This window comes from Antedon mediterranea, chromosome 9 (assembly GCF_964355755.1).
Source record: "Antedon mediterranea chromosome 9, ecAntMedi1.1, whole genome shotgun sequence".
Taxonomy (NCBI): domain Eukaryota; kingdom Metazoa; phylum Echinodermata; class Crinoidea; order Comatulida; family Antedonidae; genus Antedon; species Antedon mediterranea.
Window position 1 is genome coordinate 8,631,116 of NC_092678.1, and position 72,089 is coordinate 8,703,204.

The 72,089-nt window shown below is 33.3% G+C and overlaps 2 protein-coding genes across 3 annotated transcripts; both read right to left on the reverse strand.

Annotated features, from left to right (window-relative positions):
- Nucleotides 1-6,133: 6,133 nt before the first annotated feature.
- On the reverse strand, nucleotides 6,134-22,563 carry LOC140058955 (L-threonine ammonia-lyase-like). The gene is made up of 7 exons (XM_072104750.1): nucleotides 22,391-22,563; nucleotides 10,018-10,195; nucleotides 9,715-9,911; nucleotides 7,754-7,884; nucleotides 7,450-7,598; nucleotides 6,624-6,716; nucleotides 6,134-6,422 (listed from the first exon to the last, which is right to left on the reverse strand). The coding sequence occupies exons 1-7, from the start codon at nucleotides 22,394-22,396 to the stop codon at nucleotides 6,178-6,180; spliced, it is 999 nt and encodes a 332-aa protein (XP_071960851.1). The 5' UTR covers nucleotides 22,397-22,563; the 3' UTR covers nucleotides 6,134-6,177.
- A 19,014-nt stretch (nucleotides 22,564-41,577) lies between these two features.
- On the reverse strand, nucleotides 41,578-52,251 carry LOC140058761 (L-threonine ammonia-lyase-like). Of its 2 annotated transcripts, XM_072104496.1 has the most exons (8): nucleotides 52,167-52,229; nucleotides 50,983-51,718; nucleotides 49,748-49,925; nucleotides 48,517-48,713; nucleotides 47,637-47,767; nucleotides 46,722-46,870; nucleotides 45,432-45,524; nucleotides 41,578-42,784 (listed from the first exon to the last, which is right to left on the reverse strand). In XM_072104496.1, exons 2-8 carry the CDS (start codon nucleotides 51,694-51,696, stop codon nucleotides 42,540-42,542), a joined length of 1,707 nt encoding a protein of 568 aa, XP_071960597.1. In that variant the 5' UTR covers nucleotides 51,697-51,718; nucleotides 52,167-52,229; the 3' UTR covers nucleotides 41,578-42,539. The 2 variants fall into 2 exon arrangements, with proteins under 2 accessions (XP_071960597.1, XP_071960598.1); XM_072104497.1 differs by lacking the exon at nucleotides 50,983-51,718 and having other exon boundaries at nucleotides 52,167-52,251.
- Nucleotides 52,252-72,089: the final 19,838 nt, after the last annotated feature.

A 72,089-nucleotide genomic window follows, 5' to 3' on the forward strand; every position in this document is an offset into this window, starting at 1 on the left:
GAAGAAATTAAAAAATATTGGCTACTCATTCCTTCACTATAATATTCGAAGTATCAATAAACACATTGATAAACTAACTACATACCTAAACTTAATCAACCACCTCTTTACAGTTATAGGTATATCGGAAACATGGTTAAACAATACGTCGTGCAAACCATATTTACCGAGCTATGACTTCCTCGCATTAGATAAGAAGAACCGTAAAGGAGGGGGAGTTGGTATGTTTGTTTCTGCTACAATTGACATAAAAGAAAGAAAAGATCTATGTATTGAATCTTGTGAATGTATTTTTATTGAAATAATTGAAAAAAAATTTAACAATACGATTGTTGGTATAATATATAGACCTCCCGATTCGAATATAGAACTTTTTAATAGATCACTAGACGATAATAATACTATTGATATCGAGAGAAAATCATGCCACATTATGGGTGATTTTAACATTAATTTACTTAAGCATGCATCGACTGATTTTGTAAATAATTTTCTAGAAGTAATTATGTCGCATTCCTTTTACCCATCGATTTCAAGACCCACTAGAATACAAAACAACACATCTTCATTAATTGATAACATTTTCTCCAATACACTTTCTGAACAAATGTTATCTGGTATACTAATCTCAGACATATCTGATCATTTACCGGTATACCAAATTATCCACTCCGTGCCCGACAAACATATTAAAGTAAAAATCGGTAATATAGAACCTCATAAATATGCAATAAACGAAAGAAATATAAATAAACTATATAATGACTTATTACCTGTTGATTGGGCTGATGTATATGTAAGGACAAACCCTGATGATGCTTACAATGCTTTTATCAACACTTTCAAAAAATTATATAATAAAAACTTTAAAAAAAAAGAAAAAGTTCAAGAAAATTACAAAAAGTATAAAAAGTTCAAACAACCATGGATGAGCTCAAGACTATTAAAGTCTAGCAAAAGAAAACGTGTGTTGTACAAAAAATTTATAAAACATCCCTCGTCTAAAAATAAGGATATTTATAAAGAGTTTAATAAGTCATTTATGCGTACCTGCAAAAATGCAAAGAAATCATATTATGAAAATGTTTTTAACAATACTAAAGGAAATAAAAAAAAAACATGGAATATTATAAATGATATTATAAATCCAGGTGGAGGCAAAAATAATGTTCCATCCACGTTTACATCTGATGACAAACTCATAGAGGGTTGTGAGCCTATTGCAAACCACATTAACGATTATTTTATTAATGTTGGTCTCAAGGTACGAGACAGTATTGAGCCATCAACGGCACAATACTCTGATTACCTGCTAAACAGGCAAAGTAACTCTATGTTTTTCTACCATGTAAATGAGGAGGAAGTGTTAAAAGTGATTCAATCACTTGATGCAAACAAAACACCTGGTTTTGATGATATTTCACCAAAGGTAGTCAAGGCAGTTGGTGATGCTATTGTAAAGCCCTTGACTTACATATTTAACGTATCTCTTCACTCCGGCTTAATACCGGAACAGATAAAAATTGCAAAAGTAATTCCCATATACAAAAAAGGGGACCGTCATTTAGCCTCGAATTATCGCCCGATATCACTACTACCAATTTTCTCTAAAATCTTTGAAAAGATAGTCCATTCCAGATTGTATAATTACTTTAAAACTTACAATATACTAAATGATTGGCAATACGGTTTCCAAAACAATCATTCAACCTCCCACGCTATAATTGATCTGATCCACAAAATACTAAAGGCATTTGAAAACAAAAAGTTCGTAATTGCCACATTTATGGATTTGTCAAAGGCATTTGATATTATTGACCACAGTATATTACTGAACAAGCTATTCCACTATGGTATAAGAGGTGTTACACTAAAATGGTTCAGTAACTATTTAAAATCACGAAAGCAATATGTTTTTATAAATGGTACTTCGTCTAATATTAAGGAGACTAGTATTGGTGTTCCACAAGGGTCCGTTTTGGGACCATTGTTGTTTCTTGTATATGTAAACGATATATGTAACTCAAGTACACAAATTGAATTAATTAGCTTTGCCGATTATACAACAGGATTCAAGTGTGGAAATAACCTGAACGCATTGGCAAACACTATGAATGTTGAACTAGATAGAATTAATATGTGGTTCAAAGCTAATAAACTTTTATTAAACACCAGCAAAACAAATTACGTAATCTTTAAAACTGCCCAAATGCGTATTATTACAACCAACATTGAATTGAAAATGATTAACATTACTATACAACAACAAAAAAATTAACATTTCTTGGGGTTGTAATAAATGAGAACCTTTGCTGGAAAAATCATATAAGGCTTATTAGCAAAAAAACCGCTAGGTCTATTGGAATATTGATAAAAACTAGACATTTTTTTCCTAATTATATTTTAACAAATTTGTATAATACATTAATTCTACCGCACCTTCAGTATGGAAACATTATTTGGGGCAGTACATATGATAGTACACTAGAATCCCTTCTTAAACTCCAGAAAAGGGCTGCTAGAATTATTTTATTTAAAAAGCCATGGCAACATTCTGAGCCACTGTTTAAGCAATTAAATATACTTAACATACAATATATCAACAGAGTTACCGTCCTAGGTTTCATGGCCCAGATTAAAAGTAATGTTTTACCCAGACGAATCCAAATGATATTCAAAAGAAACGAAAATACTACCCATAATCTTCGAAATATTTGTAGCGTAAAACAACCATACTCTAGGTTAACGTCTGGTCAACATTTTATCAGTATTCACGGACCGAAACTATGGAACGAGCTCTGTAGAAATCACTTAGATATTTTTAACAAAAATTATAAAATACTAAAAAAATATGTAAAAAGAGACATTTTATCGAATTACAGAACTTAAAATGCTTCACTCATAAAATATAGATGCATATATTATGCATTTGTGTTGGTGTGTGCGAGTATACACACATAGCCTGTTTTATATTATATGTATTCATACTTTTGCTATAATATATATAGAAAGAATCCACATGTACTGGAAGTAATAAACTGAATATCTTCTTTTTTAAGACAAAATGTATAAATAATCATGTTAGAAAAACAGTATCGCTTTTTGATGATGAACAACTCTAAAATGTATATAGGAAATGTTTTTTATTTTATTTTGTATCTATTAAGTTGTGTTTATTGTTTTATGTTTTTTTTTATGTAAAAGCTGCGAAAACAGAAGTGTAAACTTCTCTATGCAGGATCCTTGCCATCATTTATGCTATGAAACTGTATTTATAAACGATGAGTAAATAAATGTGAATTGAATTGAATTGAATTGAACTGAAATTCGGATACAGCCTCATAATTTTGAAGACAGCCCGATTTTCTTGACAGATTTAATATATGTTTATACAATTATATTGATTTGCGATGAATGGAACATTCCAATATTATTATTTGGTTTAACACAAGTACCTGTAGGTAAATGTATGAGCCCTTGGAGAATGAACCTAAAACCTTTAGTTATAGTATAAACCATTTTGGTCGCCATTTGAATCGCAAATTTCTTACTGTGAGTGTGGGTAGGCACTATTGTTAGATAAACGCACAATATACAAATGAACTTTGTTACTGATAGTTGCTACTCACGTTTGTATTAATGAATAAATCCCAAAAAAAGATAAACGTCGTAGTGGTGTATCGTTAAATGTACTTTACTATTTCAATCGATTATTTGGTCATTGTTCGAAAATGTCCCTGTTTTAACAAAGTATTAAATCGCAAATATTGTACTGTATTATTGGTATATTATTTATAGGCCTATACAACATGAAAAAAAAAATCGTTAGTGAGTGGATAAAGAATATATTTAAAAAGTGTTCCTCTTGTACCCATCCATCAACCCTAATGTTACATACAAAACACAAATTGGGTTTGTTTAAATAAGTCCAAATAAAAAATGTGGACTCATTTTATGACAAATTTCTCTTTCGGAATTAGGTATAATTCCCATGGTGCTAATTTGAGTTGACTACATAACTCATCGTGTCTATATTTAATTGTTTCTCTAAACGACAATGTATTATAATGCGGCGGTACGTACATTTGAAATCGCCATTTTTTTACGCTGTGTATTCGAGAACCATTTGTGGGCACGACCTGGATTGTACGCGAGCGAAGTTGATATACGACCTGGATAGGTCATGAAACGTCGCTGTTTCTAAACAAGAAAGTTCAGTGAATTAGGCCCTAGATTGATATATTTTTTTTAAAAAAAAGCAAATACAGCAAAAACAAATCTGAGATACGTAAAATTACGCGAAAAGTTTAGTAGAATAAATATATAAATTATTTTATTTGAGAGTAGCACGATAATCAAGAGAATGATATTTAACATTCTAATTGGTAAAATATCCGTCTAAATAAATCCACAGGGCTAGAAAAACATGCGTTACTCTTTATTGTTCATTTATTTTATATACAATGCTATGAAATATTTCCATTTTCAAAATCCATCCTGTAATTTATTTTATATAATATACAAGTAATGACTGATTGCAATGCAATTAAACCTCTTATGGCGGCCACTCTCGGGACCGGGAAAAGTGGCTGCTTACAAGAGGTGACCGCTTACTGCCGATAGAGGGCCAAAATCAGGTATTGTGGCTATGCTCGTTATTTTCAGTGTTCTAAACGAAATGGGCCTCTAAATTCTCTAGCTAATCGTATTTTATTGTTTATGATCAGGTGGTTTTGTAATATTTATGATTTTCAGACAAATTTTAAAAGCTTTTATCATACGAAAATGATCAGTCCAAATCTGTGTTGTTTTCTCATCTCATCTAAAAACACAGGACTATTCTTCACAGAAATGTTTTTAAAGGTTAGGTACGGGCAAAAAAATTCTATTGATCATACATTCCAATAATTATCGATCTATAATTTCCCCTATGTTTCATAATTTGTGTTACACCAGCTTGTTGAAAATAAGCACTTTCTTATCAGTGGGGGGATAGTTCAAATTACACAGTAAAACCTCTATTCTTTTGTACACAGATGTTGTAAATATAGTGTGGTAAAAAATGTTATCAGATGATTAAATATGAGTAACATAACTTGAATTTTACATTTCTAGTATTTTTATTTAACTTCAGATTTTTTTTTCATGCTATAGCACAAATAATCTACCGATATCCACCATTTTTTTTCACCTTCTAGGAAGTCACCAGACATGTAATTACATTATGTTAAACTATACCTAACTAATGAAAAAAAGTCTGCCTTGTTTTTATAGCAGAATTTTGTATTTGACCATTTTAAGGGAAATTCATTTTTTTTTTCGATTTGATTTATGTACAAATTTCAAAAAAGTAAATACGATTTTTTTTTTGGATGGCTGCTAAAAAATTCATATTTTTAGTAAAAAAAAGTGTCCGTGGCCGTTTACGGGAGGAGGTTGCCGCTTACGGGAGGTATAAAGTGCACTAGTTAGATAGGAAGAACAAACGGGCTTTTGAAAGTGTGGCCATTAAGGGAGGTGGCCGTTTACGGGATGCGGCCGCTTACGAAGGTCCAACTGTATTTCAACGTGGCGGACGAATATTAAACATTTATTATTTGTTTTATATAACATCTAAATAGATTTCTGTCATTGGAATTAGATTGAATAAAAACGACGTATTCCTACATTTGAATCACATTGAAACAGTAATATTTATTTGGATTTAATAATGACATCTATTACTATAGTCCAACCAACGACCAAACAGTCTACTAATTTAACAGCTAGGCTAGATACCATTACGAAACTTCGACAGGCAACTGAAACTCATCTAAGCTAATTCTGTTTTTCCCCAACGATTCCACTTCTTTTAGAGGTGTTCCTATTAATTAATCTAAATCATACAAACGATCTAAAGCCAATTTAAATGCCCTTACTGGTCTAATCTTTCTCTCCAAATGTAGCCTACTTCCGTCGCGATCCAGTCATCACACTCCATCATCGACGAAGGTACAAAATAGGCGGCGCTGTATTTATAAAAAATATATTTTCCAAACGAATATTTCTGTTCATATACTAAAAAAGTACTATTGAACGACCTTTCAATATTGCGTACTATTGCACGCATTGCTTCTGACCCACAATCGTCCAATCAAATGACGAGAATTGATCTAGGTATTATAATGGCCTACAGTATTACATTTCAAATATATTGACGAGTTCTTCTGGAGACACGTTGCCACCTGTAATCACCACAACTACCGTCTTTCCAGAAACGTCTGGGACTTTATGATGCATGAGAGCAGAGAAGGCAGCGGCACCAGATGGTTCGACCTTTAACCCCGCTTTGTAGAGAAGTTTCACAGCAGAGATGATTTCAGAGTCGCTTACAAGAAGGATGTCGTCAACAAATTTTTTGTTATGTGCAAATGAATATTTACCTTCGGTGAGAAAAATAGAGATTAAGAGTATTAGTCTATATAATATGAATTAAGTTATAGGTCTCCAAAAGTTAAAGAAGTGAACATTAGTAATTGCGGGTGAGGTACAAAAATATTCCATAATTTTCATTCTATAATTATATCAAACATTCATGTTAGTACAGTGACGAAAACGAAACATTTGCCTACGATTTGTCTTACCAACAAATGGAGCAGATAGCCCTGGTGCAAAAGAGTGGCTTTTGTGGTCTGTGAGAGCCTTATCATTAACTAGACTTTTAAACATGGTACACGCTGCAAAAAAAAAACAAACTTTAAAATAAAATGTGGAAACTGACATGAGAACGCAACGCTACATAGAAAGCCAACAATGTACAATTATTTAACCGTACAAGTTTGTTTCTTTCACATCAATAATTTATGCCGAACTGATCACTCAACTTGAACTCCTTCTCCATGATCAGATTATGATAATAAACTAAAAATGTTTCTTTTCACAAGTTTATGGAACATAATTTCGATGTACAGCGCTTTTGATAATGGTTTCAGTCTAAGAGCGCTATTTCAAAATTGTAATGTAATAATAATTACCACATTTCTATAGGGACTATTTCATAAATAATCATACTCAAAGGCGCTTTACATAGCACATCTTTACCCCGGTCATTTTTTTGATCAAACACGTATGGAAACATACTCCCATAATGCAGCTAGTAATCAGCGCAGGTTGTGTCTTGATCTAACCGAGTACCCATTTTATACACTTGAGTGGTGAGAGAGAGAGAGAGAAAGAGAGAGAGAGAGGCAAATGTAAGTTAAGTGGATTCGAACCACGATCAGAAACAAAACGTCCAACACACTGCACCACGCCCTAACATTATGTAGAACGTACGTAGATTTCTAGACAATTTGAAGTCACACAATGCCATGACATTGTAGAATCTGCATTTATCTACAATCACTGTCGAACTGAACCAAAATATCTTAAAAAGAATCCCATGTAGAAAAGCTCCAATGTAGGTCTTACCTGTTTCAGGTTCAACACCATATACTCTGCAAGGAGTCTGGCAATGTAATTTGATTGCTGTAGCTGTTCCAGCAAGTAAACTTCCTCCTCCACAACATACTATCACGATATCTGGATTAGGAACATCTTCTAGTATCTCAAGTCCTACACTGTAATAAAAGAAGAAAACTTCTTTTTTTAAACAACGTAAAACTTATTAAAAACGGTTTTATTTAGCATGATAGTAAAACCAAGTACAAGTTTAGGTCACTGTCCCGACCAGCGATTTCTTGACATAGTCTACAACAATTGTATGAATTCATACCTTCCATGGCCTGCTATGAGGTTAAGATCATCCAATGGATGAATGAAATACATGCCTTCATTAGCAACTTTTTCATCTACTTTACTTTGTAATTCACTGACATCAACCTTTACAACCTTTGACCCATAACGCTGCAGAGATAGAAAAAGAAATTATCTATTAAATACGTAAATATGTGTCTTACTTATTTGATGTGAATAACAAAAACCAAAAAAAATACAATCTAAAAAATGGATTAAAAAATAAAATGATTGGATTGAGAATCATAGGTTCTGGTGAATCCACGCGGGTCTTCATTACTTAATAAAGTAAAGCAAACAGTCTTAAGCGCTTGATTCCTTGTATTTATAACTTTACTTTATTTGAGGGAGCACATGGCATCACAAGAATCACATTATTGGTCAAAGGGAGTACGCGCAAGTACAAAGCCAACCAAACCTCAAAACGGACCACCGAAATACGGGAATCTCTATCAAACCGGAATTGTCAGACGGGTAACAGGAACTGCTGTCACAAGTGACATAAGTTTTGTATTTAATTTGCAAGTCATTCTCATTCTTTTCCTTTTGTTTTCACTATTTGAACCTTTCTTTTGTTTTAGGAAGCTATTGTGTGAAGCTAGTGAAGCAGAGTATTTGTGTTGTAGAGAAGGATTGTGTGGAGTTTGCTGATTGGAGGAGAGGTGTCAGAGTTAAGTTAGTGTGTGAGTTGCTGATTGGTGGAGAAGGATAAGGTGGTGGTATGTGTACAATAGAGGGAATTTTGAAGGGGATGAAAATTGAGAGGAGACAGAGAAGGAGGGCTATGTTATGTTAAGCCAGAAAGAGATAGGTGAAGATTGAAATGAGAAACTAAGACGTACAGGAGAAGAAGTAATTGAATTATGGTGATATAGAGCTGAAGCAGAAAGGAAATAAAGTGATATACATAAAGTTAATAAATTGTGAGTTGGAAATAATTATGGTGATGTAGAGCTGAAGCAGAAAGGAAATAAAGTGATATACATAAAGTTAATAAATTGTGAGTTGGAAATAATTATGGTGATATAGAGCTGAAGCAGAAAGGAAATAAAGTGATATACATAAAGTTAATAAATTGTGAGTTGGAAATAATTATGGTGATGTAGAGCTGAAGCAGAAAGGAAATAAAGTGATATACATGAAGTTAATAAATTGAAGAAATAACTGTTAGAAATAGCAGACTTAATTGCTTTTAAAGAATTGTTGAAAGTATTGAAGACTAACTTTATTGATACTGATATTATTTTACGTGGAAAAGGAGAAAGAAATAATTGATCGGGGAGCGGATTGCAGTGCAGACCGACATCAAGAAACATTTTAACTTTATATTTAATTTATCTATGTCAGGAAAGAGTTGCAGTTTGGGAAGAATTATAATTGGTTATACCAGCGGAACGGGAGCAGAGGCGTGGGAGTTGTTTAGTTGCTGAATCGTTTTAACTTTTATCTTTCTAATTTGTTTTGTGTTAGCATCGAGACAGAAGAAGACAAGAAGTAACGAAATTGTGGACCTTTATTATATGTTTAATTGGGATGTTATTGTATTTCAAAGGGGGGTTTCGGGGATTTATTTGACAATAAGAAGATTGTTGATATTTTGTCTGGAAGGATTGGGAAATTTGGGAAAGTGCATAAAGTGTATTGGGAATAGGGATACTGTAAAGGTCGATCATTGTTTGAGAATTGGTTGGGTTTTTTTTGGTTTTTTTTGCGGGGTTTGGATTATAAAAGAAAGAATTGTTTGTCAAAGATTATTAAATTTATTTTTACATCAATTGCGAGTTGTACCGTTGTGGCTATTTACCGTTGTTCACCGGTGGTTCACATAAATTACATGTCCGAAAGAGCCGTAGTTGCGGCTGTGTGACAACTGCATCTAAACTAGATTGAAAGGAACAATCCCCTAACGTCTGCTTTTAGAAGAGTCAACGAAATACTTACTCTAATCAACACAGCTCGATTATCGGGCGCTGTCTTTGGCATTATTACTGTGGACCGAATACCAAGCTTATTAGCTGCATAACTTAGTGCTTTTCCGTAATTCCCGCACGACATTGTGATTACTGGCCAATCACCCTTGACAACTGCTTCTGGTAAATGTGCCATCTGATTGGCTAATCCTCTTACTTTGAAAGAACCTGAAGTTAAAATGATTTTAGTTCAAATGATGAACGTGTTTGTTTCTGTGGTGAGTGATGTTTAGCCGTTGTTCGTAAATAAAACGAAACCAACTAACAAGCCTACCTGTCATTTGTAAATTTTCTAACTTCAAGTGTAATTGGACGTTTTCCTTCATGTTAAATATTTGCTGACATCGATGGAACATTGGAGTACGAATACATAAAGGGCTATTTTGCACAACAGTATAAGCTGAATTTAAGTTGTGTCTTGTAATTAAATCGGCACTAGTATCCCTGATTTCCTATAAAACAAAACATGATGTAAATAGAGCTAAGTTCTGGTTCAGATGTGGGTTGAATGCAGGTTTTTGGTATGCCTATATGCCTACTTTTAGTATAAATTGTATACTATAACTAGCAAAGATACCCGGTGGTTTTGGTGGTAGAACAAGTCTTCACGGATAAGGAATAGTATAAACCGTAGTCCAGTGTATGCACATTGCTCGTGTGTATTTTAAAGAACCTAGTACATCTTTCGAGACGAGTAGACGTGGATAAACGTAATGGCGCCGTAGTTGGCTGCCGATGACACGATGTGACATTTAGGGGATAAAAATGTTGTTGAAGAGGTGTAACATCTAAGTCCACATCGCTTTGATCTTCATGAAATAGCGATATAAAAATGTCGCATTACATTACAGTTAGTTTCATTCAAACAATATTGGATGTCAATAGGATAATTCGGGTTATTCTTCTTCATTCCAGTCCTCGTTCTCAACCTTGTTTGTTTTTAATGTACTGTAGTTTAAAGCCTTCCCAGTACAATTGTTTTCATTTTTATGTAGTAATGCGTGTGAAATAATATGCAAAATGAATGTTTATGAGTTAGATGGTGAGAATTTATGAGTTGACATGAAAATAGAGCAATATATTTCCACCGACTGAATTATTCTTTCCATTCCACGAATACAAAACATTCAATATTTGTTTTATAACACACCTACTTTTTTTCAATTTATCGATCGTAAATCGAACACTAGGCCGGGAAGCTAGGTCATTGAAAAGGGCTCCAACTTAAATCTGAACACGGTAGATTAGAGCGCGCACGTAAATGTTAACTTTAACGGATGACTTCAACATTCTACTCATTTGAACAACAGCATAGTTCTCAGCGAACAGTTGCGTGAACGTGCCGGTTCAATTTGATTTGACGACAGGATTTATATGCCAAAATTTAGAGAGCGGTTGGTGAATTTTGTCCAAAATGGGGAAATTTCTGTCCAGAATGGGGAAATATTGTGTCCAGAATAAGGACAAAAGCGATTGGTGGCGCTATTATCGTGTCCAAAATGGGGAAGCTGTCCAATATAGATAAATCCGATTTGTCCAAAATGGGGAAATTTTTGTCCAGGATGAGGAAGTGGTGGCGCTATATCGTGTCCAAAATGGGGAAATTTCTGTCCAGGATGGGGGGAAGTGCTGTCTAAAATAGAGAAATTCGATTTGTCCAAAATGGGGAAATTTCTGTCCAGAATAGGGAAGTGGTGGCGCTATATCGTGTCCAAAATGGGGAAATTTCTGTCTAGGATGGGGAAGTGCTGTGTCGGAAATAGGGAAGCTGTCCAATATAGAGAAATCCGATTTGTCCAAAATTGGGAAATTTCTGTCCGGAATGGTGAAGTGGTGGCGCTATATCGTGTCCAAAATGGGAAAAATGTCTGTCCAGGATGGTGAAGTGCTGTCCAAAAAAGGAAAGCTGTCCAAAATAGAGAAATCCGATTTGTCCAAAATGGGGAAATTCTGTCCAGGATGGGGAAGAACTGTGTCTAAACTAGGAAAGCTGTCTAATATAGAGAAATCCGATTTGTCCAAAATGGGGAAATTTCTGTCCATGATGGGGAGGCTGTGTCCAAAATAGGGAAGCTGTACAATATAGAGAAATCAAATTTGTCGAAAATGGGGAAATTTCTGTCCCAAAAAGGGAAGTGCTGTGTACCAAAATAGAGAAACTGTCCAATATATAGAAATCCGATGTGTCCAAAGTGGGAAATGTTGTCCAAAACAGAGACACTTTCAACAGAGAAATCTAATTTTGACAAATTTCTCCAGAATAGTGCTGTGTCAAAAATAGAGAAACTACAGTATACAATATAGGCCAAAAAAATCCGATTTTCCAAATTGTATAAAGAGAAACTGTCAAATATGTAGTGAAATTCGCGGAAATGTTAAAAATGGGGATTTTTTTGTCAATAGCGCTACATCGTGTCGAAAATCTGTCCCGCATATTAGTCCAGTATGAAATGTAGCCATATGATAAGTTGAATTTTTGCTATATTTGGTAAAAATTGGATATGTTGTAGAATAGACATCACTGAATATAAAAAGTATTTGCTTCATTTTTTTTCATGCGCAAGGGCGGTTGACAGCCATTTCAAAATGACCGCCATTTTGGATAAAATTGTTTAAAATATTGCAAGTTTATGACATTAAATGATGTTATCGAGATAGAAATTGAATCATAAAAGTAACAATACATTTTCAAATAATATTTCACATCATTTTTTTAACTAAAAAAGCCAAAATGGCCGCCATTATGCCAGCCATTTTATCTGAAACGGCCACATATCAATAAAATATATTTTTAAAACTTTTATTTACATATATTTGAAAATGATGTAGAATAGACATCACTGAATCCATTTTATTTCATACGAAAAGGGGATTGTCAGCCATTTAAAAATGGCCGCCATTTTGGATAAAATTGTTTAAAATATTGTAAAATTATGACTTAAAAGATGTTATCGAGATAGAAATTCAATCATAAAAGTAACAATAAATGCTAAAATAATCTTTCACATCATTTGTGTAACTTAACAAGCCACAATTGCCGCCATTATGCCCAAAATGGCTGTCATTTTATCCAATATGGCCACCATTTTTATCTGAAATGGTTTTGGTTTTCTTTATAGATTAAATACATATATAATAGTACCAACATAACAACATAATAATAATTAATTTGTGTTTAATAACTTTACTTATTCGTCGTCACTTTCGTCATCACTATCACTGTCTGAATCGGATGTAGACAACAATGGTCGTATGTTGTTGCAGTTATTCTTGTCTGCTTCGCTGTTACACATCTCGGTACATTGTTCTTGTACCTGAAGGCAATACTGAGAACATGTAATTATTAAACATTCACATTCAGTGATAGTATGGAAACCTGGTAATCCGGCTGCCTTTTCTGGTCCAAGGTTATAGTATATTGAAACCAATTTCAGATAAAAATTGGCAGCCATGTTGGATAAAATGGCGGCCATTTTGGTTGAAATGTCAGCCATTTTGGCTTGTTCTGTTACACAAATGAGGGGGAAATATTATTTATTAATTTATATTAATATTCATTTATTGTTACTTATATGACTTAATTTCTATCCCGATAACATCTTGTAGGCCTAATGCCATAAACTTACAATATTTTTAAAAAATTGTCAAAAATGGCGGCCATTTTGAAATTGCCTATGAAAAAAATGGAGTAAATACTTTTTAGATTCAGTGATGTCTATTCTACAACATATCCAATTTTTACCAAATATATGTAAATAAAAGTTTTAACAAAATATTTGTCATAAACTTACAATATTTTTCACAGTTTTGTCCAAAATGGTGGCCATTTTAAAATGACTGCCAACCCCCTTGCGTAGGAAAAAATGGAGCAAAAAGTGTTTAAATTCAGTGATGTCTCTTCTACAACATATCCAATTTTTACCAAATATAGCAAAAAAAATGCAACTTATCATAATTATGGCTACATTTCATACTGGACTAATATGCGGGACAGTTTTTCGAAACGATGTAGCGCTATTCTTGACAAAAACTTTCCCCGTTTTAAACATTTCCAAATTTCTTTACATATTTGACGGTTTCTCTTTTATACACGGAAAAATTGGCCTATATTTATTGGATATTGTAGTTTTTCTTTTTGGACACAGCACTTCTCTATTCTGGAGAAATTTGTCAACATTAGATTTCTCTGTTGAAATTTTCTCTATTTTGGACAAAATTTCCCCACTTTGGACAAATCGGATTTTTATGTATTGGACAGTTTCTCTATTTTGGACAGAGCACTTTCCCATCCTGGACAGAAATTTCCCCATTTTGGACAAATCGGATTTCTCTATATTGGACCAGCTTCCCTATTTTGGACACAGAACTTCCACATCATGGACAGACATTTTCCCATTTTGGACAAATCGGATTTCTCTATTTTGGACAGCTTCCCCATTTTGGACAGCACTTCCCCATCCTGGACAGAAATTTCCCCATTTTGGACACGATATAGCGCCACCACTTCCCCGTCCTGGACAGAAATTTCCTCATTTTGGACAAATCGGATTTCTCTATATTAGACAGCTTCCCCATTTTGGACACGATTATAGCGCCACCTATCGATTTTGTCCTTATTCTGGACAAAATTTTTCCCTATTCTGGACAGAAATTTCCCCATTTTGGACAAAATTCACCACACCTATTAGAAAATTTATGGCAAGATGTTATATATTAAGAATCTTAGGCTGCAACAATTGTTGAATGAGGAGACTACTGTGCCTTTGGAAAACATCCTTTACTTTTATCTTAATAAATTAGGTTCAAATTTATTGGTCTTATACTGCCCAAATGTGGTAAATGTTGTAAATGTAAATGCCACTGTTTTACAAGATCAATTCAAACCTGATCTGTTTGTATATTGAATATATTTGGGAAAATCCACAAATCAAGTTGGATTGTATTATTGTACTCCTAAAAGATATTCCTAGAAATGGTAAACTATAATAATATCAATGAGTGTAAAATAATTTTACCATTATTATTATTATTATTTTTATTTAAAAATGGTTAAAAATAGAGAAATATGCCTAATGAAAAAAAACGAAAAAAAAAAAAACCCCAAAAAGTAGCACTTAAATAAATCAGACCTAAAGACTAATTTATCATGAATCAGCAGCAGATAGGGTACTAAGACATGAGTACATTTGTAAAAATTAAGAGAAAATTAACGTTAACAAAAAATACACAATTACATTTAAATGAAAAAAAAATGCAAACAGGTTTGCCAAAATCATACCTCCATGTTGGTTGTAGGACCCCGTTATAGGTATCTCAATTAGCAATATATCATCGACTAACAGACCTGTCTGTATTTATCTACCCAAGGTGGTATTTATAATAAAGTACGTCATAATGTTGTGCAAATTATTTTATTACCGAGTGCTAACTTTCCATGCAAAGTAATTGAATTGAATTTTAATTTAGGGACTTTTATCAGATGCGACAGATAACTATCTGGCGGCCGCCACTTAAGTATCTGTCAGCTGCCACATAATGTTCTGACACTTTTGTGGATTCTCTAATACCAAGTTAATTGAAGCCATACCAGTTTAAATTTGAAGTATACGACATATGATTTATTTAGAGTGTCAATTGCATTTTGATCAATGAACTCCGTACAATACAAATATGATGACATATGACGGCAAATACAATGTGAACGCAATTATTGAAACTTATCCTATTTTGTATATACCCTTTTTTCTAGTAGGTTATGATTCTTTAGGATTTGGTTTGGCTTGGTGTTTGTTCTGTTGTGGCATAGCCTATGCAATTGGTGTAATATAATCATTATTAGTATTGATAAATACGGTATAATAATAATGCGCTGCTCTCACAGCATTTATTAGGTCTAATAAAACATCGGAAATTCGTTTTTTGTAGGCCTACACTATTTAAAAAGAACGAATAAATATATAAGAACAAAAACATTATACATAATAATAAAAATACATTATATAAAAATTACTTAAACAGAACCAAATTATCTAGTAACGGTGTTGTTGAAAACTGTAATTGACTTTGGGATAAATGATTTGGAATAACGGGTTGTTCGCACACGGTGGGATTGATTTCTTATTATTAAGAATTATAATTATATAGAATTATATTCTTTAAAGAGGGGATAAGAAGGTGGTGATAAGATACGCTTTACCATAGAGATCACAGTATTTTCATATGTATATTTCATATCATCTATGGTCATTGCAGTAATCCTACACGCCCTTCTATTTATTTTATTTAATAATGCATAATCTTTTTGACTTAAACAGTTAAACCAGATTGTAGAACAAAAATGAAATAGAATTATAGTAAAGTTTAAGAATTGTGTTGTCAATATTAAATTTTCTTAGCTGACGCATCATATAAAGTCTTTGTTGACCATTTTTATAAAGTCTGAGTGTATTTTGGTTCCATTTTAACCGATCCTCAATAGTGGTACCTAAATATTTGAATTCAGACAAAACCATAATGTTATCATTTCCAATTTTCAGATTTCCATGTAATTTATTTTTCCGGAAGTCAATTATCATTTCACATGTATACGGTGTATTTTAAACCGTATGTTTTAGTACTCCGTTTCTGCTAGAAGTACTATCTTCGGTTGTCGTGTTAAAATTCATCTTTTTTACCCAACCTGCCTTTCGATCCCCAATAATTCTTTCCCGAATTAGAATTTGTTGTCTTTGGCGATGTTGTAGCCTCTCAGCTTTTACAGTCTCACGCCGTACTCCTTTAATTGTAACTAAATTATCTTTCGAAATCTGGCTGTCCTGTTTGTTCCTTTTTAATTTTTTTCAAATCTTTGTTTCCCTATAACAGATTATTTGCAAATGTTGTGATGTTTTTCCTTACTTTCGTTGACTAGATTATTCATCCATGTGAAAAAGCTTACAGAAAATCAAAATATAGGCCTACGATATTTTTAATTGGCAGCAGAAAAGGGTGCCTAAAATACGGTATGAGTTTATAAATACCGTATTTTATCTAGGTGACTCCACTATTTTTGGTTTTATGATTGATTGATTGACTGTATGGATATAGTCCCTCTTATATTTGTGTTTCCAATTTTGCTTTTACCCTGCATTAAATGTATGGAAATAGCACATACCCAGAGTAAGATGGACAAAAAGGACATATAAAGTTAGAGATATACAAGTTTTTGCCAAAAAATGATGAATCAGATAAGACTCTTTAAAATAAAATACTTATCCAGTGTATTGTTTCAGGGTACACACACAATTTTGTAGATATGCCCTTGGAATCGGAATTAATGCCACAGATCTTTCAGTTCAGAAATGGGGCGTTTTCCGATGAATGTAACTTGCATATTAAATACTATTCGTTTATGGTTATATCTTAAACACTAAGTAAAGTAAGATTCATATCAAAATTTTTCGATTTTGGATATGTTATTCTCCATACAATGCCGCTTTTAATGATATAATAATAATACTAAATTTCTTTTTTACAATTTTTCCTGGTATATTTCCTACTTTTGGTTCAACTACCAGACTATTATGTCATTTTACTCTGATATGGTGACAGCCAACTTAATTAATATAACTAGAGCGTGCGTGCCCACAGATGGTTTTTGAATATATAAATATGTATTGTGCAGCCCTTTGGTGTAACTATCGTATGAAGACTATTATATCTCTTAATTTATGCTACAATAATGCTCTGCGCCGCATACGTAATGTCTCTAGAAGTATAGTAGTGCCAGTGCAATGTTTATTGAACATGGTGTCCCTTCCTTCAATGAGCACATGCAAAAATCTACCTATGGTTTCATGCAACGTATGTTGAATAGTGGTAGCATCCTTGTTGTTTGTGTATGCAAACATGCTCCATAACTCCAAAATTTATTGTAGATAAAGAAGCATTCTATATAATAAGTTTTTTTGTTTATAAGTTTATTAATATGGATGCTATTTTCGAAACAAAAAGAAAATTAATTGAATTGAATCGATGTACAAAACTTTAAATTGTCAAAGTGAACGCAAGGAATTTCACACACAATACAATCACGATAGAATATTAGGTCTAGTTGAATATAATTGTGTCCATCATTTATTGGCCCAAAAGCTTAAGATGGATTACGTGAAACGTAACACATGCAAAGTCTGTTCATACATTGGGAAGGAACATCAACAAATATGTACACATTGCATTAAAGAACCTATCTACTCACCCACCAAAAATCCATATAATGTTTATAAATCCTAGGCAAAGCAAAGTGGGTACGGAAAGAAATTGGACAAAAAGTCCAATTTAACCTACTATTTATTTATAATGTAAAAAATAATTATCTAATTCAACTTAATTAGAAAGCCTAATGGTTTGCAAGTGTTTCTTAGGGCCAGTTCATACTTAAGTTTGCTCCTACTCAACAATTTGTTCTGCATTACACATGCGTTCGTTCTTACTACGCTATTTTTTAGTTATTTATTTACCAAGGTAAGTGGGTTCCTACACACCAAAGTTAGCGGTAACTGTTGGTCATCAAACTAACTCTGGTAAATAACTATGTCTAAACGGACCCTTAGACAGTTATGTGATACAGCGATTTTAGTAAAAGCAATGTAGTAAAAAACAGTGGAAAACACCTCAATTCGGGACAAGTCGTTCAACCAAAATTCACTTTAATCGTCAATAAATAATTATCTATCTCAACTTAATTAGTTGGCCTAATGGTTTTTAATTGCTGGTACAATTTAGTACGCATTAAAACTTTACGTCCTATAAAATCTGCGTGCTTACGTAATGCTACATACGCTCTTGCAATTGCCCAGATGGCTCTCGAATACAGGGATTTTGGCGTAAATAAATGGAAATTGTAAAAATGAAAACGAACGTATACAAACACGATGTAATTCTGTAGCCAAATATAATTTTCATGAGAATTTTAAAATTAAAACTTTAGACTTGTGTGTTGCATAGTATCTGCCTGCCACATTCCTGTCTAGTTATTTTATAATGGAGTGGTATCTTCATAATTATAAAATTCGTATCAAACAAGGATTGTTTTCTTACAACGTCTTACAATTAAGGAATATTACAAATTGTAATATATATTAGTTGTATACATTGATTAGTATTTTCAGTGTTACTATTATATATTTTTGTCTGATTAAAATAAGAAATACTATACTGGCTCGGGTACTGGATTTACAATGGTACTCATTTACTGGATTTACAATGGTACTCATGGCATTAAGGGGGAGGTGTGGTAGTGTGGTAGTTAAACTAAAGTTGATAGTATAAACGGCAACTGAAAACGCTAGCTCATTATCTGTTTTAATTAATACCTATACCCCATATCTGCAGCCACAGTTTGAAAAAAAAATGACTGTTATGAGTGTGGTGTTATTAATCCTGAGGGAATATAAAACCTAAATTCGTTTTAATTGTCAATAACTACCGGTAATTATCTAACTCAACTTAAATAGTAAACAGGATTACATTAGGTGGTTGAAATAAGTACAGAAAGTATGAACCAACTTTATATACAATCGAGTAAGTTACGCGCGATTATCCGAATGTTGTCCTTAAATAAATTTATATATAGACAAGATGGTTCTCGTATACACATAGTACAGTAATTTCAGGTAAAAAATTTCAAAATGTACGTACCACAGGACTAATATAAAATAGCCTACATATCGTTTACTTGAATGAATAAATAGACACATGGGGATTTGAATGTAGTCAACTAAAATTAGTACGCCTATATATGTATTCTAGAACCATCTTTTCTATATATAAATTTATTTAAGGACAAAATTCGGTAAATCGCGCGTAACTTACTCGATTGTATATAAAGTTGGTTCATACTTTCGATACTTATTGCCTGGCAATTTATACATTTCTAAATTCCATGCAGCCTTTCATTATGTAAGAGACAGATCAAATTGATCATTAGACTACAGTACTACTTCACTCGTGAACACACTATTTTAAATAATACAGGTTTAACAACATTCAATTAGCTGTAGCTTTTTTATATGTATAGGCCTATTGCGCCTTTACTTATCAAACTTATCAAGGCGCATTACAGATAACTAAGGCTGGCTGTGTTTATACAACACCCTAAATTTGAACACGTCTTTAATTTTTAGCGTGTTGCACGGGCCGAGGTCAACCCCCCCCCCCCCCCAAAAAAAACCTTGCAGTTAAATCGTAATACCGTGTTATACCGTAGTTCATAATCCTAAGTTATACATATACTTGCATGCATTATGAATTAATATGAGTTTATATTAAGGATTTTAATAACGTTTAAAATTAGTTTATTCAATTATTGATTTTTTAAATCTGCTTTTGAAATTAGAACAAAAAATGTTTTAGAATTAGGATAAAACTATGCTACATTTTGCCAAATTATACCAACATTTGATTATCGTTAATGGTAAGTGCTAAATCGGTTAAAATAAGCAAAAAAAAAAAAACAATTATCTACTATTATCTACTAGATTTGGTCAACATTTTCACAGCACATACTTTTATTTAACGAGAGGTCAAAACAATACCCTGAGGTCTCATTCTTTATGTATCAGAACTAGTTTGGAGATTTTAACTTCTTTTAACTATGGTATCAGTTTGAAGCCATACATTCAAATATATGAGAGACGTTAAAATATTGTACTTTTACAACTGTTGGTGAAACATCATCAAACCCGGTGGCTTCTATATATAAATTTACGTAAGGGCAAAATTCGGTAAATCGCGCCTTACTTCTAGAATTTTTACTCGATGGTATATAAAGTTGGTTCGTACTCTCGGTACTGATTTTAACCACCTGATGTAACCCTGTTTACTAATTAAATTAAGTTAGATAATAAGTTATTGACGGTTAAAACGAATTTAGGTTCCAAGATTTGCCCCAAATAGGGGTGTTTTCCGACCGTGGTATACACTGTATAATGGATGTCCGTCTTGAAAAATACCCGCCACAAAAATGCGAGGAGGCTTCGCATTTTCCTATCTCCTCCTACGATAATTGTTTTTAATAGCTGAAAACCGGTTGAACAGCTAGAGTACACCATCATAATGTTGAAGACAGGCCGATATTCTTTAAAAAATACTATTTTGATAGATTTAATATACGATTATACAAATCTATTGATTTGCGATGAATGGAACATCCCAATCTCTCAGTCTGCCAGAGTTTGGTTTAACACAAGTACTGTAGGTAAATTTATGAGCCCTTGGTTTAACACATACGGTAGGTAAATATATGGGCCCTTTGAGAATAAACTTGCGAGATTGTGGATAGGCTCTACTGTTAGATATATAAACACAATATTATATACAAATAAACTTTATACTGACAGTTCTTTCTCAACGTTTGTATTAATTAATAATTACCAAATATAAACGTCGTAGTGGTGTATCGTGACATGGTACTTTAATATTTCAATCGATTATGACAGTGACAGTTTTAACTAAACTAAATAAAGAATGTTCTCTAATATAATTAGGAATCTCTTGCCATACACGGGGAAAATTAGTGTACAATGAATATTTAAAATAAATAAATAAATAAATAAAATAAAAAAAGTATTAAATCGCAAATGTTTTACTGTATTTAGAGGTATATTATTTATAGGCCTATAAAACATGAAAAAAATATTTCGTTACTGAGTGGATAAAGAATATATTTAAAATTGTTCCTCTTTGTACCTATCCGCTTTCCCATCCCTCAACCCTAATGTTACATACAAAACACAAATTGGGTTTCTTTAAATGAGTTCAAATCAAAAACTTGGACTCATTTTGTGATAAGTTTCTCCTTCGGAAGTAATTCCCAGGGTGCTAATTTTAGTTGACTACATAAATCATCGTGTCTATTTATTCGTTTCTGTAAACGACAATGTATAGGCCTATAGTCCTGCGGTACGTACATTTGAAATCGCCAGTTTTGTTACGCTGAAATTACTGTGTATTCGAGAACCATCTGTGGGCACGACCTAGATGGTACGCGAGCGAAGCGAGCGTACCATCTAGTTGTTTGAATTAAGAGATTTAATCATTTTGTTACATAGCGAGTGAGTTGCTTTGTTTGTTTATAAGGTATTCAGAATATTTTGTCGTAGTAGACTCACATTTTCAATAACCTTTACAACCGATATTAACAAAATAATCATAATGTGATTTGCATGAAACACGATTGTTCTGTTTCTCTAAAATTATCGGAAGGAAATAACAAATTAATTTATAAAACATTATTATGAAGGAATACATTCTACCGAAACGAATTGTGTAGGCCTACTGGCAACCAAATGTTTGATGAAGATGTATTGTACTATAAAATGGGTTTTGAATAAACATAGAAAAACGTATATAAATCTATTATTAATATTTAAAAATGGTTAAAAATAGAGAAATAGGCCTAATATAAAAAAAAAATAAAAAAAAAAATAAAAAAGTAGCACTTAAATAAACCCGGCCTAAGACTAATTGATCATGAATCAGCAGCACATAGGGTAAATGAGTAAATGACATGAGTAAATTTGTACAAATTAAGAGAAAATTAACGTTAACCAAAAATACACAATTACAATTAAAAGAATAAAATGCAAACAGGGTTGCCAAAATCATACCTCCATGTTGGTTAGTAGGACCTCAATCCAGGTATCCCAATTAACGTATCATCGACTAACATAACCGTCTGTATTATATCCCCCCAAGCTGGTAGCCTATATAATACAGTTACGTCATTATGGTGTGCAAATTATTTTATTACTGAGTGCTAATTTTCCATACAAACTAATTGTTGAGCACTACGGAATTGAATTCTAATTTATTTTCTAATTTTTTTCAGAGGACAATATATCACTAAAATCTGTTTACTGTCTAGCCTATTTCTACTCCATCCAAAAATCCTTACAAGCATATTCATCAATACACATTGTATTCTCTTTTAAAGATAAAAACATCTGTTTAAAAGCATTTATTTTATTTATAAATACAAATTGCTTCTAATTCATTGCATTTTTATACATTCTTCTAGAATAATGTATTTCAATCTCAGTAACATTATATTTTATACAGTTTGGAAAACTTTCAATGTTCAACTTTCGACGTTTCGTTAATGGGCAAATATGCAACAACTTAAAATTATATTGTGCAAGTTTTTGTTTTCTTTAAGACCAGAAACTTTCTTAACCAATATTTTCTTCTTCAAATATGGATTCTCACATATAATAATAATAATAATAATAATAATAGCCTGTGCAATTGGTGTAATATAATCATCATCATAATTATCATCAAAAACATCCTCCTCCTCATCATCATCAGTTCCTTGACATGAAATGGCAGTGACATGACGCTTTCCATTATTTTTGAATTTTTTATTCTTTCATCATCATCAGTTCCGCCGTGCGACATGACGCTTTCCACTATTTTAACTTTTTTAACTCTTTCATTATCATCATCATCCTCATCAGTTCCGCCGTGCGACATGACGCTTTCCACTATTTTTACTTTTTTAACTCTTTCATTATCATCATCAGTTCCGCCGTGCGACATGAGGCTTTCCACCATGTTATGCTATTTCACACTGTCATTACCAGTTCCACCTCTCATTTTTCACTATTTTATGCAATTCTACTATGCGTGCTGACAACCAACTTAATCAATAAAATGTAAGAAAAGAAATACAAGTGGAAAATGACGCGCACCACAGCAATCGAACTTTAAATTGGGCGCGTTGTGAGCACGTTATGTACTAACGATATATCTGGCGTTGTACATACGTCTCATAATATATGCATGTAAAACGTGGGTGATTAATGTAAGAGATCAAAGGCGAATTGAAGATTTTAAGACGTAGTGCTGGAGAAAGCTTTAAGGTATACTATGGACAGCCAGCCAGTCAGCTAGAAAAAAACCAACGAAGGTGTTAGGCACGAAATAGGCAAAAGAATACACACTACTTACATCGGTTGTCAAACCAAAACTGCAATACTTTGCCAGACGGAATAGAAATAATCTGGAGAAAATGGTTATTTGGAGGGGAGAAGGAAGACAAAAAGTCAGATGGATAGAGGGAATATGTGATGCAGCAAAAACTCCCAATAAGCAGTTGCTACAAAGAAGCACAAGATCGGCATAATATGGAGATATTTTATCAGAATTATTACGAGTACTCAGATATGAGTAGAGGGAGTTCAACCTAAAGCGTGGTTCCCACTAGCGACGCAACGCAAGGACGTAACGCAACGCAAGTGAATTGACAAATCACAAGCGATGGCTTATTCGCTTGTGATTGCTAACTGTCTATAACTGCGCTTGTCATTGGTTAAAACGCTTGCGTTGCGTTTACGTCCTTGCGTTACGTTCTAGTGGGAACCCAGCTTAATGCAATAACATGTCTGGTGACTCCCTAGAAAGTAAAAATGATGGGTATAGGCCTACGGTAGATAATGTTTGCTAAAGCGTTGTTCCCACAAGCGACGCAACACAAGGACGTAACGCAACGCAAGTGAATTGACCAATCTCAAGCGATGGCTTATTCGCTTGTGATTGCTAACTGTCTATAACTTCGCTGCTTGTCATTTTTTAAAACGCTTGCGTTGCGTTTACGTCCTTGCGTTACGTTCTAGTGGGAACCAAGGTTAAAGCACGAAAATAAAAACATCTGAAGTTGAATAAAACACCAGAAACGTAAACTTCAAGTTATATTACCTAATATTTAGTCATCTGATAACAGGTTCTACCACACCGTTTAGTTATCATAGTTTTTTTTTTAAATGCCTCTCTATTTACAACATTTGTGTACAAAAGAATAGATATTAGGGGCGTACCCAGGAGTGTTGCCCTAGTTGTTGCCCAGGCAACACCCTTAACTTCATACTAAATGTTTTTTCTGCCACTAAATTGAAATGTTGATCCTATTTCATTATATATACTGTACTGTAATCAGGAAGGTATAAAAATAAATGTTTCTTATTACTTTTGTAATAATGATTGGGATTTCAATACTTTACTTTTCAATATTTATAAAAATACATTCACATGATAAACGAAGGGCCGCTAAATTGAACATAGAAGGTAAAAGACCGGGCGCCCGGAAGATTTATTCATGTGAAAAGATACAAAAGGTTTGATGATGTAGTTAGGTGCGTATTAGGGCGAGATGCAATATTCGACATTGCTGCCGGGTCACAGCCTGTACATAGGGCCTGTGGGGATCATAACATAGGGGGGTAAAAATGCATTTATTTATGTGAAGCGATACAAGGATAAACTTTTTTGGATATCATTCGCAGTGGGCTACTAATGATAACATCACCAATGACAGCAACTTTATCCTGTACGGGGCGCCAAACAGCAACATTTTAGGGCCACGCCCAAATGGGTTTATTCATGTGAAGCGATACAAGGTTGAATCTTTTTTTAATGGCAGCAGTATATATTGGGGATGTCAAAAACACCAATGACAGCAACTTTATCCTGTACATAAGCTCAGACAGCAGCCCTAAAGGTCCGCAGTTTCCCCTAGTATTCGGCTATATACTCGGCGCGTATGTCGTCTAATGGCGTTCAGCTGAGTTAGAAATACGTGATACGGACTCGGACTGACAATAAATACACAGTAGAATGATAAAACAATAAATAAAGAGAGCAGTTGTTTCCTGTATGTACCAAATCATCAAACATCAAACTCTTAGGAACTCGCCCAAAATAGGTTTATCCATGAAGTGTGTAATCATTTTTGAAAAAAATGGGGTTTTTTTTCACTTTATCTGGTACACGTACAGCAGCTCAAATGCCCGAGGCTCCATTCGTGATTAACAATGTTGATAATACAAACACATTCACGATAACGTGTGACTTTTATTTTATAATTGAAATATATCTTTATTTGGAATAATAAATAACACCAACAAAAACACTTCAGCAGATTTGTATTTTAGGGTAACATTTTGAACAATCAATATTATATCAAAATCATTATTTCGATCAAAATAATATAATTTAAGAATATTTTTCAGATAAACTAAATAATTACACTCATAATGATCGACACCGGTACCGATTATTGTGCTTTATTATTATAACTCGATTTAAATATTGTTTTAATTACACACTAGACACTAGGCCTATAGTGATATGTCTATATGAATGAAGGCAACGAAATTTAAATTTGCAACATTTTTTAACATAACATTAACATAACATAATAGTAAAGTAAATAATAGTTCGAATTCAACATAATCACTTAGAGAATTGGTAAGGTATAGATTAGACTATCGATTGCTCACTATTAATGTATTTTTAACTCAATTTAAATAAAAAAACGTAACCGTTTTCATGTGAATTAGACTGATAAAAACCAACAAATAACTTAATCGGCCAACATTTTAAACATCGTTACTTGTCCATAATTGATCGACTATTGTATCGATTACTGCACATTGTTTTACTGAAACAAAGTAAAATTTGTAATTGTTACTGTACTAACATTAGACAGTGATATCTGATAAAAGGCAACATTAATTAATATTAATAATACTGAACCAAATTAAATATCGTTACTTATCCACAATGGATCGACTACTGTATTGATTATTGCACATTATTTACTAACTAACATAAGAAAGTGATATCTGATAAAACGCAACAAACTGAATCGAATTAAATATCGTTACTTATCCATAATGGATCGACTACTGTATTGATTACTGCACATTATTTTACTATAACTGCCCTAGTCAAATATAAAATTGTTACTGTACTAACATTAGACAGTGATATCTGATAAAATGCAACATACTCAGGACCAAATTAAATATCGTTACTTATCCATAATTGATCGACTACTGTATCGATTATTGCACATTATTTTACTATAACTGCCCAAGTCAAATTTAAAATTGTTACTGTACTAACATTATACAGTGATATCTGATAAAATGCATACTCAGGACCAAATTAAATATCGTTACTTATCCATAATGGATCGACTACTGTATCGATTATTGCACCTTATTTTACTATAACTGCCTAAGTCAAATTTAAAATTATTACTGTACTAACATTATACAGTGATATCTGATAAAAGGCAACATTAATAATACTGGACAAAATTAAATATCATTACTTATCCACAATGGATCGACTACTGTATTGATTATTGCACTGAACCCAGGTCGAATATGTTACATGCAGTGTAACTACCGACACACTGTAAAAGCACAATTGAGCAAAGATATCGAGGTTACTGGCTGTATGCATTAAATAACTGAATATTGTACATTCATCATATTCCATTGTTACTAGCTAAACAGAATACACGATATAATAAAACCAATAGGGTCTATTGGATTTCTTTTTACATGATTTGTGACAGCGTCATTTATAAATTTGATTATATCACACTGTAATGATACTGGATTCTTCTTGCCAACTATCTATGGATCAAATAGTTCAGTATTTACATTTGATATATCATAAAATATTTACTTCAAAACTCTCAAATGTTTTATGTAAACGATTAAAAACTGTTAAATCAGCCATAATGCATAATCTTTTGAGTTTATCTATTCGTCATCATCCATCATCACAGTCACTTTCTCTGTCATCACTTCAAGGTTGGTCATCATCGATTTCAGCTTCAAAATCTATTATTTCAAGTTCTTCATCATAATTTTGTTCCAATATTCCTGCATAAGTATCAAGAACTGTGTTTGATTCAGCACTTTGTTCCGAGTGTGGATCACTAGTCAACGTATCTGGTAGAGCATTTCCTTCAAACCATTTAGGTACATACCTTCCATCACCATTATCAACCCATCATACTTTAATGGGTGTAGGTTTTGTGTTGGCTGAGGAGTATGAGCGTGTCTCCACATAATAGATATACATAATTTGCAGATGCTGGGTGATTGTGATTTCACATGGTGGCAATGACGAACAGTTGATCTTCTTGAATTTCTTCTTTCCAGTTGTCATTTTGCGAAGCGATTGGTACCTGGCCTCATTAATACTGTTCATGCTTTAAACCCATATATCTTGCATACATAGGCAGTGACTGCGGGTTTGTCCATCCTGTCACCACAAAGCGATCGCAATGCAGCAACATGTTTCTTGTCCTTCACTAAATAATATGTAAAATGGGATTGACTTGCCGTTGCGGTAAAATCCAGTATCATTACAGTGTGATATAATCATATTTATAAATGACGCTGTCACAAATCATGTAAAAAGAAATCCAATAGCCCCTATTGGTTTTATTATATCGTGTATTCTGTTCAGCTAGTAATGCAATATGAGGAATGTACAATATTTAGTAATTTAATGCATACAGCCAGTAACCTCGATGTCTTTGCTCAATTGTGCTTTTACAGTGTGTCGGTAGTTACACTGCATGTAAAATATTCGACCTGGGTTCAGTTAGAGATAAGCAACGATATTTAATTTGGTCCAGTGTTATTAGTGTAACAATTTTAAATTTGACTTGGGCAGTTATAGTAAAATAATGTGCAATAATTGATACAGTAGTCGATCCATTGTGGATAAGTAACGATATTTAATTTGGTTCAGTATTATTAATATTAATTAATGTTGCCTTTTATCAGATATCACTGTCTAATGTTAGTACAGTAACAATTAAAAGTTTGACTTTGGTTCAGTTAAAGTAAAACAATGTGCAGTAATCGATACAATAGTCAAAACAATAAGTTTTTTGTTGGTTTCACATGAAAACGGTTACTTTAAAAAAAAATTAAATTGAGTTAAAAATACAGTAATAGTGTGCAATCGATAGTCTAATCTATACCTTACAAATTCTCTAAGTGATTATGTTGAATTCGAACTATTATTTACTTTACTATTATGTTATGTTATGTTAAAAAATGTTGCAAATTTAAATTTCGTTGCCTTCATTCATATAGACATATCACTATAGGCCTAGTGTCTAGTGTGTAATTAAAACAATATTTAAATCGAGTTATAATAATAATGTACAATAATAGGTACCGGTGTCGATCATTATGAGTGTAATTATTTAGTTTATCTGAAAAATATTCTTAAATTATATTATTTTGATCGAAATAATGATTTTGATATAAAATTGATTGTTCAAAATGTTACCCTAAAATACAAATCTGCTGTTGGTTATTTTAAGTGTTTGTTGGTGTTATTTATTATTCCAAAATAAAGATATATTTCAATTATAAAATAAAAGTCACTCGTTATCGTGAATGTGTTTGTATTATCGACATTGTTGATCACGAATGGAGCCTCGGGCATTTGAGGTGCTGTGTACCGGATAAAGTGAAAAAAAAACCAACATTTTTTTAAAAAAATGATTCATACTTCATGGATAAACCCATTTTGGGCGAGTTCCTAAGAGTTTGATGTTTGATGATTTGGTACAGCAAACAACTGCTCTCTTTATTTATTGTTTTATCATTCTACTGTGTATTTATTGTCAGTCCGAGTCCGTATCACGTATTTCTAACTCAGCTGAACGCCATAAGACGACATACGCGCCGAGTATATAGCCGAATAGGGGGAAACTGCGGACCTTTAGGGCTGCTGTCTGAGCTTATGTACAGAATAAAGTTGCTGTCATTCGTGTTTTTGTCATCCCCAATATGTACTGCTGCCATTAAAAAAAGATTCAACCTTGTATCGCTTCACATGAATAAACCCATTTGGGCGTGGCCCTCAAATGTTGCTGTTTGGCGCCCCGTACAGGATAAAGTTGCTGTCATTGGTGATGTAATCATTAGTAGCCCACTGCGATTGATATCCAAAAAAGTTTATCCTTGTATCGCTTCACATGAATAAATGCATTTTTACCCCCCTATGTTATGATCCCCACAGGCCCTATGTACAGGCTGTGACCCGGCAGCAATGTCGAATATTGCATCTCACCCTAATATGCACCTAACTACATCATCAAACCTTTTGTATCTTTTCACATGAATAAATCTTCCGGGCGCCCGGTTAACCATAAATGTAATAAACTTGTGTTAAGGGCGTATGTTGTAATAGTTGTGGTTTACGTTTTGCTGGTTGCGGTGGGCAAATGAATATTTTCGAATTATGTTCACAATGTACTATGGCAACTTAAAGTTGTTTAAAGGGACGAGAGTTAAAAGATCACAATTTCTAGGGGATTCAATTATTTTAGGCATACTAGCTAAAATACCACAATTCTGAATTATCATCTTTCATTCTGTTACAGATACATTAAATGTTCTATTGATTATGTTTGATTGTACATGTTCTGGTGCATCCAGAATAGATTTTGCTTCGGCCGATTCTCATTTAAAAAAAGAATAAAAAGGTTTTGTTTGTACAAAATAAGAACATCCTCTTTGATAATATATACGTAACAGTAACTTTATGAGTTGTCAGATAGTTCCATCAAAACGTATTCATGAAAAGACAAGACAGAGAAAATAAATGCCATATCTGTAAGCAAGGTAAGACTCAACGTTAAAGTAACAACTGTGGTCACTTGGTATTAACTTCTTGGGTATAGGTTCCAGTATATGAAAAGAAAAATAATTATAAAGTATAAACAATATACATATTTGTATGGTTAAAATTTCACAAGCTACACTCGAATTTTACTGTGACTGGTTGTTGTACCTGAACTATTAAAACACTATCTTAAAATTATTGGTGATGAGTTGTTTCCCGTTCATGAAAAGAAAAAATTATAAAATATAAACAAAATACATATTTGTATAGTTGAAATTTCACAATCTAGACTCGAATTTAACTGTTACTGGTGGTTATACCTTAAATTATTAAAGCATCATTTTGAAATTCTTGGTTATGAGTTGGTTTGCGAGTTCAAGAAAAGAAAAAGAATTTCAAAGTAAATAAAACACATTGTATATTGTAAAACGTTTAATTTAACTTTTAAAAGCTAAAATGGAATTTTCAAACATCAACTATCAGTGGTTGTTTTTACCTAACATTTTGGAGAAGACATTAATGGTGATGAGTTGTGGTACTTCCCGAAACTGAAAGGGAAAATAGAATTACAAATTTATATAAAAAATGATATTTGTATGTAAAACGCTTAGGCTATTTCAACTAGCATTTGTATATTTGTAAAACGTTTTCAGGTTTTTCAGGTTAATTCAAACTCGAATTTATAAAAAATGTAATGTCTTTACCTAAAATGTTGAAAAATGTTGCTTAAACATCATCATTTCTTTTTGTTGATAAGTCGTAGTGATAGTGCTCTCGTCAAACAATGAAAATAAAGAATAATAAAAGTATTGGTAGAACTTGATGAAGGCTCAAACAATTTCGATTGCCTTGGCTAGACTAGAGTAATATAACGGGATTAAATGTTCATACCTAAAATGTTGATATTGACTTGATTATGTCGTGTCACCATCAGAAAGTATAAGTAAAAAACACTGATTATTAAACACTTATAAACAAATAAATGATATTTTGGTTGATAGAGTTGTAGTTGATACCCCAACATGTTAGATTTATCTTCTCATTTTCTTTATAGATGTCCAAGATGTTGATTACCCAATCTAAAGATGGTCGATCTTCTGCGTCGAAAGATGTACAGGCCTTTTCACAGTTCAACCATGTCGCTGTGTCTATTTAATTGCCACTTCTACAATACGTATACCATAACCGATGGAATACACAATCGCAAGCACCGTCAATGTATTTTTCTGGTGCTACCTCTGGATGATTATCCATGTATTGAATTACTTTGTCCAACGATGAAAAGGTTAACTCTTTGTGTCCTCCTTGATATTGTACTCTGCATGCCATCCCGAAGTCTATGAGCTTCGCTCAGTAGCTGGTTCTATCGTGCTGGATCAGGATGTTTCTCGCAGCTACGTCGTTGTGGAGAATCCCGCGTTTGTGCATTTGTGAGCGCAATGACAACCTCTGATGTCATAGAGATATATTCAAGCGCGCTCAAGGACGGCTTTCCGGTTCGCAATACATCCAAGAATGTGGTACTGGAAAGGGTGAAAGTATTTCCGATAAACTCCTGCACCATAGAGCATATACGTCACCTTGGCGGAAGACGCCAAAGACGCGAGGAACAGAACAGAAGGCAGATCGTCTAGAAACTTCATCACACGCGCTTCTACCAGCATCCTGCCCCATGCTTGATCAAGGTTGCTGAAACTGTTAAAAAAAAAAGCCGTCTTGACAGCGACGAGGTGATAGTGGCCTGGAAAAAGATCGAATGTCATCAGGTCAACGCGGCCAAAACTCCCCTGTCCAAGACGTACAGGATTACTAAGGTAGGAAACACTTGAACTAACTAATAACTGAGCAGGCGGCAGCATTTCAGCAAGTTTTATTGTAGCATCTATATCGTTAAGGACGTGTTTAGGTGTTGAAGTGATAGAGTTACTTTTCGAAGAACGGGACGAACCATGGAGGCTACTGGTAGGTGACAATGGCCATTGCGATGACCGATGATTGCACACTACAAAGACGTTTCTTTTCTGGTATCTCACCAGGTGATAACTCTGATGTTGGTTGTCTGAAAATGCGCTGGACCGGAGCGGTAGACGATGAAGATGATGACGACGACGAGCTATAAACACGTTGCTTTGTAAGAATCATTTTCCCAGGCGATAGACCTGCTGTGGTAAATATCTGGCCAGGAGAAAGCGCAAATTTTGAAGATGACGATGTGGATGACATTGGCCACAGAGACGAATGTGATCTTGATGACTTTGATAGAGACTTTGATGATGACTGTCGTACTGATACGTGTATCCCTGACAGCGATGCCGACACTGTGCCCGCTGATAGAGATGGTGATGATGATAATGACGACGATGACGAACTTAAGTTGCTATCCGATGATTCGTCACTTCTGATACACAAAAGATGAAGCACTGCTGCCCAAATACTGACTTTCTTGCTTGCTGGGGTGCATCTGGTTGAGATCTACTTAATTGGAAAAAAACAATTCACATAGCCTAGTAGGCCTAAGTTAAGGCGCGCCTAGGCTATGCCTCAAGGCACTAGCTAGCGTAATTAATAGGCCTAGCCTAGTAGGCTATGCCTAGCTAGCTAGCTACCTACTAGGCCTAGGACTATTACTAACTTAATTAGACCCTACTATTGGTAAAACAAACTCTTTAAATTTTTTTTGAGAAATTCCTAGGCCTAACATTAGAAAAGCTGAAGGCTAAGCCTAAAGACTTACCCTTCTTCTTGTTGCGACTGGTTCATCATGATTTCTTCAATTCAATTCAATTCAAAATTCTTTAATCATCCCACACGAAGCTCAATCGATTTGTTGGCCATGCTTGGTTAACAGAAATTTTCGAATTCGAAATTTTGCTTAGCAACATGTTATGACTCACACAAATTGCAAGAAAAGGTTTTTTTTTAATGGAATGTGTTCTTTAGACCCCACTGAACACATTTATCAACGTTAGGACATTTTTCGACAACGGGAAGTAGCTTAATTTGTATAATTAAAAATGGCCGCCATTTTTAATAACGTACTCTGTATCTTGGAAACCGCTAGTCACAGATACTTAATTTTGGTGTCAAAATCGTTAGAATATATGTTTTTATATTCACTTTATTGAAAAGGTTTGTCCAAAAATGAATGGAAGTGCTATTTCTAACATTATTGACCTTTGACCTTGAATTCTCATATCTCAGCAACCACTAATCGGAGATATACAAATTAGGGCTTAAATTGTTCAGAAACTACACATTTATATCCAGTCTAATGGCATGTTTTTTCCAAAAAATGGCAGATTCTATCTTTAACAATTTATTCAATCTTCTATCTGCTAAAGCCAAAGTATAGTCGTTATCTCGGGACCGTTCTATGGCCACCACCAGGTAGGCTTACTTCATCAAAGCATCTATGAATGGATGTACTGGTTGGGAGCCGAAAAACTAATAGACCATACCCAGTACCGTTTTGATTACGATCAATCGAGAAATTACCGCACCAGCTCACGACACAATCTGCGATAACTTCATTTGATTAAAGCCCCATTCCCTACGTTTTTTAGATCTAATTTAAGATCACAAACTATATTTAATGTAAAAATAATACTATATGGTCCTATTGCGATAACTTTTTTCGTCTTTAAACGGTTAAAAATGTGAAAAATAAATCGATTTTAATAATTATAGCGGCCCGCTATAAATCCCAAAATGCATTGCGCGCGGATTGATATTGTTGTTTTTCACCTGTAATTCGCCCACTTTTCGATCGATCGTGAAGCCAAATCAAATGGAAGACTCCTAACTTTTCAGCGAAAATACCGGGTTTTCCCCAATTTGTATCAACGGAGTCTGGCAAAAATATAAAGACAATTAATGCAGCAACTATACAACGTCAGGCTAGGTATATAGCTAGCGTACGATGTTCGTACGTTACCGATGTTTACCAGCTAGGCCTACAAAACTAAGCCTAGCTAGGCTAGGCCTGAGACCGTCCACGAGAGGTCGATCGCCGCGAGCTACTTAGGTAGTGCATTGTTTCTCACTTTTTATCATAATTTACCATAAAACGTACATTTAAGACAAGGAATGACATGGTTTAATGTTTTTAAAGTGATATATATGTATTATTTTCCAAAAAACGTCCAAAATTGCAGGGAAGGGGTCTTTAAAAAGCAAATCACACATATACACATAATCAAGCATAGTATACTCTATCTCTAACAATTTTTTCAATCTTCTATCGACTAAAGCCGAAGTATAGTCGTTATCTCGGGACCGTTCTATGGTTACCACCAGGTAGGCTTTCTTCATCAAGGCTTCTATGAATGGATGACGGATGACGAGTTGGGATCAGGAACGCTAGTAGACCATACCCAGTACCGTTTTGATTACGATCAATCGGGAAATTACCTCACCATGTTTTTTCCAAAAAATGGCAGATTCTAACATTATTGACCTTTGACCTTGATTTATCATATCTTAGCAACCACTAATCTGAGAGACACACAATATGGCTCAAACTGTTCAGAAACTACATATTTATATTTAGTCTAATGGCATGTTTTTGCAAAAAAAGGCCGATTCTAACATTATTGACCTTTGAACTTTGCACTACATAAAATCGCATAACTTTGAAAATATTGTACATATGAAATTATTTTTAGTGTCAAATTGTTCAGAACATACATGTTTCTATAGAGTCCAATGACACATTATGTCCAATAATGACCTATTGTATGGTTATTAACATTTGAACTATATTTGAAAAAGATTTTTAAACCCGGAATCTTCTTCATGTAGGCATTCATTAGAACATGTGATTTGGCACTACTTGTTTAGAATATGGTGGTAATTTAAAGTGCATGTAACCAGTTGATTAATTTAGTTACTGAAAATATTCACTTAAAAAAAATTATTAGACTATGTATACATACATTATAGGTTTGGATTATTAATAAATTTTAAATTAGGTCTTACATCTTACTCAGGAAAAAGTTTGTGTTGACACTATTAACAGAGCCAACAAAGATGTAGTTTTTTAAATGATATATTGTACATACTTTAGCATCACTCTTGAGGGCATTCTTTTAGGTTAAACATAGTCTTATTAAGAAGGCCTTTTCTACTACTAGACGCATTGTTGACAACTGGAATTTTAAAAGATCGATATTAATGCAACATATTTAGTTTAGTTTATTTAATTGGCTATCAAGACTCATAATTAGACTGACCACCACTTGCAATATTTTCGCCGTATACAGTAACAAGGCCAACAGCCATAAGTCGCGTGCTCTCAGAAAAAAATGAACTTTCAAAAAGTAATGTACATCAAAACAGTTCAAAAAGTACAGAAAAGCGATAAAACGAATAGTGATACCGGACCGACAGACAGACCGACAGACCGACATAGTGAACTATTGAGTCGCGTCCACGCGACTAAAAACCTCAGTTTCTTATGGAATTTATTTATTTATTTCAATAACCATATACAGTATGACTACTCTAGTGGTGTATAGTTTTTAACCTTTTATAATTTGTTTTTGTACTTTTTTTACCTGTTAGAATCGGCCATTTTTTGCAAAAACATGCCATTAAACTAAATATAAATATGGAGTTTCTGAACAGTTTGAGCCATATTGTGTGTCTCTCAGATTAGTGGTTGCTAAGATATGATAAATCAAGGTCAATAATGTTAGACTCCGCTATTTTTTGCAAAAACATGCCATTAGACTGGATATAAATGCGTAGTTTCTGAACAATTTAAGCCCTAATTTGTATATCTCCGATTAGTGGTTGCTGAGATATGAGAATTCAAGGTCAAAGGTCAATAATGTTAGAAATAGCACTTCCATTCATTTTTAGACAAACTTTTTCAATAAAGTGAATATAAAAACATATATTCTAACGATTTTGACACCATATTTAAGTATCTGTGACTAGCGGTTTCCAAGATACAGAGTACGTTATAAAAAATGGCGGCCATTTTTAATTATGCAAATTAGGATACTTCCCATTGTCGAAAAATGTCCTAACGTTGATAAATGTGTTCAGTAGGGTCTAAAAAACACATTTCATCAATAAAAACTTTTCTTGCAATTTGTCTGAGAAAAGGGTCATTTTTTAGCTAAATCCCATGGACTATAACAGCAGCACGACTGGTAGAGAGAAATCTCAGATTGTTGTTGATTTTGAGCTGGTCGATGCGCTACTTATATAGATAATTTTGAGCGCGTAGTGCGTTCACATGTTCGAAATGCATCTTTTTGTTCTACGCGCGGTTCTAACGGTCGAAATGTTCTATGGTTGCCAGGATACAGTATTCGAAATTCCATCGAATTCCATTTTCAGTAGGCCTATTGCAAAAAAAAACAAAAAACAAAGCACTGTTTAATGTTTAAATTGTCAAAAAATGCTTACGGAATGGCTACCAAAATTTCCTAACATGTTTGCTGCTAAATAGTGGAATACATAATAATTTAATATGGCAGCATTGCACCAAGAGAAAGGAGACGGCCGGATCTCAAATTCAGGAAAGTTGACCCCTTTTCTCGGTGAATCTTCTTCCGAGTCAAAATAAAAATTGCACTCGGTCCCGCTTTCTTTAATAAAAGTAAGTAGGCCTAGTCTAGGCCTGCGGGTGTCGCAGGACTATTTTAAGGGGGTTGCCCAAGAGTTCAATGCCAAAGATATCTCACCCAAGGGCCTGTGAAAGCGAATTGTGTTTAATGACACCTCTATATGGCCGGAAATGTACTCTCGCACGTACAATTCACGATAAATGGCAACTCTAGTTCGTCTGAAATATCGAGCTACAGTAGCAAACAAAAAACAAACTATACAACACAGTGTTGCTTAAACCACACTCCAAAGAAAAGAAAATATTTTTGAAATTTGCAGAAAGAAGAAATTGAACACTCAATTATTTCAAGGTTCGGAACGCCCGTAATTAATTAACTACGGAAATTCGGCTCAATATTCGTAAGGAAACGAAGATAAATAGGGTACTACGGAAATACTTAAGATTAGGAAACCCGGCAAAATGCAATAATTATCATGTACACATTATCAACGAACTATATGACGGGGCTTTCCACGAACACAGTGTGTGGCCTTTTGTACCTTTTCATAACGCACACAAGCAATCCAAACAGTCAAAAATTCATCCTGAGCATGTTCAGAAACATTATCTACAAACAATATATAATATATTAGGCTAGTCAATCTAGCAAAAAAAAACAGCCCAAAGTGAAACAAATTGCAAACAGAGATTTTTCTTTTTTAAATGGTCATATATGATGAGGAGATCAAAATTTGAGCATCACACCTCTGTCACTCATCCCGATGATATGCAAATTAGCTTAAATATGCAAATTAGGGTGAAATTACAAGGTTACCATATCTCAAAAACTACTAGTCCGAGAGAGTTGGTTTTTTCACTGATCTATTCAAAATGTATATATTTATATTTACTCTAATGAAACATTTTACGAAAAAATGACCGGAAGTACAACATTTGACCTTCGACCCCATTTCTCAATGTTTGCATATACAATGTGACTAAAAAAATGTCTGTAGAGACTTTATTTTGCCCTCAAATGACCCAGACATAAGTTCCTAATGGCCAGCATAGGATCACTTTGTAATTCCCAAAATCACACCTTTGTCACACGACACACCTCGAAAGTATGCAAATTAGTAGTACAATTTAAATAAAATATGCAAATAAGGGGAAAAAATTACAGTTGTCCTATATCTCGAAAACCACTAATGCTAGAGAGCTGATTTTTTCACAGCCGTATTCAAAATGTACATATTTCTATTTGCTCCAATGAAACATTTTACAAAAAATTGACCGGAAGTATGACATTTGACCCTCGACCCCATTTCTCAATATTGCATATATAAATGAAACTAAAATGTCTGTAGAGACTTTGTTTTGCCCTCAAATGACTCCGATACAGGTTTCTAATAGCCAACATAGGACTGTTTAGTAGATCTCAAAATCACACCTGTATCACTCACCTCCAAAGTATGCAAATTATTAGTACAAGTTACATGAAATATGCAAACTAGAGGGTGAAATTAAAGGTTCCTATATATCGAAAACCACCAAGGCTAGAGAGTTGATTTTTTCAATAACTTGTTCAGAATGTACATATTTATATTTACTCTAATGAAACATTTTACGAAAAAATGACCGGAAATACAACAATTGACCCTCGACCCCATTTATTAATGTTTGCATACATAATGCGACTAAATTGTCTGTAGAGACTTTGTTTTGGACTCAAATAACTCGGATACATGTTTCCTATAGTCAGCATAGGACCGCTTTGTAATTCCCAAAATCACGCCTTCGTTTTGGCATGGTTGGAATTCCCTTTTTTCGTATTAGTTTATGTACAGCGCTTAGAGGTTTACACAACATTAGGCGCTATATAAATCCAGGATATTATTATTATTATTTCTCAATATTTGCATATAATGCAACTAAAATGTATGTACAGACTTTGTTTTGGCCTCAAATGACTCGGATACAGGTTGTATATAGCCAGTATAAGTCAAGCACCTCGAAAGTATGCAAATTAGTAGTACAAGCTATATGAAATATGCAAATTACAGTGAATTGCCTTATGTATCTCGAAAACGCTAATGACCGAAAGAGAGAGATATGGCAACTTTCTTGTACTACTGATTTGCATACTTTCAAGCGAAGTAACAGAGGTGTGATTTTGAGAATTACTAAACAGTCCTATGCTGGCTATAGAAAACCTGTATCTGGGTCATTATTGAAAAAAAAAATTTATCGAAAGTATGACATTTGACCCTCGAACCTATTTCTCAATATTTGCATATAATGCAACTAAAATGTATGTACATACTTTGTTTTGGCCTCAAATGACTTGGATACAGGTTTTATATAGGCGCCAGTATAGGATCGTTTAGTAATTCCAAAAGTCAAGCAACTCGAAAGTATGCAAATTATTAGTACAAGTTATATGAAATATGCAAATTACAGCCTTATGTATCTCGAAAAACGCTAATGACCGATAGAGATATGGCAACTTTCGCCTCTTGTACTACTAATTTGCATATTTTCTAGGGAAGTAACAAAGGTGTGATTTTGAGAATTACTACAGTTCTATGCTGGCTATAGAAAACCTGTATCTGAGTCATTTGAGGCCAAAACAGTCTGATTTTAGTTGAATTATATGAAAATATTGAGAAATAGGGTCAAGGGTCAAATGTCATAATTCAATCAAGACAATTTTTGCATAAAATGTTTCATTACAGCGAATATAAATATGTACATTCTGAATCAACTCTGAATTCAAATCAACTCTCTAGCATTAATGGTTTTCGAGATATGGGAAGACTGTAATTTCACCCCTAATTTGCATATTTCATGTAACTTGTACTAATAATTTGCATACTTTCAAGGTATGTGACAAAGATGTGATTTTGGGAATTACAAAGAGGTCCTATGCTGACAATAGGAAAACTGTATCCGAGTCATTTGAGTCCAAAAAAATTATCTACAGACATTTTAGTCGCATTATGTATGCAAACATTGATAAATAGGGTCAAGGGTCAATTGTTGTATTTCCGGTCATTTTTTCGTAAAATGTTTCATTAGAGCAACTATAAATATGTACATTCTGAACAAGTTTTTGAAAAAATCAACTCTCTACCTTAGCGGTTTTCGATACATATAGGAACCTGTAATTTCACCCTCTAATTTGCATATTTCATGTAACTTGTACTAATAGTTTGCATACTTTGAAGGTGAGTGATACAGGTGTGATTTTGAGATTTACTAAACATTCCTATGTTGGCTATTAGAAACCTGTATCCGAGTCATTTGAGGGCAAAACAAAGTCTCTACAGACATTTTAGTTTTCATTATATATGCAATATTGAGAAATGGGGTCGAGGGTCAAATGTCATAGTTCCGGGAATTTTTTTGTAAAATGTCTCATTACAGCAAATATAAATATATAGGCCTACATTTTAAATATTTTAGTGAAAAAATCAACACTCTAGCATTAGTGGTTTTCGAGATATGGCAACGCTGTAATTTCACTCCCTAATTTTCATATTTAATATTACTTGTACTACTAATTTGCATACTTTCGAGGTGCGTGACGAAGTTGTGATTTTAGGAATTATAATACAGTTCTATGGTGGGTATTGAAAAACAATATCCAAGTCATCGAGTCCAAAATAAAGTCTCTACAGACATTTTAATCACATATTTACGTAAATATTGAGAAATGGGGTCAAGGGTCAAAATTTGGTACTTCCGGACATTTTTATGTAAAATGTCTCATTAGAGCAAATATAAATATATATATTCTGAACCAGACTGTGCAAAAATAAACTCTCTTCGATTAGTAGTTTTTAAGATATGGTAACCCTGTAATTTCACCCTAATTTGCATATTTAAGCTAATTTGCATACCTTCGGGATGAGTGTCAGAGGTGTGATGCTCAAAAAATAATTACCTTATCATATGTAACCATTTAAAAAAAAAAAATCTCTGTTTGCAATTTGTTTCACTCAAAATGCTAGATTGACTAGCCTATATGTTGACGTTAGTGGTTATTATTATGATTAAATAGGATCTAAATTTTAATTTAGTGACAGAACAATGTAGTATGAAATTACTGGGCAACTGCGGTAACAACACCACTGCGTCCGCCCCTGGATATTTTATTGTGTAATTTGAACTACCCCCTCCCCCATTTATAAGAAATTATAGATCGATAATTATTGGAATGTATGATAGAAATGTTTTGCCCGATCCTGGCCTTTAATGTGTGTACCACCTATTTGTGAATCAACCAACCAACTGGCAAGGATTAACTTAATCTAAAGCTCTGTTCACACTATCAAAATGTATGCGACAAAAAAATGCGATGTTTTTTGTCACATAAAGTTTGATAGTGTAGACAGAGCTTTAGAGTAGGGTTAATTGAGATATTAGACATATTGTCCTCAAAAATTAAAATGAATATTTATAATTCAGGCTAAAGATTTTACAGTTTTACTTTTGTAAGCAAAAATCGAATAAACTTATAAAAATAATTAAACTTAACAATTTGACTTTTTTTGGCTTTAAATTAAATTATTTTCCTATCCATTTTTTGGGTCAAATTAATGAATAAACTATTCAACAAAAACATTTGAACAATTTTTTTGTCAGATAAGAGAAAGAGGACAATAAATCTGTAATATAATAATAAATTCAAAATTTGTAAATATGTCCAGAATAATACGGTACTGCATTTATTTAATGTACGAACATTTTATATAAATAATTTAAAATTATACAATTGATTATATTTAAAAATAACTGGATGATGGTAATTATTTAGTATTGATGATGTTAACTACATTTATTGCGAATGTGTCTTAATCTAATTTAAAACTTTTTCACAACATAAGGAATATTTGTAGTATTATGTTAATATCAATTATCATTATAGTTACTACTATTTTATTGAAAATATTAAAATTATATACAGTCTAGTCTATTCATTAATCTTTAAAAAATGCCAGCAAATTGTTATTTGCACACATGCATATTTTTTGTACCTTCTTAGTCATTGATAGGTGATGTAATGAGCACTGGCCTACTGACATAACAGTAAGTTAATATAAAAAATCATAAGCAGCTAGGGGCTGAAATGTGAAACTTAAAGTTATATGTAGAATTAGCTATTATTAAAGGACAACTTGACAGCGGACTATATTTTAACAAAGTATTAGGGATGTATATATGATTTCAGAACCGTCGCTAAATTAAGGATATCGCTGCACGAGCTCGACGTCGCTGTAAATTACTGTGACGTCACAAGTGCATCGCAAAATTTGCAAAAATGAGTTTTCTGGCAAAGACTGGCAAATCGCGAAAATTTCTAGTAAACAAATAAATTGTCAACAATATAAATGTTGATTTTTATTATTGTTTCTTTTGCTTATCTTATCAGTAGATTTTGCGATGCACCTGTTACTTCACAGCAATTTAAGGTGACAGCTGTACGGGGAGTGCGTGCGGCGATATCCTTATTGCTGTTGTTCTGAAATCATATGTACATCCCTAATACGTTGCAAAAGGTCCTTGGTCAAGTTGTCCTTTAATAACAATGAAATTGAGCTATTAGTGTGCAGACATGAACTTGCAATGAAATGGAACACTTTTGCATGTTTTTTAAAAACTATTATTATGTGTGTGAAAAAACATTGCCATTCAATGTTAACAGTTTGTATCAGTGTTGCTTTTCCAACCCATCCATCATAGAATTAAATATCAAATATATTGGCGAGTTCTTCTGGAGACACATTACCACCTGTAATCACCACGACTACCGTCTTTCCAGAAACGTTTGGGACTTTGTGATGCATGAGAGCAGAGAAGGCAGCGGCACCAGATGGTTCAACCTTTAACCCCGCTTTGTATAGAAGTTTCACAGCAGATATGATTTCAGAGTCACTAACAAGAAGGATGTCGTCAACAAATGCCTTGTTATGTGCAAAAGAATTTTTACCTTTAGTAAAAAAAACAACAATAAAAACACAATACAGTAAAGATGATATTGTAGTCACGTACCATGACCTGAATAAACGCAAAATATATTTCAGTTTTGGCAATTTTTCTCTATAGTGATTCCAATGGAACCAGGCTTTTACATATCAGTAACAATAACATTGATTTATTAACCAACAAACGCCAATATATACTTAGATGCAAACATAGAAAATAAAGAATTTTGTACAAAATGCAAACTATGTCAATTCAAAAGCATATAAAACATTGATGCGAACGGTTCTTTTTAATTAACCCTTTCACTGGGAAATGTTAATTCCATCTCTGAGTACAGTAATTTTTTATAAAATGGAAAATTTGATTTCAATTTTTAAAAATACTAAAACAGGATTCTTTTATTGTTGTGAGAAAGAAAGATTAGGAAATTGGTAATTGAAATAATTTGTAGTCACATGACCATATATTTATTTTTTTAGCCATTATGTCTTTACTGGATAAAATTACATTAAAATAAAAAAAAAGAAATACCGTATATTTCGGTGTATAAGTCGCACCTGTGTATAAGACGCACCCCCTAACTGAGAGTAAAATATCGGTATTTTTTATATCGTCGGTGTATAAGACGCACCTTATATTTCATCAAAACAATGTTTTTTAAAATTGTAATCAATATTATTGTAATAATATATTTTGTTATATCTGCAACGGCATCCTTTTATTTATTTAGGTTTTTTTCTTACCTAGGCTCGGCCGCGCCAAGCCTCAACAGCCTCAACATCGAGTGCATGACCGCGTGTGTAACATGTACGTATGGGCTAGCCTCGCTCGATCATTTCGAGAGGGCGCACGTTTTCACGGACAATCGTATTCGATTAGTATCTATGTATGTATCCGAGAATTGAAGTGTGTACGCTAGGTCCATGCTATAATCACCTGGAGAATATATACTAGTCGAATACCGTACACCATGTGGCCGCCAAGAGGGCTTGCGCTGGGGGTACGGCGATCGTGCGTATAACTACTGTATAAATAAATACTAGGCCTATTCCAATCGTACTAGTCTGGGTTCCAGACGGAGTTTTGTCTTAATATTAGTAAAAAAGATAAATATTTTGGCACATATGGCGTTTCATACGTATACTACTTGATTTTCAGACAAAAATCGCGGTCGCAATAAAAACAAATAAATAAAAAAAACAATACAGACTTGGGGCAAGTCTACAATCGTACGTAAACGTTTACAAATTTTATCGACATAATGAACAAATCTTTTCATCATATTTAGTATAACATCATGCTAAAATGCCTTGAAAACTAGGCAGAAGCAGGTTGCCGTTACGTTAGTTAGTTACTGTAGCTAGGCCTAGGCCTAGCCTACTCAGCTCAGGCCTAGCAAACGAGGTGACGATAGCCTAGGCCTAGCTAGGCTAGGCCTATATGTACAATCTGTGTGGTGAGGCATTTATGTTCAGTGTATAAGACGCACCCTTAATTTAGAGGTCAAATTTGCGTGTCATAAGTGCGACTTATACACCGAAATATACGGTACCCAAAGTTTGAGAATAATTTTTATCTTTTTATATAAGAAAATACACAAAGAAATATTTTCCAACTTCCAACAAGTGAAAACTAAAGTAAAACAATATTAATATAAAACCGTATACTTCCCTACTTTGACAAACAGGCTTATAACAAAATGTTACTTTAGAGTAATTTACAAAAAAGACATTATTGTTTTTAATAAAAAATGAAAAGTAGTAACTTATTTTCAAATAATATATATATTTTTTACATCAATAAAATATCTCATTATAGTTTTCACTTACATTTTTTATTTTGGAAGGTCACATTGCAGCAAAGTCTTTTTCTGAATTATTTATACTTGAAAACTTTGAGAACAGGGCAGTTTTGGAGTTTAATTAGTTTCTGGATCATAATTTATCAAAATATTTAGTAACTTTAGTTAGAATAAAATAAAAATGTAGCTTTGATTTAGGTAATTTGCTGAAAATGTGTGAAAATACAATGAAAGAATACTTTTTGTTGAGAACATCAAGATTGGTTGGTCAATGTCTGCTTAATTGCGAAGTGATTTGCTGTAAATTTGTTAGTTATTTAGCCTTTTGTCGGTTTATTTCGATCTATGGGTGTTTGTAGATAAGCCCTAATTATTATTATTATAATAAATTTAATATTTATATTATAGACAAATTTTGAGATGGTTAATTCAAGTTATATTGTATACATCAAAAGTCAAATAAAATCAAAATCTCAATTTTGGATAAAAAAATTGCCCTTCAATCAAAAAGGCCAGTAAAAGTAATCTAAAATTAACAGCTTTAACTGTTGGTGTACAGTTGAGGAAATACTTGTAAACAATTATTTCTTCTATACACTGTAGTACCAGGTATAGTACGGATTGTATAATTAGGGCGTTATAACGCCATGTAATACGGCGTTATAACGTCCTAATTACGGCGTTATAACGCCGTATCATTATAAAATTATTTTTTTCTTTGGCAGAAATCAGCCACCGTACATTTCAATGACATTGTCCATACCCAGTAGTAGCAGGTACATACACATTTCAATGACATTTTCCATACCCAGTAGTACCAGGCAGGTTAAAACAAGTTAACGTGGCTTACCAGCATAAGGAGGTGATAGCCCAGCTGCAATAGAGTGACTGGTGTGGTCTGTTACAGCATGCCCTTTCACTCGACTTTGAAACATGGTACATGCTACAAAGAACAAATTTGTTCATCTCTATATAAATATGTATTAAGAATATCTTGTTTACTGTACTACAAATATAGCATTAATAGTATTTGTATAATTAACCTTTTCACATCTGCAATAATGTTTACAACTTGTAACCAGTTTTGATCTCCTGATTTCATACATGCTGCTGCATACGCGAAACCTGAGAAACCTCGGGAGGAAAGAATAGTTGCGCGCTATTTTATTACTATAATTGGTCAGTTTAATACTAGGGCAATACAGGCGCATGCAGTAAGAACTCAGAACATCTCGAAACAAAAACAGGCCTCATCAGTATGTTTTTCACAGAGTGTCGAGATTTTCCACAGAATTGTTTTTAATATTCACTCTATGCAAACCTGGTTACAAGTTGTTACATTTTGCAGATGATAGTGATACTAAACGATAAAATACTTTTATTGCAACTTTTGGGTTGAATTATACAAAAATATATAATTATACTTAAATGAAAATATATCATATCCATCAACAACAAAAATCAAATTACACAAAACATTGAAGAACAGACTAAACAGAAGTCAGGTGAAGATATGACTGTGCAGGGTACTTATGTAAAAGAGACCAACGAAAACAGATACGTCAAGCACACGTATTCGTTTTTCGTAAGACAGTAAAAATCTGTTTTGCATGGCAACGAAATATTAAGGGCGCCGTCCAAAATATGACTGCGGTAAATTTAAGCGAAGCGCAGGTACGTGTTGCTTGGTGCTTGGCTGCCTAGGCCTAGCGTAACATTAAAGCGAGTGAGGACTTTAAAAACTGCTATTTATCTAAATTGACCTGGAATTTTAGTAAATTACTTTAGTAAATTACTTTCAATAAAAGTATAATTATAATATTATAATCATGAATCATTCCTGATTCAAATGCAAAATAGATCAAAAACTATACTCGTTTTGTAGTTACGAATATGACTGGTGATATTCGTGAACACGAATACGCTTTACGAATATGAAATGGGGATCAGCTCAAAAGTTTCACAAATGTGTGACGTATCCGTTTTCGTTATCGTATTCGTAAGGTTGCGAAAACTCCCTAGTGTCACACAGACACAAACGAAATACATAGCATATTATCTTATTATTATTTAAGAATAGATTACATTTGTACATGAACTTATTGTAGGTCAAAGGATAGGCAAATACTGAATGTCTTACCTGTTTTAGGTTCAACACCATATACTCTGCAAGGAGTCTGGCAATGTAATTTGATGGCTGCAGCTGTTCCAGCAAGCAACCCTCCACCTCCACAACACACTAACACGATATCTGGATTGGGGACATCTTCAAGAACCTCAAGTCCTACACTGTAATAATTTAAAAAAATACACATATTATTAATCTTTAGATTAGTCAATTAGTCAGCCAATGTTCATTCAACAATGGATGCACATAAGATAAGATACCTTCGAGACCTTTAATATGGGGTGTCCTCTGAATAGAGGTTGGCCATAAAGTTAATAAGTTAATGCATTTCTCTGGTGGTGTCCTCTAAATAGGAATAGGCCTACTTGTATTAAGAGATTTATCCTTTTTACCTAAAAAAAAAGCGTTACTAATCATACACTCACACTTTAAATTTATGGTTTCACAGAATATTTGTGATGATAATTTTAAAGGAAATTTCTATTCAATCACATATTTGCTGTTTCAATCTTATTAAAAATTCTACTCGGAATTTGGCTGAAGTTAAAATCAGACAGTGTCGTACAGGAATGGCCGTGAAAACGTCTTGTCTGTGTCGGTGCTGTCCGAGTCTTGATATAGCATAGGGCTAGTTTAATATAAATATGTTTTAAGATAATCAATGATTTAAGATAAGATGAACTTTTTAAACAATATTTAATAACCAAGTGCCAATCTCAGTGACGTAATGTTAATGCTTGTTTTTTCTTATGGCCACTGTTCAGGTGCCCCTGTAAGCTCCGGCGGCCCTGGGTTTATCCAGTGAGCACTCATAGCCATTACACCACTGACAAAACTCCTTGGCATTTCTAAGCCACACCAGTGTTAGGCTGTACGTGTGAACATGTAATGTAATTGAGTGTGAATGAATTTTAATCTCCATCCTACCTTCCATGGCCTGCTATGAGATGAAGATCATCAAAAGGATGGCAGAAATACATGCCTTCATTAGCAACTTTTTCATCTACTTTACTTTGTAATTCACTGACATCAACCTTTACAACCTTTGACCCATAACCCTGAAGAAATAATTAGTACTCGGGAAATAATAAAATTGCACTACATATAATTGACTAACCATTGCCAATAATAATGTCATAGTAAAATTAGTACCAAACTACGGAACAATCATTGATTGATATGACACTGAATGTGGTTTTGCAACGTTACATTTTGGAACTTCTGAGGTAATCCCTGTTTCATATTTGTCAACTTTATATTTGTTTAAATATAAGCTTTGGTATTTGTAATACAAAACAAATATGATTTTGGACAGCCCCTCAATATTTTGATTTCAGATTTTTGCTGACATGAAAACAAAATGTTATATGTGACATACAGTGTATATACAGTATTTGAATAAATGCGCCAGGGTGTTTAATGTTTGGAAGCATATTGAGAGTGGGGGGGGGGGGAGGGGGTGTTTATTCATCTATTAATGATAAAATACAGTGGAAAATGGAACAATCTGCTTGGTCAATTGGTATCATGAAGTCAATGAATTCTACTACAAATAGAAATTTGTTGTAAAACAATATTGTGTAAAATATGCATGTGGAAAAAAACTATTCGATTGGGCTTTTATTCAAAATGGGCTTTTATTCGAATAAATAGGGTATTTGTTTTTGAATTCATATGGTTGCAAAATTTTCCTATTATTAATCGGTTGACACACTACCTTGATTTACAATAAACACACTCCTTTGTTATAAAATATATTCAATATATAGTTACAAAGACCACAATTCATACAATATCCAAAACTTACTCTCATCAACACAGCTCGATTATCTGGCGCTGTCTTTGGCATTAGTACTGTGGCCTGTATACCAAGCTTATTGGCTGCATAACTTAGTGCTTTCCCATAATTTCCTGCAGACATAGTGATCACATGACAATCACCGTCCACAACTGCTTTTGGTAAATGTGCCATCTGATTGGCTAATCCTCTTACTTTAAATGAACCTGAAATTACAAAAGTTTTTTAAGGAGATTTTACAACACTATGAATGATCCTTAATACATTAAAGTAAATATGACTACAGTTTAACCGTCCCAATTGTTCAATTTCTGCACAACTAATCTTTGGATCCAGAAAACTAATATTTTAACATCTGGACCCTCCAACCCCAGGAGCGCATCTAGGATTATTTTTGTGGGGGGCACACACGATCGTAGTGAGCAAATACACTGGCATATGCACTCTGTTGCGATCATCTGTAAAGGGTCTTGCACAGCTGCTCTTCTGGCTTGCTTCCGTTCCGACGCCGGCAAATCAAACGTTAATGTTTGTTTTCAAGACGCTCCATGCGGCTATGCGCCAATAGGCATGTAAATTAAACTTGTTAGTTGTTGTTACACATGGATTAGCAACAGTTCGCACACGCAAGCGTTGTTGGATGTGTCGGTACGTTCAGATAGCGGGTATTTCAGCAGTTAAACAGACTGACTCGAAAGTATGGGCTTGGGCTTCCATAAAGCCCCCCCCCCCACCCCCTTGGATCCGCGTCTGAAACCCACTCTTAAAAATAATTACTCAAGGACAATACCACAAACAATTAACAGAGAGAGAATCTACCACTTAGTAGAGTTGCGGTTTCATTTATTAGTAGTGTTGGGTAATACTTGTTTATGGGTGGTTATACCTGAGATGAGTCATGGTACAGAAGTTTATTTTATACAATGCAATATGCTTGTAGCATTCTACAATGTTATCCCGAGGCAGATTGCCAGCAAGATTTGCTGTCCCGACTAAATTGACTCCAACCAGGATTATAAATGGTGTTGAGAAACAAATAAACACTTCTAAAGAACAAAAGCAAAATAAAAGGCTATATTTTTTCAGCTGGATAAAGTACAATATTTTGTGATGTTTTTGTATATAAATAATTTGCTACTTTGCTAAATTTGATTTCGATATTGAGGAACACTGATTATATAATGTGCACTAACATAATTTAGGCCATTTCTGTATGTGTACAGGAATTGAAATACAGTACCTGTCGTTTGTGAATTTTCTAACTTCAAGTGTAATTGAACATTTTCCTCTATGCTAAATGCTTGCTGACATCGATGTATCATTGGAGTACGAATACATAAAGGACTATTTTGCACAACAGTATAAGCTGCCTTTAAGTCTTCTGTTGTAATAAAATCACTACCTCTATTTTTCATTTTCTATATAAAAAATAAATAAAACAATATATTTTAAGATAGTTAATTTGTGTACATAATCGATCAATTTTTACTAATTTTAATTAAACAAAATCATATTTGTCCCATCTACAACCATTGGGTTCCTTTTTATGTATTTTTATTTAAGAAGTAATATATCATACAAAATAATGTTAATACCAAATTCTAATTAAAAAATGAGACAGAATCTGTCCAGTAATTATTTTTATTAACCTTTTTTCAAATTCCATTTTTTTTAAAAATAAAAGTAAAATTTTGATCCAGAGCCAAATGTTCACAACTAATGCCTTAGTAATATTATTACTAAGGCATTAGTTGTACTAATAAGAACCATAAACTATTCACACTGGCTATTCTTACAATGATTAATAAGACAGCAATCATTAGCACATGCACAGTTGATCAAGATTTACGTGGGTTCATAACCCATCAATACCTAACTTATTTTTTTTCTTTTTTTGTATCCACCATATTTTTATTGACCAATCTTGTTTCAATATTTTGCAAAAGAGGGATGCTTTTTTCAAAGTGTTGAGAGGCGGAGCCATAGGTTTGATTGCGTATGCACTATCAATCATCGTAAGGACAGTCTGTGCTATATTTTTGACTGGTAATGCACCATAAAACCCCCAGGGAGAGGTGCGTCATTTACAAATAGTAAATGATGCAGAGGTAGGTAAAAAAACCGAAATGGTACATCAACTCAATAAACAATGGAGCGTCAAAGTCTGTCACTTTACCAAAAATGAACACTCAAGTTGCATCATTGATCCAAATAAAAGGTTCCTTTGTAATTAAAAAATGGGTGTGCCATTGTCATGTAGAAGTAAGTGACTTTTTTGACAAAGGGGTCTGTAAAATAGTATGCATGACGCACATCTGACAAATGACACACCTCTTCCAGGGGTCAAAAGTGCATCATATTCATACAATTGACAAAGCAAGGGTAGCCAAGGTGTATTTTAATTTTGTCATGAACTAAACAATATAATTGTTTGTTAAATTATTTGTTTTTTTTGTGTGATTTCTTAACATTTACCGTGGAAGTCAATGTTGTGGGTACTGTAAAAGATGTTGCATCTTGGATGCTATGCTGCGTGTCTTGTAACTTCAATTGTTCCTGTGATTCTGTTGAATTTAAATTCTCATTCATCAAGACATTATCCTCAGACCAAGGTGTAGCATTTGTTGGTTCAGCATTTTCTAAATGTTCTTGCTTTATCTTGACTGTTATTGTCTTACTCATCTTGTTTATTGTTTTATCACTGCAAGAACTAACATTTAAACGTTTCAGTGATGATTCAGATTTGCGAGCTGTTACACACATTTGGTCACGGTTGTTAAAACGAGCACGATCTAATACAGTCATTGTTGTTGATCGTAAGCAGTGATTATTGTATAATCTGCTACAGCCAGCCATCTGACTAATCACCCTCATTTTTTTACCCAATGTGTTTATTCCTAAGGGAGAGTTCATGAACCACGGTCCATCAGCTGGAACAATATCTAAAGGTCTTTGCCACATACAATCAAGGGCTGGATTCAAGACGGCTTTATATTTCTGAAATGAAGATACTGGACAACTAGATGAGCCTGGTATTTCGTACATGTAGCCATTAATATTGGATTCTTCATCATCATCGATTTCTTTTAAAGGCCTAGACTTTGTGAGCATGTCGCGGTGTGCAATGTATCGTAAGGGTCTGCCCTCACGTTCATTATCAGTTTCAATTATAAAATCATTCACTTTCATTTCACGAATTCTTCCATGTCCCCTAGTAGTAAAATAAATCATAATGTCCATGAATACTTTGTTCTGTAGGCCCAATGGTGTTGTAACATCTACAGCATCTGAAGCAACAATTTTTGCCATATCTTTATTACTGATTGACTTAATAACAATCCCTTTCCCTGCCTTCTTCAGTTTCATCATCATTGCTCTGTATGCACCGTGGATTGCATGAAATTGATCAGTCTTGCTGATATCAATATCTCTAACCTTTTTAAAATGACGCTGAACGCCGTATTTAATTCCAAAAATGGACTTCTTTGTATAAAGGCTACCGTCTGCTTTCTTCAGAGATATGAAAAATCGAGAAAGAAACTGATCAAGTTCATTTTCCTCTAATGATTCTACTTCTCCTAAGGATTTACCGGCGAGGGTTGCAAATTCACTCAAACGATTAATGGCAAAACATATTTGCTTTTGAGTATTTAATTTACCTTCATACGCTTCATACGTGCTGTCTAAAAAGTCGTTTATTTCTGTTTCATCCACCAAGACAAACTCTGTCTCTGCCATTTTGTGGATTATTGAAGAATATAATAACAGTAATGTCAAAGGGCAAAATATAAAAGGTGTGTGGTGGCGCTATACATGTTTTTCTTAGAGCGGGGAGAGAGGGGGAAAGTTGAAATGGCAATCAGAAAATCGCGCGTGGTTACGCAACCGGACCATTTTATGTCCAAATTAAGTTTGTTGCACAACTACGGTACATACGACGTGCGTCTTCTGGCCAAGTTACAAAATAACTGCTTTCGCCGTTTTAGAGAAAGACATTAAACTAAGTAGTAATTGGACATAGCCAAAGAAAGTTTAGACCCACAAAAATAAAGAATGTGTATAATGTGTGAAGGCCTACTGTAATTTTTTTAATTTTGCTATTTTATTATCAAACAATATGCATGTAGGCCTACTCAAAGGAACTTTAAAAATGTGCGTATATGAACACATGAGATGGGAAGATTAGACCCACGAGAATAAAAAATGTATTTTAGTGTAATGTTTATTGTTTATGTTGCTGACTTATTACTCGGACTGTGTTATACCTAACACACACACCCGTGACAGCGGATTACGGTCGAAGCGGCCGCCAACCAACCAAAGCGGCCGCTAGTTCAATAACGGTAATTTGTATGGAACGCCGTGTGCGCTTTGATTGTCGTTGTTTTGTCATTTTTGATTGTCATTGTTTCGATCGTCAGGTTTTCTTTTCCTCGGACGTAAATAACAACTTACATTATTAATATTATGTAATATATTCTCTTTTTTGACAGATTGAATGTGATACCTTCTTTTAAACGAAATGGCGAATCGATGATTACTTACTTTAACTGTTCTAAATGATATAGGCCTATATGTTTAATAAAGTCAATAAAAAACATTGTGGTGTTTTTATTGTATAATATATAATATGCCAATTATTAAGAATAATATATATATTTTTTCAATAAAATATATCAAATCAAAATATATATATTTGTTATTGTATATAAATATATTAGTAAAGTAACTACTGTAGGGCCTAAGTAGTACGTGTTCGCAAACATAATTTAATTACAATAACATGATGACATTAATCTATTTATTTAATATCCTAAATTGTTTTATACCTTCAGATATATAAATATTGATCAATTTAAAATTAGTTTTAAATACTAAAATAAGACGCAAGTGCCTGTACGGTACGGTAATTAATTACGTGAATTTCTGCTAATAACTCGACTGGCGGCGGGCCAGGAATAGTGCTGTAGAAGGTCGCGTTTTCGTCTTCACGTTGCTTCATTGAAAACACAAACAATGTATTACAATGGAATAACACTTAAATGTATAACACACCCTATTACTAATAATAAAAACCAAGATTCGATAGTACAGTGTAAACGAGATATAAAAATTCGGCAATACCGTACGTAACTTATTATTGCAATACTGTATAAAGATTCGATGTAAATGAGATATAAAGATTCGGCAATACCGTACGTAAATTATTAATGCAATACTGTAAAGATTCGATGTAAATTAATGAGATATAAATATTCGGCAATACCGTACGTAACTTATTATTGCAATACTGTATAAAGATTCGATGTAAATGAGATATAAAGATTCGGCAATACCGTACGTAAATTATTAATGCAATACTGTAAAGATTTGATGTAAATGAGATATAAATATTCGGCAATACCGTACGTAAATTATTATTGCAATACTGTATAAAGATTCGATGTAAATGAGATATAAAGATTCGGCAATACCGTACATGAATTATTAATGCAATACTGTATAAAGATTTGATGTAAATTAGATATAAATATTCGGCAATACCGTACGTAAATTATTATTGCAATACTGTATAAAGATTTGATGTAAATGAGATATAAAGATTCGGCAATACCGTACGTAAATTATTAATGCAGTACTGTATAAAGATTCAATAGTATGTAAATGAGATATAAATATTCGGCAATACCGTACGTAAATTATTAATGCAATACTGTATAAAGACTCGATAGTATGTAAATGAGATATAAAGATTCGGCAATACCTTAATAGTACGTAAATTATTATTGCAATACTGTAAAAAGATTCTATGAGATACAAGGATTCAGCAATACCGTACGTAAATTATTAATGCAATACTGTATAAGGATTCGATAGTAAATGAGATATAAATATTCGGCAATACCGTACGTAAATTATTATATTGCAATACTGTAAAAAGATTCGATAGTATGTAAATGAGATATAAAGATTCGGCAATACCGTACGTAAATTATTATTGCAATACTGTATGAAGATTCGATAGTATGTAAATGAGATATAAAGATTCGGCAATACCGTACGTAAATTATTATTGCAATACTGTAAAAAGATTCGATAGTATGTAAATGAGATATAAAGATTCGGCAATACCGTACGTAAATTATTATTGCAATACTGTATGAAGATTCGATAGTATGTAAATGAGATATAAATATTCGCCAATACCGTACGTAAATTATTAATGCAATACTGTATAAAGATTCGATAGGAGAGTGCTCAAGAAACGTCGGGTCAAGAGGATAAAATAAACAAATAAATAAATAGTACGTAATAAATGAGACATAGAGGTTCAATAGTATGTAGATTATGATGCAAACGTAAATTATTAATGATTCGATAATATATAATGTAAATATATTTAGTTAGTTATTAATATTAAAATACAAATAAAATATACATTAATTTATCCGCAGGCAAACTTAATTATTATAGAAATATAAAGATTCGATAGTACATGATTTGGCTTATATTTATTGGTTTGACCATACACACAGCTGTAACTCAACTCGCCATAGGCCATGGCGTTGACAACGACAATCAAAGATTAAAGCGCACATGGCGTTCCATACAAATGACGATATTAAACTGGCGGCCGCTTTGGTTGGCGGCCGCTTCGACCATACTCCGTGACAGCTACTAGGCCTACTACTAGAATAGACATTGGTTTAGAAACTAATAATTTTAACACGTAATTCTTTAGTAATAAATTATATTAAAAACACCATTAAACTAAAGGCTGATTATTTCGACAATCCACACAAAACGCCGCTATTCTTTTATGAAATCGCACGCGGCAACCACAGCGGAGATAGGCCTAGAATCGTACCGCACTTGTGTAATCACTTCTTGTTGCTGCTATACGCTTTTGTGCACACGGAACTAGAACATTTTTAACTGATGAATTATTCATGTTTATTTTGTGACGTTTCATGAGAGGGGTCCCCAACTTATGTACGGAAAAAAAAATTATAGAAGAAAGAAAGAATTATATCAATTAAGAATATTTGTACTACATTTTGTACATACTTAATATTTATTATTATTGTAATTACAGTACAGCTATTGTTATTTATCTTACGTATAATGAAATTTAATAATTCGTATTTTTAAATCCTAAAAATGTATTTAAAATTGTAATTGCATAATTGTTTTTACTCTAAATTATAATTTGCTTAATATTGTATATCATTCGAATGAAATATGGTTCACTTTAATTCTTAAAACCAAGATACGTTCCTACATAGTAAAAGTCACTTATTGCGCATACGCGTATCAAACTGTATGTAGGCCTATCTGTATTAGACTGTATCCTTGACGTAGGCTACAAACACCATTGCTATAGTTATCGCGAACGTACGTCATGAGTCAGGGGTCAGGGGCAAGAAGATCTTAGTAGCGAAGGGTGCTTTGTGAAAATATTTTCAACGTCAATGATGTTCAATATAATATGTGCTCAGTCTGGCGCTGATATAATTGCTTAAATAGGCCTAATATATATAACATGCACATGGCTTAAATTTTATTTCAAGTTATGTCTTATCATGTTCGGTAAGAATTTTCACAATCCAGCGTATGGTTGAATTGAAAACACCATAAAACTATTACATGGACAATTGCAGATAGGGCGTGTTATTTAATATTTTCGCCCATGAAGATAAATATAACTAAGAATAAGATTATAATAAGCTTTTATGACGTCACCGATATGTCGATTTTCCTGACAATCAATATACATGTTCTTTTTTGTATATTTCTATCTGGAAAACCCTTTCTGGACGCTGCAAACAAAATAACTTATATACAAATCCAGGTTCCCAATACGACGCAACACAAAGAAATAGATAATTTGACCAATGACGACTCGTGGATTTGATATACCATCTCATGACCACTGATGCGGACGTCGAAAATAGTATTTCTCGAGTAAAAAAACAACTTGGAGGCGCACGGTGGAGAAAGAAAGAGATCATGCTGGAGATCATGGAATGAAGCTAAAGCTAAAATTACAAAAACAACTGGTTGAAGAGAACATCTTGTAGCCTTATGGGACAATCGATCTAAAAAAGGATATTGTTAAAGATGTATTGTCTCCCAAAAACCTGAAATAATATAAAGACTAATAAAATCAGACTTTGAAAAGGCCATTTTGCAGTTTTAGTAAAGTTAAAAATCAACAAACATAATTCTTTCACTTATGAAAAGAAAAAAAAACCGGTTAATTTTAAATTACATTTTTTTTCAGGAATCTTTTTCGATCCAGTTTTTGGTCGAAGTAATTAACTATTATGTGACATTAAAATGGTATATTTAACAAAAAAATAAAAAAATAAAAATGTAGGGGGACAACATATCTTTAAGCAAGGTAATTTCCGTGCAGGAACTGGTGTTTCGAGACAAATATAAATCCAGTGACATGGATGGTACTCGATATCGGAACGTCTTGATCCACACGTTTAAAATTTTCTTTGTTTTCTTCATTTTTCATTCCTCTAAAATTTGGAGTAAATATTGCTAAAAGTATAACTAACCAACAGTTAACGTAGCTAATTATTTTCAAATTGCTTACACAGTAGGATGTTTTGGTGGTCTTCTAAAAAGTGTTTAATGTTAATAAAGTATGATCATGCATTTTCAAAACTCTAAGCTCTAAACTTATCCAGTATAATGTAAGTTTTAAGTTATTGATTCTGGTTTTTTTAAGGCAATAAAATACAATTAAAGTTTACTTGTGTGTATTATCAAATACAAGTACAACTTTGTTGTGTTTATGTGCATAACGTACTATATTAGTCAGGCCAAAGTGAATGAAATTAATTTTAATACTGGCGTTATTTTTAACCTATAAATTAAAAATTAAGTCACGAATAGTTATTTTTCTATTGTACACACACGTCAATAGGTATGTATCTGTATAACTACCACCAAGGGACAGTAGCAGAATCGGCCGCACACATACATGCACGTACATTATTTTTTTCTTCTACAAAAAGTGTCATGGCTAAAAAAGTTGAAGATGCACCCGAGTTGAGTGAACGCCATACAATTAATGCTTGGCGAAACGACAGAGGACGTGTTATTTACAATATTTCCGTCCACGAAGATAAATAATAAACTCATCCACTTATATTATTAATATTCATAAAGATCGGTGTGAGTTATGGTCTTAAAAGTACGTTTGTATTGTGCTTATCATGTGCATATAAACTACCTAATATGTCAATCTTAATTATTAATTAATTTGAATTATATAGTGTTATTAATAAACAAATCGCAACAAGATAGCGTTAGTTATAATATTGCGACCGTGTGATATAAAGCATATTCGTTGTTGACGACGTAATTGAACACTTCTGCACTTAAAAGTACGTTTGTATTGTGCTTATCATGTGCATATAAAGTACCTAATATGTCAATCTTAATTATTAATTAATTTGAATTATATATTTATTTATTTGGAATTACACCTTTAGATCGGTGGCACACTTAGCACAAAGGTGCATCCTTCACAATATAAAATAACAATTAACAGAAAAGTAAAAAAAGGCAAAAGCAACTATCAACCCCTATCCTACCCCCCCCCCCCCCCCCATTTACTTAATGTAGCAATGTAGATAACATAGTTATTGAGTCATGGAATTCAGTGAATCATTTCGAAATTCCCATGCTTGTTTTAGGTATCTTTTACAAAAACTATCCAAAATATTTTCACACTCTTCATCAATTAAATTATCTGAGTATCCCAAAATATATTTAAGTTTGTCATTTTCATGAGAAGTATAAAAAGTATCAAACATATCTTTGCTGCCATTTCTATACATATCCACATATAAATTAAATAATTCCTGATTACGTATATTATTTAAAGCTGGACAATTAAGGATGAAATGATGGATGTCTTCGTCCGAATTTGTACCGCACAATTTACATTTTTTATTATTATCAATATTCCAATTTGCAGTATATATATATATATATATATATATATATATATATATATATAGTGTTATTAATAAACAAATCGCAACAAGATAGCGTTAGTTATAATATTGCGACCGTGTGATATAAAGCATATTCGTTGTTGACGACGTAATTGAACACTTCTGCACTTAAAAGTACGTTTGTATTGTGCTTATCATGTGCATATAAAGTACCTAATATGTCAACCTTAAATATGAATTAATTTGAATTATATAGCGTTATTAATAAACAAATCGCAACAAGATAGCGTTAGTTATAATATTGCGACCGTGTGATATAAAGCATATTCGTTGTTGACGACGTAATTGAACACTTCTACACTTAAAAGTACGTTTGTATTGTGCTTATCATGTGCATATAAAGTACCTAATATGTCAATCTGAAATATTAGAGAAGTGCAGTGTCCAATACAGAGAAATCCAGCATAGTATTATGGCTCAAATGTTTATCTATATAGCTTACAGTTTTTAGTGTCATCTGCGTACATAGGCCTACACCATCAGATTCTATACAATTTATATTTTTTGTGCTAAACCAGAGCAAGATAGCTTACAAACTAATCAAAATACATAAACACAACTTATTTGGAAATTTAAGAAAAAGTAAGATTTCTAAGTTAATGTAATTCTTTTTTACCATTATTAACGTCGATTAAATTTAACATTTCAACGTAATTAATGGAATTCATTTGCACATACGAAATTGCATTTATGTGTTTGTTATATCTAGACAATATTTAAAAAAAAATAACGTTTTTATTATCATCAAATACCATCAGTTTCAATAAACAATTGATGAACTTTTATGCTAAAACAGAACGAAGCTAATACCAATTAGCTTAAAATGTTTTTTATTGCGACTTTTTAAAATATTTATTTTAAATCACTATCATTGTATAGTCGCTCACGACGATTTTCTAGACAAAATGTTTAAAATTTGCCGACTCTTTGTTGTCTCTAGGCGAAACCAGGCCCATAAATGTCACAATTAAACGTGAAAAAACCCCGAAATAATATTGGGCCTAACCCTCTAAAAATACTATATACATATTAAAAACAAATTAACAAGGAGTTTGCCAAAAGGCGTTGGGAAAGGTCAGGAGACAAGAAACTGCAGTTTATTGATAACATTGGAATTATACTTTTATATTTTATTGACCTTTTCCATTATGTTGCTAATTAATTCAGGAGAATGAATATGGTGGTTTTTTATTTCAAAGTAAAATTGTACTCAATTAACTTTTCTAGTTCATTATTAAAGATGTATTTCCCAAAAAATAAAAATAAAAAGATTTCGAAAAAAGTGGGTCATTTTGAAGTATCATAATAGTTATTAACTTTCACCAAAACTTAGTCGAAAAAAAATCATTTAACTGAAATACAGACGTTTTTTGGTTTAAAAAATAACTTTGACTTCCAGTCAAAGTTTTCGATCAAAACATATCTCATAATGCAATGCGCTTATTTGGCTACTCTGTGTGCATAATCATAAAACTTCCTCGCGATCTGTGTATAAACACCTTCTCAACCGTGACGAGTTGTAAACAATCCTAATTAGCATCATGCATAATGTATAGGCCTACTCATGGTTTGAAATCTTTGTTTAGTTTCGCTCGCGACTATTTTTCAGACGAAATGTAATCAAATTAATTTAGCTGTTAATTACGTAAAATTGTTGTTTTTTGCTTGAATTTTCGACTTAAAGTGAATACCTTTAATAAAAATTAATTAAAATTTAGTATATTTTGACCTTAATTTTTTTGTTTTTCAAGGGACAATACATCTTTAAATTAAAAGGCATGTGTGACCAACCCAATTATAATAAGGTACTATCAGTACACTCATCTTGACCAACTTAATTCACGATCCTTACATACAGTATGCAGATCAGAATATTATGTCACTCTTAGATATAATGATAAATAATTACTTTGTGATTTTGAACAAACTTTGAACATAATAAAACGTTGTAACATTAGATGACATTTAGAGCGGAATCATGCTGTACAATATGTTGTTACCATTAGTGTTCCGAAAATCTTATTTGGTTAATATGAGCTTTGAAAACAACTAAAAACCAACATAAGTAAAGCAATTACTATTTGTAGTTGAACGACCGATGACAACAGTGTTCCGTTTTTTTTGCAAAATTGTATCAAAATAACTTCAAAGAAAAACAAGGACACATAATAATACAAAGAAAAAAAACCCACTGCTTCACCGATAAGTGGGGTTTTGTTGTTGTTGATGTAGAGTTAATTTGTAGTACTGCAGCAACATTTGGCCAATCCAATTTAAACGACCAAAAGTGGGTGACATTTCTGACTCAAAATATACAATGGCACTTTATGTTTTTGTTCATTGTACTCAACGAAATATCTAACTAGTGTATGTCTTCAACTTTAAAAAAAAAAAAAAAAAAGTAAAGAAACGCTACCACACATGAGAACACTTAACCAAACGGACATAGTAAACAGAAAAAACGTGTTCTCTTTTTTTAAATCAACAAGTAATGGTCCATATTCCGTCGGTAAGAAACAAGCTGTTAATGACACCGCACAATTTTAACGTTCTTAATGATCAGTCGTTCAAAGTCATTTTCGTTCTGAATTTGCTTGGGTTTTTCTTCACCTTTACACAGGGCCCATATCTTGAATCTGTTAGTCCAGGCGCGTTGAACTCCATCATGGTGTCTCACTTCCAAAAAAGATTGAAATTTGCTTTTGTCTTCTGAAAAAAAAAAACCGGCACACCCTTCAGTTTGGATTTGGCTGATTGAATTAAACCGAACAATTATTGACCTAGTTTTGTCAGTAATAGGACCGATTCGATGAGATACTTCAATATCGTCGGACTTGAAAGTGATACCCATTTTGTCGCGAATAACCTCCTCCACCAAATCATCAGTTGACTTTTCCGTTAAGGTTAATACGACGTGAATATTTTCTTTCTTCAGCTTATCAACATCTAACTTCAGGGCCATGATTACACTTGCTTTTATACAGTACCACCGGTTAACTGTTTTCCATATCAGGTTACAATCACAACTGGTAATCTTGGCCAAATTTACTAATTTGCATAAATGACGCAGGTGTTTGGTAACCTTATTAAAAGGATTTTGATTTGCATATGGCTGGAACAGCAATAATTAACCTTGCAGTGCTTTCAACGGCGACACAATGACAATAGATGCGGTATCATGGGGGTACAATACTCACTGCTAATTTACACCGACAGAGCATTGACCATCATCTTTAAAAGTTTACATGATAAGTCCTAGATGCTATTTACAATGATTTATGAAACAGTAGGAAAAAACAAAGATAACTTTCTCTTAGAAACTTAAAGCTTCACTTGTTTTTTTCAATAATGTGTTATTACTATTGTTAAATCGGTGTAGTGTAACCAGTTTGTCTATTTTTAACAACAGATATCTTATACTTAGATTACTAACTATTATCATTTTATTGTGATGACATGCAAGATGATATTAATGTGAATAAAAGTGGTGGTGTATATGCCACAAAAGAGAGAAAAAAACTATTATCATGGTCACTGATTTAGGCCTACAAAAATTGTATTTTAAGTAAACTTAGAATACGTATCCTTTACAATACGGTTACAGATTTAATAGATCTGACATCAGACTACGACAAACCAATACTTAATCAGTAGAACTATGACGTCTTTTGTTGTTAATTCGCATCTATAACTCAAACTTTTGACAATAACTCTAATCTGTACATTTCTGTTTTTAATTTTAACCATTTTTAATCGTTTTTAAAAGTATTTTAACCTGGTCTATAGCGTTTTTGCAATTTGATGTACTGTATATCTCTTTATTGTTTTATTGCTTTAACTATGCCAAGCACAGCACCATTTTAAAAGGACCAATAAAATGTATTGAATCTTAAATAATCACGCTATTTATATGAGAAGAAACTTCTATGTTTATTATGACACAGTATTTCAATTCATATATTTTAAACAAAACAATAGTTTTAAAAAAGTCCATGCTTAAACACTTGATAAGCACAACAATTATGTGAAACACGAATTACACGCAAGAAAAACAGTTTTCTTTTTTGTTTTCATTCTTTCGAACTTATAATTCATACGATTTGTGTGCATTGCTTAAAAAGGTACTTTGTTATGTTATTTGTTATGTTTGTTAGTTCATTTTTATACTGGGTGACCGCTTCAGTCACAGACTGATCTCACAGAGGGCCCAGTTGGTGATCAGTGGCTGTGATGTACTAATACACCGGGGTAACCCCCTACTCGTCTCGAAAGATGTACTAGGTTCTTTAAAGTGCACACGAGCTAGTTGTGTACACTGTACCTACGGTTTATAGTCCTTATCCGAGAAGACTCGTTCTACCACCAGAACCATGGAGTGAGTGAGCCTCGAACCCTTGCCGCTGTTATGGCTACGTAATTACGGTTCCACTGTCTTAACCGCTCGGCCACTCACTCACTCACTTACGTGTTCGGTATCTGTGTCAAACCTGATAAGTCTACGCTAAATGAGTTTTGACGTGTGGTAAAATAATAGCTTGACGTCTTTAGCAACCACCCCATTAATGACACATGATGGTTTAACAATTAAAACAATAAAACGATAATGAATGCAAAATATAAAATCACATTGCTTGGAAAAATTACTGTCAATGTTACTAGGCTACTATCGGTTTCTGTGTCATGGATGACAGATCTACAAACAATGAAAGGAGTTTCAAATGACGTTTGTAAATAATCTACACGTCTAGAACCTCTGAAATAGAAACTGTGTTTTTCACTTAACTTTCCAATCACGCGCGATGAAATTATATAGAAATTAACAATAAAAGATTCACATTATGTATTTTAATTAAATATGTCACGTCCATCATGTCAAATAATAGGGCACTAAAGCAAAAATCAAACAAAACAAAAACTATTAGGTTCGTTGTCTTGCTGCGTCTAGCTGGAAATACGGTATACCAACACAACTGCAGAAAACGCTAATTAAACATAGGCCTACAGCTTATTATGTAAAACATTTAGGTAAGTTATAAATTCCTTTGTTAAATTTTGCGCATTATTTGAATTTTTAATTATTAAATATGTTTTTTCTCATAAGACATTCGTCACGGCGAAGGGTGTAGGCATGCGCCTTGTTTTGAAACGTCATATCTTACTGTTACTACTTTGTCAAGTAACAAATAACCATTCCACCATGACAGTGGACGATGCTATGATAACCTCATAATTCGTTACAAAGTCACTTTCATTTAAACCCATCCGACGTCTGTGGCTAAGTATTATGTTTTCTTGATCTACTTTCCATATATATCTAATTATTTGTATTGCTTATAACAGTTTTTCAATTCACAACCGATACTAAAATAGTCACGAGTTACTTTCCAATTTAAATTTGAACCAATTATTCAGTTTCTCAATTGAGAGAGACTTGAGAACTTATGATGATCAATCATTGTAGATAACTTTATTTTCGGTAATATGTTTTTAATATCATAGCCACTGCTATTTAATATTTTTGGTCAACATTTTTCCTGAATTCTCATCATGAATCTTACGTTTATGGTTACGCTTATGACGCTTGTTACATCTTTTGTGTACGGTAAGTACAGTTGACATATATATTATATATTTATAAGGACCTCAGTTTTTAACAATAATTTATAGTTTGAAGGTTTGCAAGGAGGTAATCTTTCTAGAGGAAAAATAAAGAAATCGACTCTTAGGGTAATGTATTAAATCAAACTTTATGATTTTACAGGTTATATTATGTTCGTGGCCAACGAGAAACCTCCGGGAATTTACATGTCCAATATAAGTTATAGCGAAAGCAACAATCTAAGTTTTTCATTAGCAATACAGAATGTTACATTTAAATATCTCAAGGCTCTTGATTACGATACGAATACCTCAACGTTGTACTGGAGTGATGTCAACAAGGAGACTATTGAACGGTATTCATTTTTAACAGACCAACATGATGTCTTTCTTTCATCACCAAGTAAGCAACTATTATTACCTAAAACTATATCCCCTGCAATATCAACATCATGTATGTAGTGGATATTTTGTAAATTCTTACAACTAGATGGTTCTCGAATACATTGTCGTTTACAGAAACGAAATAGACACAATGATTTATGTAGTCAACCAAAATTAGCACCCAATTTGTGTTTGTATGTAACATTAGGGTTGAGGGATGGGGAAGAGGAACGATGTTTTAATATATTCTATCCACTCAGCAGAAGGACTTTTTATATGTACAAAAAGATTGTAATTTTGGTTGATGGTTTTGTTGAAAAAGTTCCAAAATTTGTGAAAATTATGTCTTTTTTAAACATAGATTCTAAACTACGTGGTGAACTTTTTTTAAATTACATATTCTGGAAGTAGATGAGTTGTAGATATCGAATCATGCATCAATATGGCTAACCGGACATTGTGACGCCATCGTATGGCCACTCGAATATAAAATATAGGATTTTTGTCTCTTTCGTCATATCGCATCACATTTAATAGAGCGCATCTCCACTTATCCGTATTCCATTTTCCCCCCATTTTTTTATTGTCTAGGTCAATCAATTATCTTTCACATGATTTACCAGTTTTAAAATGTTGATGACGTCATCATGTTCAAAAGCGTCAATAACTTTGGTCACTTATTTTCACCTATTCTGAACTGTATGTAGTACGTATATTCAATTCAAATTTATTAACATTCACCTTAACATCAAGGTATGGTTAACAACAACATTTACAAAAATAAACAAAGATATTATATGTAAAAAAGCAATAATAAAAGCATTCAATGAACATGTATGTTGCAATAAAGGTCGCTCAGTATCAGGTGGAGGCCTGAATAGTCGAGCGCCTTTCAAACGCCGAACATACATAATTCATAACTGGCTTGATGATATAGGGATCATTTGCACCTATAATAAATATAAATTTATCATTTTGTGACATAATTTTGAAGTTTAGATTAAAATCTAGATCCGAGATCAATGCCGTTCTGATGGCATCATAAATGGGGCAATATAGCATTGAAATGGATCTCATCTTCAATATCGCCACCTTTACAAAGAGTAAACAATTTTTGTTTGCATCTGTTTTGGGAATTGTGTAGCAACCTCTCTCGATTTCAAGAGCATGCGCACTAACTCTTAGCTTGCTAAACTGACATCTTTTATTTCTTTTATATAAAAACGTATAATTCTCTATACAGAAGGACTTTTTATAATTATGTACAAAAGGATTGTAATTTTGGTTGATGGTTTTGTATCATATTAAGCCATTGGTTATCATACCTTTTTTGTATTATCGATAAAATATTTAGGTTAAAATTAATGTTTACATTACAAGGCCTTTGCCAGATATGTGTTGCCTCGATAGATTCCAGAATACGTCGTATTCCAGAGGACCATGTAAAGCTTTTTTGGCATGCGTACTGTGAGTCTAATTTTCTATTCTCTAAAGGGCATCAAAAACCAGTGAATCGATCCCATTGTAACACATGTTATTTAATTTTAACCAGTATTTAATGGAAGAACATAGCAATGAAATTAGAATTTGATATGAGCCTAATTCTCCTCTAATAGCATGGTTGGATGCTTTTTTGTTTACTCCAAGCATATCTTTGCATATTTTAATATTAATCGATTCTCCAGAATATTTATCACATTTATCGATAAAATTATTTTCATTTAAATTTCTTAATAAATAAGGAGCCCATACTTCATTTCCGTAACTCACAATAGGATTAATTAAACTTAATCATACAGTAGTGTATACTGTATATACCTATACGTCACACAAAATAGAGAGCGCACTGACATTTTTTCAATGGCATTATCGTTTTTCTGTGTACAATATTCTAACGTATGACGTTCACGTGGCGTTTGCGCTGCGGATAACCTAACTCGTCCGTAGTGACGAGTTCAAATCTAGTTTATATTATAACTAACAGTACCAACACTCACAATGAGAAATTTGCGATTCAAATCAAATCAAAAATGGTTAATACATATTTACAGTACTAGAGGGTGAGCTCGTTTCGCTCGCTTCCCCTCTAGGATGGTTCTCGGAATGCATGATAATGACTCGGGTAAAAAGATTTACGTTCTCCTTGTACGTTTTCTGTCGTTTACCATTATTGAAAATGCTTGACATTCGTAAAACTAAACGTAATTTGTTTCACAGTGTCTTAGATGATTAATAACATTTTAAAGTATAGTTGTTATTGTTTGGTAGGGCCCTTATTGGGCGGAGGTGGGGAGACGTAAATTTATATATATAGATGAGACATCATGTAAGAACGCGTCATTCACACAATCCACAATTACAATATTCAACAGTATACCAAAAGAAGTGGGTGCTTGTCAGTTTGGTAACCATTTAAATGTACAGTAGGCCTACATACTTGCTAGACAACATTCATAAACAAAAACAATTATGTACACAAAAAAAACAAACATGTGTCGTCCACGACCGGTCACCTTGCGGGGAATAGGGAGGAATTTATAAGCGCGACCACGCTAAATGACATTAAAGCTGCAAAGGATTTACTATGTGCGTGTGTCCCCGATAAGGAAAATAATGTGCACAAACCAAGACGAAAAGGTGATATTATAGTAACTGACATGCTCAGTTACCTGGTAAATTGTGATGCATCGTCTTTGCCTACTTTCACAGCTGCAAATCTGTCTAAAATCCCATTTGTAGATGTGGAACACATTGATGCAACTTTGCTGCTCAGAGAGATTCACAAACTGCGATCGGATTTTACCATGATGAAGGCAGATATCGCTTATGCAACTAATCAGAGATGCAAATTGGCTCAGCAAGTGAGAGAAGCTATGCAGACACAGCATTCTCCTGCACTGACTACCCGTAAACCTGAGAATTATCCAACAAAGCAAATAGTTATTCCTGACGAACCGCATTATAAACCACATGATTGTAAGAATTCTCAAATTCCGTCCGCTGAAGCAATTGTTGGTGAAATTTCCAAGAATATAGAAGGGAATCCTCGTAAGGGGAATCCCCATACCAAAGAAGCCGATGTTCCACCTGCATCATCAGCTTGTATTCCTGTTAATCCAATGAACACATTCGCGTCTGCTGTAAAGAACACAAAGGTGAGCTCAGGCTGGAGTGAAGATGAGGATGGATTTCGCTTTCAAAGAAGAAAACAACGCCGTCAGTCCAAATTTAAACGAGGAACCGGTGATGAGGGTATTGAACTTAAGGCTAGGCCTCCACCACCTTACAAACTATACCTGGGTAATATGGATAATGACACTAAAGCAGCAGATGTGCAATCATACCTGAAAAGAGCCAAGAACATTACTGTCACCGTCAATGCTCTTGAAAGTAAACGAACAGACTGTGCCTCTTTCATGATACAATGTGAATTAATGACAAAGATATTGTTAATGATACTAATATCTGGCCAAAGTATGCTTTCATTAGGAGGTTTTATGAACCTAAATATAAGCAGGGTAATGAAAGACTCACATAAAATTAACAAACTTAGGGTAGTCTCCCTTAACTGTAATTCTTTTAAATCTGCTCAAAAAGAAATTTATGATCTCTGTGATGTTCATGACATTGTATGTTTACAAGAGATTTGGTTGACAAATGATGAGCTACCCATGCTTAAAAATTTTCACCCCGATTTTGATTGTTTTAGTGTTTCCCCCATGGATTCGGCCTCTTTACTTGTGATACAGCCATATGAGGGTGTAGCGACACTATTTAGGAAAACATTACACGATGTTGTTAAACTTGTTGATCTTAAAGATAATAGGCTTGTCGCTATTGAGGTTGGCAAGGGTAGGGATAAAACCTTATTTGTTAACCTGTACTTACCCTATGAATGCGACGACAACTTTGGTGAATATTTACAATATTTAGGTAAAATCGAAAGTATTGTTGAAGAGTTTGACAATGACAAAGTAGTCCTTGTTGGTGATTTTAATTCTGATCCTAAGAAAAAATTCGGTAACGAATTGATTGATTTTTGCACTGAGTATAACTTGGTTATATCTGATTTGGAATACTTTGGTCATTACTCAGATACGTTTACTTATTTTAGTGATGCTCACAGTACCACAAGTTGGTTAGACCATGTTGTGAGCACTCATAGTTCACATTCTCTGCTGTGTAATTTTATAGTTAATTATGATTTTATGTGTTCTGATCACTTTCCTATTTCGTTTGACTATTTAGGCATTGATATTTGTGATGATTGTAATGACAAGGGTGAAAATATGCATGAATCCTCAAAAATTATCAAAGTTAACTGGAATAATGTTAAGAGGGAGGATATAAACAATTTTAATGAGATAACTGAATCCTTACTTAGTAACCTTACTCTCAATTGCGATGGAATACTTTGTAATGATTCCTCATGTAAAGATGAATGCCATTGCAATGATATTAGTGATTTATATGACAATATTATTGAGTGTCTGAAAGTCAGTTCTGAGTGGTGTTTTAAGTCGACTAAAAATCAAAAAGTCAATGTTGTCCCTGGGTGGAATAACCGAGTAGCTGGATTTCATAAACATGCCCGGGAAGCATTTTTGAAGTGGCGTGGGTTGGGTAAACCTAGATATGGCCACATCTATGAACACATTAAAATCAATAGATCTAATTTCAAAAATGCCCTCAGAAAGTGTAAATCTAACGAAGAAATGCTAAGAGCGGACTCGATGGCCAAGTCTTTTGACGATAAGGACTATAATAGTTTCTGGGGTAAGGTTAAGAAATCCAGCTACGCCAATTTCCAGTCTAATATTATTGGTAGTGTTAAGGGGGAAAATGACATTTGTGACCTATGGCGTCAACATTTCTCCGATTTATTTAATAGTATTGACTCATCTGAGCATAAGACTGTTGTTAATGAAACTCTTGAAAACTGTATAGACGGTTAAATTGATGTTTCACCCCATAATATTAAGCTATTAATTGATAAATTGCCCAATGCTAAAGCAGCGGGATATGATGGTCTATGCAATGAGCATTTCAAATTCGCTTCTGAGCGACTTAGTATTATTTTAAGTGTATGTTTTAAGGTTATGTTTGTTCACGGGTTTGTTCCAAGTAATCTCACAAAAGTCACGCTTGTGCCGGTAATTAAATCTAAATCAGGGAATATCACTGATAAAGGGAATTATCGGCCAATAGCTTTGGCATGTGTAGCTTCTAAACTTCTAGAGTCTGTAATGATACAACATTGTGGTAATTCACTGGACTCCCATGACAACCAGTTTGCCTTCAAATCTGGTCACTCAACCGAATTGTGTATATTTGCTCTTAAACAGATTGTCGAGCATTACAACAATCATGGTAGCCCAGTTTATTGCTGTTTCTTGGACGCTAGCAAAGCCTTTGGTAAAGTGAACCACTGGACACTTTTCAAGACCCTAATTGACAGGGGTACCCCTTCACCTGTAGTTAAGATACTGGCTCCGTCAGTGACTGGCTAGACTTGCCCCAAGTCTGTATTGTTTTTTATTTTTATTTATTTGTTTTTATTTCGACCCCGATTTTTGTCTGAACAAACTCAAGTAATACACGTATGAAACGCCATATGTGCAAAAATATTTATATTTTTACTAATATTAAGAAAAAACTCCGTCTGGAGCCCAGACTAGTGACTGGCTTACAAAGCCTAATTGGACTCTTCGAAGGTTTTGCTAGTGACCATGATATTACTTTTAATGAAACCAAATCCAAATGCTTGCTATTTTGCCCGAAAGTCCGCAACCTCAAAGGTGTTCCACATATTACCTTAAATGGGGCACCTCTAATCGTTGATAATTCAATAACCTATCTTGGTCATGTGATCAGTAATAACCTGAGTGATGAAAGTGACATCAAACGTCAATATCGATCTATTTGCATTAGGGCCAACTCTCTAAATAGAAAGTTTGGAAAAATGTTCCACTAAGACTAAATGTTATCTATTTAAGAGTTACTGTGGCAGCATGTACTGTTCAACCTTATGGTGTAGATATAATAAGAGCACTCTGAGATCACTTAAAGTATGTTATAACAATGCCTTACGTTTGCTGCTGAAGCAGCCTAGACATTGTAGTTCAAGCATGATGTTTGTCTTAAATGACGTCCCATCCTTTGATGAGTTCATTAGAAAATCTGTTTTTAGTTTTAAAAATCGTGTGAACGCAAGTAGTAATTCCTTGATCATGGCCATTAATCGCCACGTTCTTAATGTGTCAAGAATGCACATACAATGGAATGCTTTGTTGCATTGACTTTATATATTTACATATCTTTGTTTTTGTTCTATGAGCTGTTAGATTAAGATTTTTTTTCTCTCTTTTGCTATGGATATAATATTATGTCACCATGATATTCCGAAATAAAAAGATAAATAAAAAAAAATGAAAATAATAACATCACTACCTTTTTCATATGACAATCTTTATGGATCATATTATAACCATCAATATCAATGTGACAACATTACTTTTAGTGTTTTAATTTGAATTGATTTACAGCATTTTGGAATGTTATTTTTTTTAAATTTCTTTTTTACTTAAAATGTGAATTAGTTGTACAGTTGTGCATTTTGTGCTATTAGACGAAATTCATCAATCTTGTTTCTGATACTTCTGGCATTTAGGTTATATTAAGTACTGTTAAGAAAGTTTGGAATATGGTTAGTGAAAAAAGAATATTGTTGAAATCACTGATTTGCTAAGCATTTGTTTTATATTGATTTGTATAGCCTAATATGATTTAAGAAAACTTTATTAAAACACACATTTTTTGTTCATACATCGCTAAAATAGATTTCATAGTTTGTGATTACGACATATAATGTTATAATTTTTTATTATTAAAGGTGTGAATGGTTTAGCTGTTGACGGAGATGGAAAGAAACTTTATTGGACAAGTAGTTCAAGAGAGAGCATTGAAGTAATAAATATGGATGGAACGAACAGATCAATTTTGTTTGTTACAGAATTATCCTGGCCAAGTGCAATCAAGTTAGACACAACTAACGGGTAAATTATGCCACTCTTTCTATATTACAAAATAAATATCACTTGCTGCTCAAGGGAGATCATCTAGTCAACGTCATAATCGTCGATCAATAAGCAAAATAAATTGCAATAAATAAAATACATAGGTAAAAATGATTTTTGACATTAGTTTTGCAAATTTAATTACTTTTACTTTCGTATAGTAATCTTTTGAATATAATTTCCTTTTGCTCTACTTTGTTTATTTGATCTATCTTTTCCCAATGAATGAATGAACGAACGAACTAACGAACGAACTAACGAACGAACGAACGAACGAACGGACGGACGGACGGACGGATGGACGGACGGATGGATGGATGGATCAAATAACGGACGGACGATTGCACGCATGGACGAACGAACAAATGCATGAATGAATGAATAAACACATTTATAAAATACCAGTAGAGAATAGTCATAATAATAAAGTACACAGATTATAAGTGTACATACTTTGGATTAACATTGCTATCTAACTCGGTCC

Bases quoted from the DNA above. Each gene is read 5' to 3' on its own strand.
- LOC140058761 (XM_072104496.1), bottom strand. From the start codon at position 51,696: ATGAAAGTGAATGATTTTATAATTGAAACTGATAATGAACGTGAGGGC. The intron at 47,768-48,516 runs GTAAGTTTTGGA...TTATTTCTTCAG, and splicing joins ATCGAGCTGTGTTGATGAGA to GGTTATGGGTCAAAGGTTGT. The intron at 42,785-45,431 runs GTAAGCCACGTT...TTTTTACTAAAG, and splicing joins GCTATCACCTCCTTATGCTG to GTAAAAATTCTTTTGCACAT.
- LOC140058955 (XM_072104750.1), bottom strand. The intron at 6,717-7,449 runs GTAAGACCTACA...TTTTTTTTGCAG, and splicing joins TGGTGTTGAACCTGAAACAG to CGTGTACCATGTTTAAAAGT. The intron at 6,423-6,623 runs GTAAGACAAATC...TTCTCACCGAAG, and splicing joins GCTATCTGCTCCATTTGTTG to GTAAATATTCATTTGCACAT.